The sequence below is a fragment of the Papaver somniferum genome, chromosome 2, assembly GCF_003573695.1.
Source record: "Papaver somniferum cultivar HN1 chromosome 2, ASM357369v1, whole genome shotgun sequence".
NCBI classification, from domain to species: domain Eukaryota; kingdom Viridiplantae; phylum Streptophyta; class Magnoliopsida; order Ranunculales; family Papaveraceae; genus Papaver; species Papaver somniferum.
The window spans coordinates 146397359-146469447 of record NC_039359.1 but is presented as its reverse complement, the minus strand read 5'-3'; the positions used below and the strand labels follow the sequence as shown (position 1 = coordinate 146469447).

The following is a 72089-nucleotide window of genomic DNA, read 5'->3' as shown; positions in this document are numbered from 1 at the left end:
GCTTTCCAAAATTCGGTTGACTAGGTACTAGGATCGGTTTCCCACATATATATGGTATCTAACTTATATGTGTTGCACATGTCCATAAGATCGGTTCCCCTTTGCCTAAAATTGTGTTGCACATGTTCATAGGATCGGTTCCCTTTTCTGCTATAAACCTTGCTGCACCTCATACAAGGATCGGTTCCCCTTTGTGATGTACTGCACCTCTTCCTAGGATCGGTTCCCCTCTCCCATATTTGGTCAGACATAAAATCACAAACCCGATCATACCATCTCAGGTGATTACTTAAGGTCGGTTTCACTAACAAAAGTCATACCAATACATAAGTAAGGCCTTTGTGAATAGTTCTACCAAGAACACAACAAGTCGTGAACAGTTATACTCAATCACACATATTGGTTGTTCATAAGATATGCAATGAATAACAAAACCAATAACGCCTGGTGATTTCCTTTTCGATTCACAAACAAGTTTATGAACTTACGTCCTTAGAAAGCATGTAAAACATTGTTCCTAGGATGAAATCCTCACCTCATACCCATACATAATCACAATATCATTCAAATGATTATGTCGATGTCTTATCTACAAAGTTTAACGGTTAAGAAATAATCCTCGCATTGTATTCCTTAATACTATATTTATCTAGAGTTCAAATATGCTTCGCAGTTTTGTTTTCAATATGTACGACTTGAAAGATACGTTATGGAATGAAACAGTTCAAGTCAAATATCACTAACCTCAAGTGGAAGGATGATTGTTGTCGTTGTAGCTCCTTGGTTCTTCACATCTTCAAGACTTCACAATACTTGTAATGTCTCACTATCCTAATACTTTCCAGCTAACCTATACGAAGTTGACTCTAGTACATAATCAAGCGACTCTTAACATAAGTTTTTATTCATTAAAATATGACAACCAAACTTGACATACCAACGCTTGGTGGGTTCAACCAAGCTATACTCTAACAATCTCCCACTATGTCAATTTTAGTGACAAAACTCTTACATCATATGGATAAACAAATTACAATAATTCATTACACATACACTTGATTCCCGAATTCAACAGCACATTAAACTGCTTACATTCAATCCTTGAAAATGTCGTTGTTGACATTATAATAACAAAGCAAATACTCCCCCTAAGGAAGATTGATAGATATCCAATCCGCACATCTTTGTTATACCACTTCATATGACATGTTACTCCCCCTTAGTTTGTGCTTTCACTCTTTCGTTTAGATAAAACTTTTAAGCACCAATGTTCTTTTCCTTAGCGATACCAATCAATATAAAATCAATGCCAGTATCACTTTTTTACTCCATATATTTCTCCCCCTTTTTGTCACAAAATTACAAAGAAATGAAAAAATAAAGGACAACACGAAAAGAATCTTACAAATCTCAAAATAGACTTGCAACCTGTAGAATTAGACACGAGGGTTCCACACATCATGTTCTGATAACCAATATCAAAACCGAAACTACAAGTAGTTTTATTTTTATATGTTACCAAAGAAACAATTGTCCAAAACAATTTTTCCAATTTAGTTTAGAAAACAAAAAACAACTAAGCACCTAGTCCCTTTGCTAAACCGATTGTACAAAAACAATCGCTTAATTCGATATAACCAAAATAAAGATAACTCTATTTTTATCATCAGGTCCTAATTATCCATAAAGTTAGACCTTTCAATTTTAAACAAGACAAGTATTAGGTTAGTTAACTAGCATTTCTTGTTAAGGCATTCAATTAGACTTGAATAACCGAAACCTCACTTCGATAAGTCTAACTAAGATCAGAATTAACTTAGTTTCTCTTATCCGGAATCGAACTGGACTAAACAACTCATCCCGTAATCTTTTTATTTCGTTAAGCCATATATAATTCATACAAACCAACATAAATCAACTTTCATAATTATTCACCTCAACCGGAAGCAATTGAAATAACATACGCATTAAAACATCGCAATTGCACCAAAATTTTTTAAGCCTAAACAATTGATACCACACAACAAAGCAAGATAACAATAATTTTTCTTAACCGGAACCAATTGAATCATACACATTCACACACACATCATGGAATAAACATCAAGTGAACCGAAATTTTGTTAAGCAAAAGAAATAAATATATATGAAATAAACTCAGGCTTCTCTTAAACAGGAAAACAATTAACTAATTAACAAGATTGTTACCTAAAATTTCTCATCCACTTCTCCAATATGATTGCATCTTATTCCAGGGAGAATTAATATCGAAATATCATCATGTTGTCATACTTATGCAAAAACAAAAGAATAACAACAACCAACCTTTACCAGAGAAAGGTTGAAAATCGGTTTTAACAATTGCAAGCAAGAGTTGAAAACCGTCGAAACACATATTCTTTTATGCTAAACCAACCGATTCAACATATTGTGACTTTTCACATATTGTTTCTACCAGAACCTCTCATGATTCTTTGATAAATCCTACCAACATGGGATAGAACTTAATCCTGCTAAATCAAAAAGTCATCCAAACCACAAGGGTTCACAATATATGAGATCGAATATTAAGGTTGTAAAACCGAAATTAAACATCCCATAAACATACATAGAAATAATATAAAAGAATTCAAGTACAGGCTATGTAAACCGAAAACAATCACAAGAAAAATTATAAATCAAATAATTTTATTCATAATAGTTTTATTTGTAATAGACTTTATTGAAATAAATCAAAAACTATTGTCTATTTTTCTTTTCTTTTTCTTGAAGACTAATTAGGATTCATTTGTTTGTACCTCTGAATCCTCAGAGTCTTCTTCTTGTTCTCCTTTAAGAAACTCATTATTAATTGATATGATTCCTTCAAGAGTTTCCTGATCATGTCTGTAAGCAAACATCAACTATCTCTGAATACAATCCAATTGTCTTCCAAGACGTAAAATGTGAAACATGAGATATCCATTACTATAGGTTTGATCATATGAGATACTTGATCCCTTTTGAGTTCCACTCATACGGTTAATAATTCCTTGAGAGACAGTTTTGGTATCTTTCTTATCTCCAGGGTAGTTCCCTATTGCTTTTTCACACAACTTGGTGATGACACAGGGATATCCAAGGTTTCTAATGAAACCTGTAATATTTAGAGATTCAATGATTTTAATCATTTGATTGATAATTATTCCACAAATACCAATCCATTTCTTGCCTTCAGGAAGGTAATAAACCACTTCAGCAAATTCTCTATTCCATAGAGAGGAATCACTTGAACAAGCAAAGAGTGTTGGTACGACAAGTTTACCGAAAATCCTCAAATGTAAGGGTACTTCTCTGGTTATCATTCTTCCCTTTTTTCATTCAAAGGTTTTCCCAATGATGAGTTTCGAAATGTTATCGTGCTCAATTTCAAAACTAGTAATCATATGGCCCTTCTCATTGAAGTTGATGATTTCTGATATCATCTTTCTGTTGACATGAAGAAAAGTACTTCCAACCAAGGTGCTAAACGTAAGTTTTTCATGAATATTACCATAAAAAATTCTTACTATGTCAGGTGAATAGTTTTCAAATACGAACCACCGTTAGTCAATCAAATCAATGAAAACAAAAGATAAACCGCAATTATCTAGTTTCCCACCAACAGTAAACGCTAGAGCTTCTCAATCCCAAAGAAGACTTTAAACTGAGCGGTCATAAGAGATTTCACCTAATTAGGTTACTCTCCTCTCCGAATAGGCGGCTGCACCAGTAACAACACAACAAAGAGGAAACTTGTTATTACGAAGGATTGGTTTGCTAGAAAGGCAAACTTCAAGTATTTATAGACAAGGAAGTTTGGACACCAAGGAATTTCCAAAACCTAAAATATTCTCAAGATATTCATTAAAGCACAAATTCGGTTTTCATAATTCCTGGAAATGCTCTGTCCAAAAATAATGATCGAAATCTCTCGGAAAATTTCTAATTAGTAAATACACATTCCTAATTCTTATTTCCCTACAAAATGAAGTTAAATACCTTAATTAAAAGATTCTTAACTTATTTAAGTTTCGATCCTGGGATTCTCTTCCCTTAGCTATTAAGGAATAACTTTGAACAATTAAATAATAAACATTCATAGCACGTGTTCAAAGTATGTCGACATCCTTACTTTGTAAGTTCTCTTTCACACTTAAAACCTTGAAACCGATTTTCCACACTTCCAAGCAAGTTTAGAATTGGTTTATCTGACTTTCAAGAACTATGTGATTGATCAAATAACATTCAATCACGATCATGAGTTTATCGGTTCTACCAAAACAAGTTTCGGTTCTACCTTCCATGCGAGTACTGTGCACAGTCACACTAGCTTTCCAAAATTCGGCTGATTAGGTACTAGGATCGGTTCCCCACATATATATTTGGTATCTAACTTATATGTGTTGCACATGTCCATAGGATCGGTTCTCCTTTGCTTAAAAACATGTTGCACATGTTCATAGGATCGGTTCCCGTTTCTGCTATAAACCTTGTTGCACCTCATACAAGGATCGGTTCCCCTTTGTGATGTACTGAACCTCTTACTAGGATCGGTTCCCCTCTCCCATATTTGGTTAGACATAAAATCCCAAACCCGATCATACCATCTCAGGTGATTACTTAAGATCGGTTTCACTAATAAAAATCATACCAATACATAAGTCAGGCCTTTGTGAATAGTTCTACCAAGAACACAAAAAGTCATGGACGGTTATACTCAATCACACATATTGGTTGTTCATAAGATATGCAATGAATAACAAAACCAATAACCCCTGGAGATTTCCTTTTCGATTCACAAACAAGTTTTTGAACTTACTTCCTTAGAACACATGTAAAACATTGTTCCCTAGGATGAAATCCTCTCCACCTACCCAAACATAATCACAATAGCATTCAAATGATTATGACGATGTTTTATCTACAAAGTTTAATTGTTAAGCAATAAACCTCGTATTGTATTCCTTAATACTATGTCTATCTAGAGTTCAAATATGCTTCACAGTTTTGTTTTCAATATGCACGACTTGCAAGATACGTTAGAGAATGAAACAGTTCAAGTCAAATATCACTAACCTCAAGTGGAAGGATGATTGTTGTCATTGTAGCTCCTTGTTTCTTCACATTTCAAGACTTCGCAATACTTGTAATGTCTCATATCCTAATACTTTCAAGCTAACCTATACGAAGTTGACTCTAGTACATAATCAAGCGACTCTTAACATGAGTTTTGATTCATTAAAGTATGACAACCAAACTTGACATACCAACGCTTGGTGGGTTCAACCGATCTATGCTCTAACATCCCTATCGGAGATTGAATCTCGAGAAAATCTATCGTATTGAGTACTATCTTCTCTAAGATTTTCTCGAGATTTAATCTCTGATAGGTAAGATATAGAAAGTAATCACAAAGCTCTTCGTCTCATTCTTTGTGATTCCATAATATCTTGTTCCGCTACCATACGGTTAAGTTATATATTGTTAGGTGATTAATATTAATAGGTTGTTCTTCGGGAATATAAGTCCGGTGTATCAATTGGTTTTTGTTCACCTTGATTTATCAAAAGACAGAAAAAAAAACTCGTAGGTATTTATATGGGAGACACATTTGTATATTCAATAGACTTTTCTGTGTGAGACAGACTTGTTTATCAAGTCTTCGACTTTGGATCGTAGCAACTCTTAGTTATGGGTGAAATCATCTAAGGGAATCAAGTGCGTAGATTCATGCTGGGATTTATAGGCGTAAGGAACGCAACTGTACCTTAATTAGTGTGAGATTAGTTAGGGCTCAACTACATTCCAGTCCGAAGTTAACTTTGACGAGGCCACCCAAATATACCACAATCTTAAGATTTTCCACTTATAAGTCCTCTTACCGAAAGTGATTGTCTATGGACTGAGTCGAGACAATACGATGAATCAGTATTCACAGTTTCTGTGATCGTCTATGGATACGAGATCGAGACACTCAACAATCAAAGTGTGATTACTTGATAATAAGTTCAGACTTAACCAAACTCTATAGGATCTCTATCAAGTAATACGGAGTTAACGTTTGTGTAATTTACTTTAAATTATAATAACAACAATTATAATTGTGTAAAACAAAAGTAAATGACACAATAATATTTTGTTAACGAGGAAACCGCAAGCAGCAAAAACCACGGGACTTAGTCCAGAATTGAATACTCTCAGAATTAAGACGTTATACAAAATCACACCAACTTCGTATAGCTGAGACCAAGCAACTAAACCTATAGTTCACGTAGTTTCTTCAGTATCCCTGCGCTTCCGACATTCAATAAGTCCACGCACTGGAACAAATCCTTTGGTTCGTATTCCAAACAGTAAAGGAACAACAAATCTGTTCTGTAACAACTCTATTCAATCTTAGTGATATGAGTTAGACAAAATCTATTCTGTTTAATCCAATAAACTCCTTTGTGGGGTTTAGATCTATCTTGAAAATGCGGGGGTCTAACAACCACACCCAAAAATTCGTTCGCCAATCTGAGAGGACTTACTCCAATACCCTTTCTAGAGAATCAACTAGACAGTCAGACTCAATCTAGAAAAAAGTATATCAAAGAGTTTAATATCTCTAACTCTTAATTCTATCCGCAATCAGCAAATAGAAATCTTCCAGCCCGATTGAATAAGAGGAGTAACATGAACGGTACCAAAGATCAATTTTCAAGTGTAAACCAATGTAAATCAACAACCCAAGGTTGGATATTTTAATTGATTGATCTTAACGCACAACCTGTGACATTTCAATTATATAACAAAATATAATGTGGAAAAGAAATAACACAAACACCAGAAGTTTTGTTAACGAGGAAACCGCAAATGCAGAAAAACCCCGGGACCTAGTCCATATTGACCACACATTGTATTAAGCCGCTACAGACACTAGCCTACTACAAACTAACTTCGGTCTAGACTGTAGTTGAACCCCAATCAATCTGACACTGATCCAAGGTACAGCTGCGCTCCTTACGTCTCTGATCCCAGCATGATACTACGCACTTGATTCCCTTAGCTGATCTCACCCACAACCAAGAGTTGCTACGACCCAAAGTCGAAGACTTGATAGACAAATCTGTCTCACACATAAAAGTCTATAGGATTGAATAAATCTGTCTCCCACAGAAATACCCAAGATTTTTTGTTCCTTCTTTTGATAAATCAAGGTGAACAGGAACTAATTGATAACCCGGACTTATATTCCCGAAGAACAGCCTAGAATTATCAATCACCTCAAAATAAACTTAATCGACTAGCGAAACAAGTTATTGTGGAATCACTAAAGATGAGACTAAGTGTTTGTGATTACTTTTCTATCTTGCCTATCGGAGATATAAAATCTCGAGCCAATTATTTCAATTGCACTCAACACGATAGAAACAACAAGATCAGATAACGCAACTACAAAGATAATAGTTGGGTCTGGCTTCACAATCCCAATGAAGTCTCCAAGCCTTTAACCTACAGGGTCTCGAGAAGAAACCTAAGGTTAAAGGAGAACCGACTCTAGTTATGCAACTAATAACACACATGAGGTGTGGGGATTAGTTTTCCCAGTTGCTAGAGTTCTCCTTTATATAGTTTTCAAATTAGGGTTTGCAATCCAAGTTACCTTGGTAACAAAGCATCCAATATTCACCGTTAGATGAAAAATCTGATTCAACCAAGCTAATATCTTCCAACCATTAGATCGAACTTAGCTTGAAATGTACCATCATTTAGGTTTATGTAACCGTACTTAAAAGTGTACACCATTTTGGTTCACTAATAGTTAACCGAGGTTAGCCATATCATTACTCTCATATCAATCTTATTTATCTTAACCATAACTAGTTCAAATGACTCAAATGAAACTAGTTAAAGGGTTGTTCAATTGTATAGAAAACACAATCGAAACCAAATCGGTTTGGTTACTTGAATCAATCATGAACATTATATCCACGGTTGGCAAAGTAATCATCTTAAGTATGCGTACTTAAGCAACCGGATTTTTGAGTTTGTTAAGTTTCCAAACTCAGCAGAAATTTTCGGTTCGAAAACTTCTGCCAGTATGCGTGCGGGTACGATACTTAAGGTGACTAGTTTAGGAGTTTGTAATTCCCAAACTTCGCAGATATTTTCGGTTCGAAAACTTCCGCCAGTATGCGTACTGGTACGCATACTTATCTTGTCTCCTTCACCAATTTCGTATACACACATATGCATATTCTTGGTTCCCGGTTTATGATTTATACACTAATGTGCGAACACACTATATTTGCTTATATCTAAAGATGGTTATATCATCAACTCTTTATTTCAATCAATGAAACATTCTTCTATATTGACAATAGCCGTTTTCACACACAATTAGCATCAAATCCATTTTAAAGATATTGAAATAATCATTATCGAAACATTCCAACCCTACATCAAATGATTGTATCACACAAACCATATAAGATGTTACTCAGAAATTTTCTCATGATATAAGATGAATTTGGTCGAATCGAAAGCTTACCAACACATATTTCCAGAAATATGTAAGCGAGAAATACTCAGCTCGAAATCTCAAATGTGTATAGAGAAAACTATATCATAACACGACTTATGGCTCAATATAGGAGATAGTAGAAATAGACTTTCCAATTGATAGATGAGTTTAAGTCTCCACATACCTTTTGTCGAAGAAATTTCACAATCTCCCCTTAGTAGTTCTTCGTCTTCAAGAGACGAATGACGAGAGATCTAAGATCAACTATATTATCTATATCCTAGTCCGAGACATCAATAAATAGGCTAGAAATCAAGACTTATAGTTTTGATCACTAACATTGAAAAATATGCTTGAGATAGCAACGCATGCGAGTTCGACTGAGCAATGCTCTAAAAATCTCCCCCTTTGTCAATTTTAGAGACGAAACTATCAATACATATGGATTACAAAATAGATAAAAATTGCAACTTCCCATCCACATGCTTGATCTCCTTGGCATCTTCAACGCGACTCGAAATCTTCGTTACTTCCAAGTCTCCATGATCCTAAAGGTTGTATGTTCAGCATCATAGTTTTTGAAGATCCGTAGCTATAACAATGAGAAAACAAAATTCTCTCAATCATTGTTATACAGTGTCATAGTATTATTACACAGCATCAAAGTCCAACTGTATCACAACTTTGACAACAATACTATGGTGATATTCATCACTCCCCCTTAGTCAAACTTTATCTCAACATGAAAACCACCCCCCCCTTACATAGTGATCCGTAAACCATATGTATTTGTAGTATCACACTATACATTAATTCTCCCCCTTTTTATCAATATAAATTGGCAAAGGTACGAAAACTAGTGGGATCCTCATGAAATTTCCACGGAGATATTTCATTACTAAAAGAGATTACCATACCAACTTATTTAGATGCAATCATAAAGTCGACGCTACATGCATTCATCAAGGACTTAATAAAGATACAAGATAACCCCTAAAATTCCACAGCCGCACTCCCCACAAAGATTTGGCAATTAAGCACAAGTTCAATATGAACTCTCCCCCCATAAAATGTCATCGCCGAAGGAACAACAAAGGCGACCTTACTTTCATAAAAAAAGAAGGATTTCTTACAAACACTAGGATACTTGACAAAAACAAATCTACTAGAAACAAATGCACACAAGACTTAACACTATTCTGGAGTTCTAAACTCAATTGCCCAAAAGATCGAGATAAAAGCAGGGGCAAGAGTTATGAGGATCTAATGAACTAGAACAACACCAATAGACTTCAGCAAGTTCTGAAACGTGGAAGTGTCTAATGTTTTGGTGAGAATATCAGCCAATTGTTGTTCGGAAGGCACAAATTCCATAGTGATAATAACATATTCATAAAGATCTCGAATAAAATGGTACCTTATGTCTATGTGCTTAGTTCTTGAATGTTCAACAGGATTCTCAGTGATGCGAATCGCACTTGAGTTATCACAAAAGATCTTCATTATTCCAGAATCAATTCCATAATCGGCAAACATTTTTTTCATCCATAGAAGTTGAGTACAACATGAACCAGCAGCAATGTGTTCTGCTTCACATGTTGAAAAGGATTGTGAATTTTGTTTATTGCTATTGCAAGCTACAAGATTCATCCCTACATAGTAGAATCCCCCTGATGTACTCTTTTTGTCTTCCACACATCCTGCCCAATCGGCATCTGAATAGGCAGTAAGATCAGTGTTAGTTTCAAAAGTGTAAAAAAGACCATACCCGACAGTGTGACTGATGTAACGTATGATCCTCTTTGTGGCGGTAAGATGAGATTCCTTTGGATTTGCTTGAAACCTAGCACAACAACCAACACTAAAAGCAATATCAGGTCTCTTAGCAGTGACATACAAAAGGCTTCCAATAATAGATCGATAAAGTTTTTGATCCACAATTACACCTTTCTCATCTCTATGCAGTTTACCTGTGGTAGGCATAGGAGTGAGTTTTGGAGTTGACTTATCTAGACCAAATCTTGCAACAAGATTTTTTGCATATTTTTCTTGAGATAAGTAAATTCCATCCTTGTGTTGTTGAATTTGTAAATCCAAAAAGAATTTAACATTGCTCATCTCAAACTCCTTACCAAGAGAAACTTTAAAATCTTTTGCAAGTTTCTCCGATGTTCATCCATAGATAATATCATCTACATATACTTGAGCAATAACAACATCTTTTCCACTCCATTTGGTAAACAAAGTTTTATCAGCTCCACCTCTTGAAAAACATTTCCTCAGAAGAGAAGTAGTTAGTTTTTCAAACCAGGCACGAGGTGCTTGTTTTAACCCGTATAATGCCTTATTGAGTTTAAGAACATGATCACGGAAATCAGGGTTTTCAAAACCTTTAGGTTGAGCGACATAGACTTCTTACTTTAAGTTTCCATTTAGGAAAGCGGATTTAATATCCATCTGAAACAGCTTAACCTTAAGGAAACAAGCATGAGCTAATAACAAACGAATGAACTCAAGGCGTGCCACAAGAGCAATGGTTTCGTCAAAGTCGATTCCTTCAATCTTTGAATAACCCTGAGCGATAAGTCTAGCTTTGTTTATGACAATAGTGCCAAATTCATCATACTTGTTCTTAAATATCCATTTGGTACCAACAATATTTATATTGGGGGGACAAGGTACGAGTTTCCATACGTCTTGTCTTTGAAATTGATTTAACTCTTCATGCATTGAGTTTACCAAAAAGGGATCACTAAGAGCTTCATCAATGTTCCTAGGTTCCACTAGCGATATATAACAACCAAAATTGGAAGTATTTTGAAGTTGACCTCTCGTCTTAGCAGTAGAGTCCTTACCACCAATAATATTGTTAGAATCATGATTCCTTTGAACCCAAAGGTGTCATGTAGAGACACGCTCTTGTTCAAGAGGAACTTCCTGACTAGATCTTTTCTCCTCATAACTAGAGACATCAGGATCAGTAACCGTTGGAATAACTTCTTCTGATTCTGATGTTTCTTTGACATTCCCAATTGTCTCGGTTGGAGGCAATTCAGTAGGAGAGTCATCATGATGAAAGTTACTTAAATCATCAGTGATAACATTATATGATTCTATCATGACTTGGGTTCTGAGATTAAAGACTTGGAAACCACGACTGTCAGATGCATAGCCAAGAAAAATACCCTCATTGCTTTTTTAATCGAACTTCCCTTTCTGTTCTCGATCCTTTAGAATGTAGCACTTACTGCCGAACACTCTGAGATAGTGTAAGTTGGGTTTCCTACCGTATCACAACTCATAGGGAGCGTTTAATGTCTTTGACTGCAAGTAAACACGATTGCTCAAATAGCAAACCGTAAAAACAGCTTCACCCCAAAACCTAAATGGTAGATTTTTTGTTATGGAGCATTACCCTGTCCATTTCCTGAATATTTCTATTCTTCCTTTCTGCAACTCCGTTTGCTTATGGAGTGATAGGTGGTGAGTATTGTTGAATAATTCCCAGAGAGTCACAATATTAAAATATCTTGGTGTCTTTGAATTCTGTGCCACGATCGCTTCTAATTTTCTTTAGTTTGCGACCTTTCTCATTCTGGATTGTATTAACAATAATCTTGAACTCACTGAGACCAGGTGAATCTTGTATAATCATCTACCATAACCAAAGCATACTTCTTCCCAGCCACTGTAGATTGTTTAATTGAGCCAAACAAATCCATATGAATTAAATCAAGTAGAGTTTTCGTAAGAATATTTCGGGATGATTTGTGTGGAACTTTCGTTAGTTTACCATTTTGACAGGCACCACATATACCTTCAACCTTAGCATTGATTTTGGGAACGCCTCTAACAAGTTCTTTGTTAATGACCTTAGTTAGAAGATGATAATTGATGTCACAAAAACGTTCATGCCAAAGGTGTGTAGATTAAACCTTAGTCAAATTGCAACAGTTACTGAACTGAGTATCTAGAAGATAACAATTATTTTTGCCACGTGATCCTTGAAAAATCACTTCTCCGGATTTGTCGACAATGTCACGTCCTTTATCATTGAAGACAACCTTACGGCCCTTGTCACAGATTTGACTTATAAAAAGAAGATTAGCAGTCATACCTTTAACGTATACGACCTCATGAGTTTCAGGAACGCCAGATAATTTGATCGTCCCTTTCTTTCTTATGTAACAGCAGTGTAGCGCCCCTAAAGCTAGCAGCTGACTAATCCAAGAGATTAACTAAATAAAGAGGCACTAAGAATCTAAATCATTTACTTAAACGTTCGACTAAGAAATCTGCTATAAAACTTAACCCAAAACTAGCCCCGCTCAGAAATATATATATATACAAGAACTTCTTTCAAATGATACATATACAATAGTAATTTTGTTTGCAAATAGAATATACAACATAATAAACATAGCAAAGTAATCTAACAACGGACTCAACTCCTCGAAGCTTTCGCTGCGCAACTCTGATCTGTCTCTGAAACTGAAAGTGGGAATGGGTGAGCACATTATCCCTAAAAGGGGTGCCCAGTAGGAATATAACATTTAACTTTCAAGAAATCATGGCAAGACATGGAAAACAGTACATGTTTTCCCAAACATTAAAAAGTCACCAAGTCACTGTAGTAAACAAACATGTATATGGACCAACTTATTCTTCAAACAATGTACAATATGGTTGTGCAATTCTGAACTCGCAAATCCACACATAATCGTATATATGGATGTCAACAATTCCGAACTCGCAAACTTCCGACCAACATATCTTAAAAGCTCTAGGTATAAATATGAAGGAGCTTATCATATGTACCACAGGTGGAAATTCTTATTTCGCATAAAAATTCATATTGACATTCAAACATTACAGGTCCTTTCCAAACCATGGAAATATTACAAAGAATCAACAGAATAATCATCATACAAATAACCAACGCGTGGAAAGCACAAACTGACAATGCATGAGTTCATTAAACATAAATTTTTGTAAAAGAAACAATGGTTTCGAAAGAGTTAAATGTATTCCCACCTCTTTTGATGACAAGCCACGCCTACCTCGAGATCCACGATCCACTGGTTCATCCTTTGAATCGATCGTTATTAAATAGACTAATTGTTAATCACACAAGCACTCTAAGAATTTATCCAAAGGGATCTACAAGGCCCATACAAGTCTATGTAATGGTTATAAGCCCATTTATGACTTTACACCTTTTCATTCTCTATCTTTAGCATAGCTAAGGTTTACTATTGAATTGGGTTGTTTCTATAGTCCATTAGCTAAGTATAATGAGTATCTACAACTTTGTAGAAGAATCCAAAGGCAAATTCGGACCATAAAGGTCCACTACATGTTCATTAGGAAAACTGGCTATAAGCCAGTTCACTAAACAGGCCCATTAAGCTAAGGCCCAGTCCAATTGGATCAACTAACGGTCACTAACTGTCGATCTAACAGTCAACGGGTCTCTAACAGTCAACGTCTAAGGTCAGGTCAACAGTCAAGGTCAAAATCAACGGGTTAACTCGGTCATTGAGTCAAACTGGAATCGGTCTGGTCAACTTAGCCAATAAGACTGATTCAGGTAAGTCAGCTAAACTGACTGGGATGATTAACAACCTAATTCTATTACAGCTACAAGAACACAACTAGTACGATTCTATTCATTTGATCATTATACAAAGAATTCATTCTAACAGTATTCTACAATTCAATACAACTGAAATATAAGCTTACCTGCAAAAGAAGTAACAAGCTTTCCCTTAAAGATTCACTCAACACCTTCATCGAACCCTCATTCCAAACTTCAAATCATTCTCAAAACATACAACTCAATTCAGCCTATACAAACACAAACTCCGAGAGTTCCACACAATTCACAAACCACTTCACTGATTTCAGATCAACGCAATCACCACTATGGCCTCTTCCTTATTCTCAATTGCACTCTCACCTGCAATTACCCTTTCAGTTCACACCACTAACTTCAGTATCCCAACTCCATTTTCCTTTCACTAACATAACTAGACTCCAACAATTGCAACTCCAGCAGTCCCTGCAGCTATGAATACAAACACCAACAGTTCCATTTATGTGAAATTGCACTAGAACCACCAATCAACAAGCACACACACCTCAACTCAGTAACTTAGCAATATTTCTACTAATCCAACATAAGACGATTATGTGTAAATCAAATCCACCAACACCAAGTTTATTCCATCTACAACCAACCTAACATTCCTCTACACTGCCATCTCAATCAAATCTCAGAAACAAATAACAACCATTATTAATATAACCCAGCCACCTTGTTTATCACAGCAACATCCAACAAATCATTTCACTAACACCTGCACCCAAGACAATTTAATCTTCACCTATAACAATTACAACAAGAACAGACCCAGTCATTCTCAGCATACACCAATTTCAACTATTCTTCAAATTTAACAGTAACTTGCTATCAACACCACTTCTATTAATAGTTACAGTTCCACTATCTAATCATCTCAACCTCAGCTTCAAACAAAAACATGTAAACTCAAATAATCTCAGCAATTCAACTCAAAATACCAAAGTTTAACAATTAAAGGCTTACCCAAACATTAATATCTTCTGAATCACTGGTTCACCAAGACAATTCCACCGAAACCCTAATTGATCAAACATCATCATCAAATCCATCCTCTGAGAGTTAACTTCATCTATAACTCCACTCTAATTCACTGAATCATTCAATACCCATCTCGAATCATTCTTCTAGAACATCAATTCCATCTTCTACAGCTTCTCTAAGTTATTTCTATGAAACCCTAATTCGCCTGATTTGTGATTCTTCATAAGAACAGCTTCACATCGACAAATTAATACCAACCCTTCTTCTTCATCATCACCAATCACTCAAATCTATCTTTAATTACTCAACTCTTCTATGACTGGAACCCGAAACTCAAACCCAAACTTCCTGATTCTCTCTAGATACCATTCTCATCTTCTTCTCATAACAAATCGACAACAACGCCACCACCATCACCTGATTCTTGGTTAATTTCTTCTTATCTCGATCCCAAAATCACTAATTTGATTACTCAACCATCTCATGACCGAAGAAGAGAAGAAAACAGAGAAGAGGAGAAGAAAGAAGAAGAAAGAGAAAGAAAGATAATGAATGAGCATATCTGCTTGATTTAGATGGTGATAAAGGCACCCACTTAATTGATACGGGCAGCCAGGTCGGCATTCAAACTACTTCGATGATAACTTCTTCTTCCGGTATCTGATTGACACGTTCGAGTAGTCCATTGAGCATAACTTTTCGAGATCTATCTAATGATACTAATTTCATATCTAGATCGTTGTTAGATTAATTCATATTAATTAACGTTCGTATTAAACTACTCAATTTATTAGCGGCTAAATCGTCTCTTGATTATCGCTAAACCAGTCAAATAGCGTTGACGAGCTTGAGGGTCTTTACAAGCATGTTTCATCTCCAAATTTACGGGTTCACCATCAAAATCGCTTGAGTTGGTGAACCATGAGAGGTCTCCAGTCATGTGCCTTGTACATCCACTATCAAGCAACCATTGAAAGGGTGATGTTGACTTTAGAGCAAATCTCCCATACTAGCACTACTAACCATCTTAGGATTTCTTATTAGTATTGAATGTCTTTTAAGAGATGACACAATTTGAATTGCCTTTTTATGAAAACTACTAGACACTTTTAGTCTTCTCTTGAAGGACAAGCACACATGTTGAAAGTGATTGTGAAATCCACAATACAAACATGTACCAACATCATCAACCTTGTTCAAGTAAGAATTAGAGTTGTTATTTAAAACCTTTGAAAAATACTTTACGGACTTCAAATCCTTAAGCTTTGCAATTTCTGCAGCAAGATCAGAATTGATCTGGTTTGTTTATCTAACTTTTTCTGGAGCTTAACAACGTCTTCAGAGCAATCTTGAGAATTCGGTTTTTTGATATAACCTTCTCAATGAGATTCATCAATTTCCTTTATCCATCGAAATTTTTCGAGACACGGGAACTTGATGAGTTTTTTTAAATCAGGATTATCAACCTTTTCGATGGTTTATAGAACACACTCGATGTTGAGTTTATCCATTTCTAGTGACGCGTTTTCAGAGACAATATCATCCATATCAGATCGCTACAAACACAGACTTATGAGGTCTTTAGTGTGTTTAACTGCTCTGGTACCAATTGAAAATGCTGGGGTCTAACAACCACACCCAACAATTCGTTTGGCAATCTGAGAGGACTTATTCCAATACACTTTCTAGAGAATCAACTAGACAGTCAGACTCAATCTAGAAAAAAGTATATTAAAGAGTTTAATATCTCTAACACTTTCTAAAGAGTTTGAAAGGAAAGTATATCTAAGAAGATATGTGGAATTGAAGACAAACGGGGAAGTAACTATTCTCGGCGATTCGATTTGGTTTGAAAAACGAAAGATTTTGTGCGAGTTCTACGGGTTTGGATCGGCATGGAGTTGTTGCGACAAGACAGGGGAAATACATCTTCTAGAATCGTGAAAAAAAGGGAAGATTGTGTTGATTTTCAAAAACAGGGAAAAATATTATCTCGGGTTCTTGATTGGTTTCTGGTGTTATATATGGAACGTACGTAGATATTTTAAGAATCTAGGATTCTCTAGGATTAGTATGGAGAGTTTGAAGCAGAAGAAAATCCCATAGAAGAAGAAAAGAGGGAAAGAAAATCCGAAACTTGGGTCGAAAGGCAGAGAAAGATATTCCCGGGATTTGTTCGGCTGTGGTGTATAAAAAGAAGTTGTGTGAGTCTGAAAAGGGGTTTGTACACTTTGGGAGTCTTTGGGGGTCTAACAGAAGCACCGTAGGGGAGTTTCGTTAAGTTGCAGAGTCGCAGCAGAGAAGGAAGAAGAAGAACACCAGAACCGCCACCATTTCTTTCATATTTGTAACAGTTCTGCAACAATTATTCCTATTATCCTTTTCTCTGTAACATTTGGCTCTGTAACAATTATATCTGTTACAAACTCGATGCTTCATTAGTTTTCTCTTGTTTTTCACACTTTTGAGATATGAACACCTATTTTGAACGCATGAATAATATGAGGAGCTAAACCCCATTGCTGAGGCGAAAGAGGAAGCCATTTTTCCAATTACTATGTGGTAATTTTTATTTAATTAATTTTTGCAATCTCTTTTATGATTATTTGTTCTGAAGTGAAATTGCATTTATGATTCTGATTAAGTGGTTGTGTTCTCAATTGATGGGTCATGCTTAGGTTAAATATTTTGATGGTCCATGTTTTCGATTTACAACTATTGTTTTGAGAATCTACTTGTCTAGGAGAAAATATTAGAATCACTTTAAACGTAAAGAGTTGCATGAATATTGATTAGATTAAATCACATAAAAATTGGAGATTAGTGGAATCCTTTGTCTCAGTGTTTTTATAATCTTGATAACAATGTTTTCTATTTTATTTCAAATCTAAAAATCATCTTTTACAAGTCTGAGTGAACGACATCTTTCTTTCCACTTTACAACAACTTAAAAAAACTACATCACTCAGCGCCTTCTCCAAAGCCCTTTTCAACAGCTGCCTCAGCGTCCTCTCCAACGATAGTTTAGGAATCCCCTCTAGAAGCCATTTTAGTCTCTTTCTTGTGGGCCGCACCGACATCCTTCTCAGAAACTGCTCCAACAGTCTCTTGAGGATACTCTGGTTCATCAACATCAGATTCGAGGATTGCGATACTGTCATGAAAAGTGTAATTGAACTTGCTCTCGCCCGGAGGTTTCTTAGGCTCCATCCTTCGCCGCTTCAGTCGAGCAGCGAATCTTTCATCCCTGGCACTGGGTTGCTGTGATGCTTCACCACACTGAGACTTGACGTGATGGAATGTTTCATCATGTCTCCACTTCTCCTCCTTATCAACCGAAGCCATGAAAGCTTGAAAACGCGTCCGAACAAGGCGTAGATGAGTGAGAGGCATACCTTGTATAAGCCGACCAGCCTCACGGAACAAAGGATCGATTTTGTCTAATACCTCCTCAGATGCAGAAACCCTGGGTTTGACAACTTCAAAACTTTTCTCCAAAGAATTGGAAGAATAACCATTAGGAGTTCACATCATATGCTACAGGAAAGTATTATGTCAACATCAATAACCTACGTAATGAAAGGAGACAAAAGGAAAACTGCGAGAAGATATGGAGCAATACCTAAAAGAGGTGAACACAATCCTGTGGTGATCGAAATGAAAAGAAAATCTCGAGGTACTCTTTTATATGACACAAACTGATCAAACTTGAAAAAGAAAACTCTCTACCTGTCGTATATGAAGGCTCTAGATACGGGATATCAACTGATTAGATACTTATCTATCTTGGATGATCGACTCACCTGGGCTGCTGAAAAAAAAAATCTTGCCACCACAAAAGCAAAGCCAACGAAGCAAGGATAAAGGATGTGCGACGCCCTTTATGTATGCACGGCGCCTTGGGAGTCTCGGTGGGAAAAGGAATCCGCTTTGGATTCAGTAATGTCCAAATCAGCGCCAATGCTCCAGGACGCAAAGCTCTACGGCCGAGCCAACACTAATACTCAGTAATGCAGAGTTTTGTGGCCAAACCAGCATCATGCTCCATGTTATCAGCACCGTAGGCGAGACGGGAGTACGTCAGCATTCCAAGCCTCCAGTGAAAGGACCATAGACCACACGTGTCTCTTTCCAAGGTCAGTCAAATTTTCCCTGGCAATCTTCGCATGTTTTTCCTTTTGGTTTCATCCTTGTCTGTCACCATCTCATGCTTACCCTGCAACAATGCCACTGTTACGAGCTAAGCAGAGGACTTAATGTTGATGGTGGTTTTTAGTTCAGGGTTAAGATTGTAAAACCTCGCACATTTAATAGGCCGTCACTCTGCAAAAAGACAGAGCCATGTAAAAGTGATGAGTATTCAACCTCTTCCCTGGCAATCTCCGCATGTTTTGCCTTTTGGTTTCATCCTTGTCTGTCACTATCTCATGCTTACCCCGCAACAATGCCACTGTTACGAGCTAAGCAGGGGACTTAATGTTGATGGTGGTTTTTAGTTCAGGGTTAATGTTGTCAAACCTCGCACATTTAATAGGCCGTCACTCTGCAAAAAGACAGAGCCATGTAAAACAGATGAATATTCAACCTCTTCACTGGCGCATTTATTGAGAAACTCAATATTTTCTCATGAAATTTATCCAGAATGGTGCATGTGGGAACAATCCCAGATATTATGTAAATTTTGGCTCCTTACCTGTATTACTCAGTTAATATAAGTCTCTTTGAATGATTTTTGTGCTATGTTCCCCGGCTGGACCCTTAATGTTTATATGGTATGACAATTTGTGTTCACTCGCAACAGAGTAACAAGAATTTCCAAGTACCAAGGTTAAGGTCCTCGCATAAAGTATTTAATTGGAAAGCATACTGCTCTCTGGCAATGAACTTAAAGAACTCTGTGTCAACACATAAAATTCAATCAATTTTGTGATAATTCACAAGATTCAGATATTACCATGACTAATTTGCAAAAATTAGGGTTTTGCGCCCTGCGCATTATATTAGACCTTGCCTGTCAAAATTAAGCATAAGCGAACTAGGTAATTAGTCCACCATGGATTAGTAGGTGCAAAATCCTACCTAAAATCAGAAAACAAGGATTAAAAGGATCCGCGGAATAGGAGCAGCAACAAAGGAAGGTGTGGCCATGCCATAGGCCAGCCGGTGCCACTTGCAAGTGGCCACACCCCATGTTGCTCAATCGGCCCCTATTTCCTGTCGACCAATCAGGTTTCCTTAAACCCGCCACACGCACTTGAGTTGTGGCTAGGCCCATACTTGTTAGCCCTATTTCCTATCGACCAATCAAATCGCTTTAAACCCGCCACACGCACACCAGAAGTGTGGCCACGCCCATGCTTGGCAGGCGCCCTCTTTTCCGACCAATCAGGTCGCTTTAAACCTTCCACGGTATTAAAAGAGCCAAAGTTGCGCCAGATGGTCACGATGCCAAATTGGCTTCCCAAAAGCCACGCCAACATGGCAAACATGCCATTCTTCTCCGGCGTGCTAGTGGCATGCCAAACATGTCATGACGCGCCAATACACTAATTGGAATGCCAAACGTTCCACTTTGCCGCAGTAGAATGCCGAACATGCCAAACATGCCAAACGTGTCACTTTGCCGCAGTAGCATGCCAATCGTGTCAACATGCCATAAATAGCGCGCCAACGTGTTAATCCACTCGTTGTTCATGGCCAAACGCCATAACATATTCCAATTAGGGTATTCTAAATGGCTCTTCCTTAGTTGCATTAGTCGAAACCCTAATTTCCAGTCGTGGCCCAATTACGCTACTTTGGCCCTACAACATGCCACGAGCCATGTGGGACCCGCCAAACCTTAAAAACGATGCCATTCTATAATCACCCGCGGCCATCCTTGCGCCTTGTGGTTATTCCCATATTATGGCCTGACATAGTTCCTTTGATGTGGCCATGGCACCGATTTCCTAAAGCGTCACCGTGCCACTGCCATGTCGTACGCTAATTAGGGTTTCGATATGCCAAACCTTAATTTAGCTAAAGTTGCCACACCAACTAAGTCAAGTAATTATCCTAATGCCTTAAGTTTGATATAGCAACATGGCCGATGTTTGCAGAGCCATATTTGGGTCTGACACCAATATGCCAAAATAGTTGTCATGGCTACTCCGGACGCCACTATGCCACGGCTACGCCAGGCGCCACTATGCCACTGGTATGTCGTTATATGCCACTGGCGTGTGCCAATGACGCCATTGTGTTGTCGTAAGGCGCCAACAAAATGTGGCCATAATCAATGGCCATCCTTTCTCATGGGTTACAATCTCAGCCGTCCGAATTTTCCACAGAATTGACAGGCCTGTAGCAAGTTTTGGGCGACCAACTAAGATAAGCCAAATAGCATCACGTGCTATTTTCCTGTGGCAAGTCTCTACTTTGACTTGACACACATAACAACCTGGTACATGTTTTCCATAAAACACGCGAGACATCAAACATGTCACAAACTGGGGGATGCTCATCAGGGTATTGGTCTGGCGATTTACAGCGTGCGGCGTGCAACACGCCCATTACAAGAAAGTGTCATAAAGCAGGGCAGTTAGTGGCGGAAAGAAGTAGTGGGTTTAAATTAACCCGTCTCCTTCATAGTGGGAACGTAGTCTCTGGCACTTACGCATTACCCCACTTCTCTATCACTCAATCATTCCCACTTTCTACAAGATCAGGGTGCGTTCAATATGACTTGTATAAATAGGTTCTACCTATTTCAACCAAAAAACAAGTTTTGGTTAGAACAATACAGTATCTAGAAAAACACCAAAGAACTGATAGCTTTCATTCCACAAGCCAGTTCCAAATTCTGATACAAGTCATAAAATAGCCACAACTTCAGAATTAACCATTTTGGTCTCAACATCTTCTTCGTTTCCCTCCCTAAGACCAACCCTTCTCCTTCACTTTGTGACCGAAGAAAGATTGGAACGACCATTTTTTGGTTTAGGCCAGGATTGTGCAGATTGATCTGTCGAATTTAAAGTACTCCCGTGCAGTGTATTTGTTTTCGATTTAGATTTGTTTCTCAATCACACACCCAAATTTACCAAAACCAGCAGAAACAGTTTTTACCCATAAACAACATCACCAGAGGTAAAAGTTATGTTTCTTTATAATCTATGAAAGAGAAAGACTTGTCGATCTCGCATATAGATGAACATGTTGTTCACACGAAACATACAAGTATTGATATGTGTTATCCTAATTATCTTACTGAAGAGTCTGACTCTGAAGTAGAAAGGGAAGCATCCCAAGAAAGTGCAGCGATTCTAAAACTTGTTAGAATATAGGCAGTTGAAATCAATAGACTGAAACACAAGGTCAATACAATGGTTGGTATGGTAAAAGATCGTGATTCCAAATTAAGTTTTTTTTGTGAGGAAAATGCTATAGTTTGTTCTTCACGAACCTTACTCGAGGCTAAACTCAAAGAAATTGCCCGTGAGATAGATCGACTATTGAGTAATCTCTCTATTCAAGATAAAGGTTGTTCAGAGGAATCTGTCATACCAACTAGTTCTGACTCTGTTGTGATATCAGAAAACGTGACTAGTTCTAATCATGTTTCTCTAATGTAAACAAACTACAAACCCTTCCTTTCGCTAAATAGGTGCTTGGTTCTCCCACTGATCAAGGAATTACCACATCTCATGGAAGGAAGAAATCTTCTAACCATGTTACTAATGCTACACACTCTAATCACTCCGGTAATCAGAAACTATGTATTTTTTGTGATTCAAAAGGACATGTTCAACGGAAGAGCAAACTGAAGCTGAATGACAATTACTTTGGTCGACTTCAACACACCTTAGATTTAATTCTGAAAGGTGTAACTGACATTCGGATGTCTAAACCTATTGGTTTTAGTACTCACCCTATGAATTCTTCCAGGAAAGTCAGTTCAATATACTCGCATCGAATGTTCGAACTAATTAAATACAAATCGGTCAAGGAGATTTCAGAAAGGTCCTTCTCAACCTAAAGTGAATGATGATGGTCAAGATGTGAGAATGGTGCCATTAGACGGAAACAAAAATGGAGATATGAAGGACAAACTTAATCCGGTAATTGAATGATGCAAGGATCTTATCAACGGGATGTCAAAATCCTCCATACATACTTCCTCTGGTAAGGATTCAAACTTAGTCTCTTATTTTGATGACAATAAGCTTTATGATACTTTTTCACATCAAAAAGGGTTTCCTCCAAAAATTAGAAGGAAAAAGAGGATTAACCATAAAGAATATTCATTTGGTGAGCATAAAGCTCATACTTGTGCTAACTAATCACAAGGTTTTAATTCTTACTCATAAAAATCCTGTTGAGTAAGATTTGCTTATAATCAGGTATACTTATTGGTATATGATTTCTGGTTAGTGGAGTTGTTTTCTTATCGTCCATATCTAAACTATTGTCTACAAATAAGCTTTTCCTAAGTATTGTTTTGAGTGTTTTCTTTTTAATCTTGGAATAGTTTTTTTTTTCACTTTTTGAACTACGTTTGTGCTCTAAGTTTTTCTTCCTGTGAGAACATGAAATTTATTGAGCCAAAAAGGAAAAATTTCATGTAGCAAAATTTTGGTTGTATTATTTTCATCATGTAAAGAGGTACTTTACAATTTTTTAAGTTTTTGTTTTTGGGACCATATTGGTTTTCGTACGGGTATCCATATTGACTTGTCAGGAACGAATTTTTAGAAACCCTAAAATCCTTCCATAAGAAACCATTCAATTACCAATCCTATTGAGTCACGTATGCATATTCTAGGTTATTTTCTTCTTGTCAATAATGTCTTCACCTTATCGCACTTGTGATTTTGAAAAGGTTTTCTTTATAATGGTATTGGTTTCGAGTCCAAAGGGAATAAGAAAAGAACCCTAGTAGATGTTGATGATATCAAATATCAAAATCCTAAGGATTATTCTGATGTCTCATACCACTATGCTTATACTCATCAAGATGTTGAGAATGATGAGATGGTTTCGACCCAAGTGGTTCATGATTTTCTTAAATACTTTGAGGAAGCAAAACTGCAGCTCGTTGATACTATGAAAGGTCTCGATGTGTTAAGCACTGAGTTGAAAAGTCTAACTCTGAACTTGTTCTCATGAAGACACGTGTTAAAGATCTTCTCAATGAGGATATCTTCTTTGAAGAAGCAGTGGATGCTGTCAATCACAAGCTCAACGGACTCAAGACTCGTTAAGGATCCGAAAGTGCTCTTTGATTTCAGTTCATGATCGGTTTTGTTGATTTAGGAGTCTTTTTGTTTTTAGCTTGTTGGTTTTTATTATGTCTAGGAAACTTCTTATAAGAATTTATTCTTGTGTTTTAAGAAGGATAACTAGGGTTTGGAATAACATATATTGTGATTACACATAGCTATTTCCAACGAATTTCATCTTGCAATATTTTCAGATTTATTTGTTTAAAATCTAATTATTTGGAAGATGATTTTGTAGTATTAATCATTATTTGTTTCATATATTGCAAATAATGTTGGATATGTGTGTCCGTGAACTATGATTGTCCCATATATGTTAAAAGTTAAGTCCATTGTGTCATTATGCAAATATTCATGGAAAATAGAATGAACTTTTGAATTATATGTCAAAGATTAAGTCTATGGTATCATTGTGCAAATATTGATGAAAAATAGAATGCGTCTTTGAATACTCCGCAGTATTGATCTTTCCCTGATCCACTTCTATGTGAAAGTACTTTGTGGCTCCGTAGGTTTTATTATGTTGAGCATTTCCGATTAAATTAATCATCAAGGTTCCTTTGTGGTTAATTTAATTGAGTTTACTGGATACAAATTCATGTTTCATATGATTTGTTAATGTCCAAAGAAATTCTTTTTTTCTTATAAAAGTAGGTTCGCTCTTGTTGTTCTTTCGGGAATGACATTTTATGGGGGAGAGTTCTTAATTGACAAATGCGGAACAAAAAGACGGAACAAAAAATGAAACAAAAACTTCATAGGTATTTCTGTGGGAAACAGATTTATCTATTCTAATAGACTTTTCTGTGTGAGACAGATTTGTTTATCAAGTCTTCGACTTTGGGTCGTAGCTAACTTGGTTAGGGCTCAAGTACATTCCAGTCCGAAGTTAACTTTTAGTAGGCTAGAGTTTGTAGCGGATTAATATAGTGTGGTGTTCAAATTTGGACTGGGTCCTGGGGTTTTTCTTCATTTGCGATTTCCTCATTAACAAAACTTCTGGTGTATGTGTTATTTCTTTTTCGCATTATATTTTCTATATAATTGAAATATCACAGGTTGTGCATAGTTCAATCAATTGGTAAATCCAACCTTTGGTTGTTGACTGAAATTGATTGACGCTTGAATATTGGTATTTTGTACCATTCAAGTTATTTCTCATATTGATCTGGCTCATAGATTTCTATCTGTCTGATTGCAAATTGATCTGAGAAATTGAGATATAACTCTTGGATTATTTTCGTTGATTGAGTCTGACTGTCTAGTTGATTCTCTTGGAATTATATTGGAGTTAGTCCATACAGATTGCCTAAACGAAATATTGGGTGTGGCTTTTAAACCCCCGCCTTTTCAAATATACTGGTCTAAAGAAAGCATGTTTGAGTGATCCGTACCCGCTTCCGCGAATAAGTGATTTGGTGGATGCAACTTCCGGATACGGGAGATCGTCATTCATGGATGGTTATTCAGCGCATAATCAAATACCTATGCTCGAATTGGATTAGGAGCATACTTCCTTTGTGACTGGCAAAATAGTTTATTGTTATATTCTGATACCGTTTGAAGGCTACAGAAGACAACAGCAACCTACCCATATTTGGTAGACGATATTTTCAAACACTTGATTGGCAAGATGATGGAGGTGTATATCGTCGATATGGTAATAAAATGTGGTTAAAAAAAGAATCTCACTTGAACGATTTACATAATACATATATTCGACATTTTGAGGCGATATCATATGAAGCTCAATCCAACCAAACGTTTGTTCGGACTATCTTCTGACAAGTTTCTATATACTTGATGAACCATAGAGGAATCAAGGTGAATCCATAATATATTAGAGCCATCAGAGACATGCCATCCCCGAGGATGAATAAGGAGTCCTAGAAGCAGGCAGAACAAATAGCAGTTTTACATTGATTCATCTCACGCTCCTCGGATCTATGCAAACGTTTTCTTGAGATCCTGACGGGGGAAGAGTGTGAAGAGGCGTTCGACAAATTAAATCAAGAAATATTTTTCTACTCCCCCAATACTGGTGAGTCCAAAAACTGGATAGTCAGTCGGATTTTCTAGTTGCGACATTAAATCTCTGAGGGTGGAAACACGGTACGCCGAAATTGAAAAGATGGCACTTTCTCTACTTCACTCATCTCGTTGCCTAAAACCTTACTTTCAAGTAAGACAAATCATAGTCTATTCTAAATAACCATTGAAGGGAACCCTGGAAAGAGCTAATGATTCAATTTGTTTGGCAATATAGTCAAATTTTCTAGGGGCTTATGAAATGGCGTACGAGATCAAAACCACTGAGCAAGGACATTCCTTGGCTGCACTATTAACATATTACCTTGTGGACGATATAGATATAGTTATTAAAGAAGATGAGATACTGAACATGCCTACAAATTCAGCCGTTAATCATATTTTGGAAGAATCCGTGATGGAGGTCGACGCGTCTAAGCCACAGTGGACTGTCTTCACTAATGGGTCCTCAAATCTTGGTGGGGATGTTGTTGGATGTATCATCCTAACTCCGGGCAGCTCGATAATCGAGAAGCCAACCACATTACGCTTTCGCACGTCGAATGATGAAGATGAATATCAAGCACCAATTGTTGGATTGATAGCTTTCAAGAAATTAGAGGAAAAGAACGTGAATCTGATAACTAACTTCATGTTTGTACGTAGTTAATTTGATTTTTGGTTCCTATAGAGCTAAAGATGAGATAAAAATCTCTTCTTTGAACTGCTTGAGAAATCTGGTAAACGATGCCCTGGTGTATCTATCTTTATATTTGAACAAAACTGGCATGCTTCGTCGTAGTATATATTTCCAGAAGTTTCCTAGCATCTCCAGAAGCCACTCCATTCTAATTTTGGAACAAGCTATTGATGGCGAGAAGGTATACACTAGCACGAGAAGACACTAACAACATCGAAAACAACATGGATGTTGAAAGTCAAGCGATAAACGAATCAGACAGTCCATATGATAACAATCCAGACTGACCTTACCTTATGTGATGTATTTAATAACCACTGAACTCCCAAATGATGAGCATCTCACTTCAAAAGTTATTAATAATGCATGGAGATATTCAGTGATCGGGGGAGAATTGTACCGTAAACCTATGGCTTTGGATCCATTTTTACAATATATATATATATATATATATATGTCAAGGAATAACAGACGATATTGACATAGGCTCATGAAACCACGCTGGGGGCAAAGTCTCGCGCACAAGGTATTTATCCAAGGATACTTCTTGTCGTACATACAGAAGGACGCTAAAGAATACACAAAGAAGTGCGTGGGTTTCCAAAAGCATGCTCAAATTCCAAAGACACTCACCAACGAGTTCATCCAGTTTTAAGTCCCTAACCATTCACTTAGTGGGGATTAGATGTCTTCGTACTACTCCCCCGAGCTCCAGGATGTAAGGTATGTTCTGGCTTCCACCGGTTACTTTATCAAATGGGTTGAAGCAGTAGCATCAGTTCACCTTGATAGACACGGGAACGAAGAATCTTATGGGAAAATATTATCTGCAGATTTGGTATTCTGCATGTGTCAGACAACAGGAAGCAATTCGATTATGGAGTAATCAAAGATTTCTTCCAAAATATGAGTATTTGCTACAACTTTTCAGCTCCTTATTAAGTTCAAAGAAATAGGCAAGCAGAAGCAACAAATTCTTTTATTATATACAACCTCAAGAAAAGGTTAGAGAAGGTGAAGGGAAAATAGAAATAGAAGTTCCCAAGAGTCTTATGATCTTACTAAACGACACTGAAAATATCAATCGGATTTTTCCCATTTGCACATGCATATGGAACACATGCAGTGATACCCACCCTAAGTACACTTAAACACTGCCAAAACTCATGTTGTTGGATCTAGAAACAATAAAAGCGTACTGACTGTAGATAAGAAGTTACTAGAATAATGGAAAAAAGAAGCCTTGGAGCAGTTGGTTCGACATTGGCATGCAATCAAGCTGGGTTACAGCCGAAAGTTCAAGGAATAAATATTTATACTAGGGGAGTATGTGACAAAGAAGACTCGACCAGCAATAATGAAACCCAATCGCGGAAGCTTAGAGAAAACTGGGAGGGTACATAAATAGCATACAAATCCGTATCCGGTGGTTCTAAGAAACCTCAATAATTCTAAAGACTCCAATCCGCGGAAACCTTGGAACTCATTCCATCTGAACAAGTTTTTCCATTAGCTACGTTTTTACAGAAATAGCTTCATTCAAATCCCAATGTGATGCACTCCTTTTCCTTTGTATTAGTTTTATCCCAATGGACTTTCCATACAAAGGTTTTCAGGAGAAAATATTTGTCGGGCAATGGATACTTATCTTGTTATAGTTGTTCATATTTAATTCAATAGTATTTTTATAATAAGTATTTTGTCGAGATGGTTCACGTTTAATTTTAAATTATTGCGGTGTGTTCGAATACGCATACAGTTTACGATAGTAAAGTTGCAAAGTTCGAGTCTACTGTCATCAAAATCTCTAATTCTTGGCAGATAAGGTATATGCACATTTCGAGCATTTTACCCTATACCGAGCATGCTCCCTTCGTATGAGACGTCAAAAAATATGGAGAGCATTGTCACATGCCAACACATGGAAAAATGCAAACATCTCAAATCTACGCATCTTGAATAGTAGGAAATGCCATTTATGTGAATTCATAGTAACAGAATAACTCTAATACTCATTTCATATGCGAGCGTGATGCAGTAAGGAAGTGCATTCTTGCGCGAGCATTGAGCAGCATGATACGCACTACTTGCTGTGGGCGAGATACGCATCACTTCAACTATGACAACAGTCACTTGAAGGAGAGATGTGTAACACCTTGAGGCAAATAAATAATATTTTAGTAGAGCTGCATAACACTCCAAACAATGTTGGAATATTTTCAACGCCGCTAACCAAAGGGGGGTCCTGGGGGGCATCGCCCCCGGAAGAATTTTTTGAACTGACGGTTTTATTTGGCCGATAAAAGCCTGTTCGAAAATTTCGAATCCAAAAGACACCATTGATGTCTGTTGATGAAGGAACCTGACGTTTCGTGAATAGAAACCTGTTGGCGAATAAAAACCTATTCCCAACAGGTGCAAAACCCTTTATAAATAGCTTTTCCCAGTTTCGTTTAACATATAAGAAAAATCAATCTGTTTTCTCTGTTTCAAAAAGCATCATCAGAAATCAGAAATCTCTTTGTGTGTTCTTGATTGAATCAAGGGGTACAAACCTTGAATTCAGTTTTCGTTGCAGGGCTTTCATTGTATCCTGAAGGCAATATTTCGCATACCTGTTGTAATCGCCAATTGTTATTGGGAGGGTAGAAATATTTGTCTAAAAGAAATTTATACAAGCCTTGAAAGTTTTGGAGTGCAACACTTTCTTCTCTGATTCATTCATCCTTTGTGAAACCCAATTTTTTTCCAACAAACAATACGTTTTGGGACTAGTTGCGTAACATCTCGCAGAAAAAATTCAGGGGAACCCGAACTTCTTAGGCACTATCTATGTTGTCCCAGGTACAGAAACCCATACATGACCGCAAAACGCAATGGGATCCGGAACTAGTCATTCGAAAGTGCCACGTCACCATTCTACGCCAGAATTGCCAGCTAACACTAATAAAGAGTCGGTAATCGAAATTTTGCGTTGGGATAGGGATGGGGCAGGAATGGGCCACATTAGAACTTTGTAACATGTCAGGTTGCACGTTAATGCTCATCATCGACCCATCAACAAAGTATACCACGTTAATGCTCATCATCGACCCATCAACAAAGTATACCATTAACTATATGTTCAACTACTGACATCGGCAACACTTTATCCAACTGACATCAGCATGCCGTCAATATATTCGCGCCGCATCATAATTCGGCGTATTAATACACCTTACTTTAAGAGAAGCCCAATCAGCAAAATCTCAAGCCCAACTCCCATTCCCGGCTCAACTGCCCATATTTCAGTATTCCAGTTTTTGTTGTTAGTGTGGTTTTCCACAAAATCACTTGACGAGGGTCGAACACATGACGTAGAGCTCCTTGCAACTACCTCTAAACCACTAAGCCAACCATTGGTTAATGAAATAAATGGATGGTATTTGCTATATATTAATTTCTAACCCAAACTATATCACCCCACCCAAAAACTCTAAAATTTTATTATTTAATTATGCCGAGTGTTGGATACCAAACTCAAATTCATAAAACGAATTATACACGTACGTATCGGATCCGAACTACTCCCCGAACAACGAATCGTTGACCGATTTTTTGACCGAATCCGACCTATATGAATCCGAATAATTCTCGTACGGATGCCGTCCGAAACTACTCCCCGTATTCCGAATTGCTAACTGGGGTTGCTGCTTGAAGAACAACGACAGACCACAATGTATATGTATATTTCCGCCCCCTTTTTCTTCAACGATGGATATTTCCACCCTGAGGCCGAGCCAACCAAGCTGAGCCGCCAAGCATAGCCGCAAGTTAGATGCCTATAGAAGTTTCCGCTTCGGTTGTTTCCGCTCCAATACTTGGGTTAGGGCATGGGAACTTAGGCGCAGGCCCAAAAAAAAAATTCTTACCGCCAGGACCACAATTAATTTCTGATACACTCGCACACATAATTATTTAAAAATATTTAAAACATACTGAAAGACTCTATTACCCTTCATCGTTTTTGGGCATAATTTTTTTCTTTTCCGCCGGTTTCTTTCCCTATTCCTCCATTAATCTCTGTAACGGATCTGCAAAGATTTTTTCTCCATCTTTTAAAGAAATAAATCATTTAAAATCGATGATTCAAAGAAGTAAATCATTTTTGACTAAACCCTAGAATACATTTCAACAAAAATGGATGAAACAGACGAAGAAGAAAAAATCAAGTAGAAGAAACAGAAAAAAAGTTATGCTGCTAAATTTTAACTGCAGAACAAGTTATGCAGAAGTAATAATATGTTGCATAACTTGTTATACAGTTAAAAACTAATTTATAACATGTTATGCAGAAATAATAATATGCATAATGTCTTATGCATCTAAACAAAAATGATTCATAACCAGAAAAGTGAAAACACCTATGCAGTAAAATCAACTATGCATAACTGCATAGCTTATTATGCATAACTCGTTATGCAGTAAAATCAACTATGCAGAACCGCATAACTTATTATGCATAATTGCTTATGCAGTAAAAACAACTATGCATAACTGCGTAACTTATCATGCATAACTTGTTATGCAATAAAAGCAAACATGCTGAACTGTGTAGCTTACTATGCATAACTGGTTATGCAGTAAAATCAACTATGCAGAACTGTATAACTTGTTATGCAGTAAAAACAACTATGCATAACTGCGTAACTTATCATGCATAACTTGTTATGCAGTAAAATCAACTATGCATAACTGTGTAGCTTATTATGCATAACTGCTTATGCAGTAAAATCAACTATGCATAAATGCGTAGCTTATTTTGCATAACTAGTTATGTAGTAAAAACAACTATGCATAACTGCGTAACTTATCATGCATAACTTGTTATGCTGTAAAAGAAAACATGCTGAACTCCGTAATTTATCATGCATAACTGGTTATGCAGTAAAAGCAAACATGCTGAACTACATAACTTATCATGCATAACTGGTTATGCAGTAAAAGCAAACATGGTGAACTGCATAACTTATCATGCATAACTTGTTATGCAGTAAAAGCAAACATGCTGAACTGCATAACTTATTATGCATAACTGCTTATGCAGTAAAATCAATTATGCATAACTGCGTAGCTTATTATGCATAACTGGTTATGCAGTAAAATCAACTATGCAGAACTGCATAACTTATTATGCATAACTACTTATGCAGTAAAAACAACTATGCATAACTGCGTAACTTTGACTGCATGACTTGTTATGCAGTAAAATCAACTATGCATAACTGCGTAGCTTATTATGCATAACTGCTTATGAAGTAAAATCAACTATGCATAACTGCGTAGCTTATTATGCATAACTGGTTATGCAGTAAAAACAACTATGCATAACTGCGTAACTTATCATGCATAACTTGTTATGCAGTAAAAACAAACATGTTGAACTCCGTAATTTATCATGCATAACTGGTTATGCAGTAAAAGCAAACATGCTGAACTGCATAACTTATTATGCATAACTGCTTATGCAGTAAAATCAACTATGCATAACTGCGTAGCTTATTATGCATAACTGGTTATGCAGTAAAATCAACTATGCAGAACTGCATAACTTATTATGCATAACTGCTTATGCAGTAAAAACAACTATGCATAACTGCGTAACTTTGACTACATGACAAGTTATGCATTGTTTAGAGTATCTGCATAACATGTTATGCATATAAAGTTATGCCTTCCCTGATGAGTGTTATTAAATCATGTTGCAGTTTCAGGAGAAGTTTAGAGATGAGTACAATGCAATGGAGTTGGAACTCTGTGAAATCGAAACTAAAAGATTGAATCGAAAAGATCTACATTGATAGTAAATTCAAAAACAAGCTTAAAATATATAAAAATCGATTTGAAAACCTAAATTAAACTCTGTAACTTAGAATAATATATCATAATCTTAAAGAAACTAAAACCTAGAATCGAATCAAGATTAAACAAGATCAGAATCAAAGTTAAACAAGATCAGAATCAAAGATAAAACGAACAAACCTGAGCTTGAATTTCAGATTATCTTTTCTGAGTAAATTGAATCTCTCAATCAGCTCCTTCGCAACCCTCGATAATTCAATACTTCAGCTCTCGCTCCGGCTCTATCTCAATCTCTCAGAACAAAATCTCAATACAAAATCTCAAAACATAAAGTGAGGTTAAACTTGGAAATAAAATAAAAAGAAAACTGAATTTTGAAAATTTTGGGTCTGCTACGAATTTTTGACGGGAAAATGGGTGCGCGCCTGAACTTTTCTGTCCGTGGGTTTGACAGTGGTGGAAGTTGAGAAAATGGGTTTGTCTGTAGTTTTCACTTAGGGCATTTGTACTTTTCTTCTTAGGCTTACACTTTCCACCTTTCTCCTTGGGCTTGACCATTTGCACCCTATTCCACCGCCCTGATTTAACCACCCAGAAAAAGGTTTCGTCACTTTCTAAAACACTTGCTCCCCAAGTCACCTAGTGAAAGATTTTGGGACATTCTGAAGTATTTTCTATAAAATCACAAAAGGAAAGACTTATCTCGAAATTAGGGTTTATCAAAAACTAAGTTAGATGTCACTATGGTAAAGTTGTTGGGTGATGATACCAACGAACTGAGTTCGAAACTCGTCAGCATCGGGTTGCGGGATCTTTTTCGTCTTTTTCTTTTTCTATGGACCGGGCACGAGTGAGATTCTCAAATACGCATTTCTAGCAGTTTGGTTGCGGTTGGAATTTGGAATCTGTGAATTCACTTGCACCTTTGTAATCAATCTTAATTTTCCCATGTCTCCATTTTCAGACTGATGATAGCGTTCCAAATACTCTATTTATAGCTAATTGTGAAGTGGTTAAACCAAGAGTTGCAGCAGTGGACACATATCGCATGTAACACCTATACCATTTACTTATGTTATGGATTTGCTGACATTTCAGTTTGCGTAATTATTCTCATGCTCCGCGTAATGCCTTACTTTCTTGTGCTATCAGTTCAATAAGGAAACACGTTCCTTCTTTTTCTATAAGTACAAAATAAAATTGAAGATGCGATGTTGGAGTATATGTTGCTTCTGCTGAAAGTTGATTGGATTTCTTTTCCTTTTGTTTAGTTCCTTTTCTTTGTTTCAAGTGGTTTCATTTTGATGATTTTGGTAGGGTTTTGGAGTTTATTGAATGGGTTTTACAGTAATCCCTATGTATGAAGCTATAATACTAGTTTATTAGACTTGAAATAGTCTTGAATTTGGTTTATTAGACTCCAGCAACATATTAATTTTAAAGGATTTCTTTGTTTTTATGGAGGAACAGTAAACCAGCTGGAGGATGGTGAAGAAAGGAAGAGAAAAGCCCTTATTTTGACATCTACAACTAGTAGAGCTGACACGATTGTTGATTATTTGATTAAATTAGGGTATTATGTAGAATTAGGTGTTTGTTTGTTGTTTTTTTTTTTGACTAAATCCGCGGTTAATCCACATCCGGTCCATATCACCCACTGATCCACCATGTAAAATTTATGGGTGATTGGGCCGGACACGGTTGGATTTTCTAAATCCGCAACTTTGACGGATTGGATTAGTATCACGCAATCTGAATTTTCGAACATTAATACTGGCCAACCATCCTTGATGCACAATGTCGTGCGCCGTTCGTCAGTTATCAAATTTTACAAACATGTGTCCAATCTCATGTTAAGAATCCAATACAAAGCTGATATGATTGGACAAAGTTATAATCCATGGCTTGCAAATTACAAAAAGAAATTCTCAATAAAATACTTCTGGAAGTGTAACTTCGAAATCAAGAGGTATTACATCAATATTGTATCCATTTCCATCCCATCCGAATCAGTTCCTATCAAGTGGAAGAGATCTGCAACTGCAAGTTTCCTTGATATTATAAGTTCGCGTTGCACATAATGTCAAAATGAACATTGTTATCAATGATCTTTGATTCAAATTGCAATATCTTAACCTGATTCTCTTGATTACATGAACCTATAAGAAGTTTCTGGAGACGCGTAATGCATTGCATAAGTTGTTCAGAACTATTAATGGAATAAGAAACCTTATTATTGACATTAGCAAATCTATTCATGTAACTCATCGTGCGGGTCCGCAAAAAACATAATCCCTTTAATGAAAGAATGATGGGAGTCATTTTACTTTGTAGGTACGGCGGGTGAATGTTTTGCAAAGAAGTTAAACGCTTTAAAGGAGAAGTTGAAGGTATGGAACAAAGATGTCTTACGTAGCATTTATAGGGCTTTAGACCCGGTTCTTGCCAAGTTTAAATAATTGGATGATCTAGTTGATGATATAGGTCTTACCGAAATTGAAGAAGGCATGCTAGTGACGGCTAAAGTGGATTTTGAGGTGTCTCATCGCCGTCAAAGCATAATGTTGAGACAAAAGTCAATAATTAGATATTTTAGAGATGGCGATCATTACACCAAACATTTTCATCGAATGGTGAAAGGTCATAGAGCTTTTAACAACATCAATAACCTTCATATCAGTGGACGTTGGACCGGAAACAAGGAAGAAATCAAGATGTGTATTGCAAATCATTTTGAGCTAGCGTTTAAAGAAATTTCAAACAATCGTCCAAGAATCAAAAATATGTGTCTAAAACGTATTGATGAGAATGCAAGTATTTGGTTGGAGAGACCTTTTAGTGAAGACTAAGTCAAGAATGCAATTAAATACTTGGGAATTGATCGTTCTCCCGGTCCGGATGGATTTCCTATGAAGTTCTTTATTGTTTGTTGGGATTTCCTAATATAATATTTGACGAGGGTTTTCGAAGAATTTCATGACCACAATGTTCTTCATTCGTCATTGAAAAACAATTTTATTGCGCTATCCCTAAGAAGGCGGGTGGAGTGGAAGTAAAAGATTTTCGACCAATTAGCCTTATTGGGAGTGTGTAAAAAATCATTTAAAAGATTTTGGCGGAGCGTTTAAAGGTATACCTTCCTACTCTAATCTCAACAACTCAATCTAGTTTTATTAAGGCGTTGGATTGATGGGGTATTGGTAGCAAACGAATGTGTGGATTCTAAACTTCGTCAAAATTACCGGGGTTGGTTTGCAAGCTTGATTTTGAAAAGGCGTTTGATAATGTGAATATATTGGAACTTTTTAAATGAAGTGTTATTCAAAATGGGTTTGGTGGGGTTTGGAGGGCTTTGATAAGAAATTACTTAACATTCTCAAAATTCTCAGTTCTTGTTAACGGATCGTCTTTCGGTTACTTTGGTAGTGAAAAGGGACTTCGTCAAGGAGACCCTCTTTCTCCTTTTGTTTTTACTATTGTTGGTGAAGTCTTAAGTTGTATGTTGAACAAAGCTCAAGAACATGATCAAATCTCGGGTTTTTCGGTCAAGGAGGGGGGAACAAAAATAAATCACTTGCAATTTGCCGATGATACTATCATTTTTCTTGATGCTAAGAGAGAACAATTTGATGCCCTTCCTTACCTTCTTCTTTGTTTCGAGTTAACTTCGGGTTTGAAGATAAATTTCTCTATAAGTAGCTTATTTGGGGTCGCGGTCGAGGATGAGGTTAAAAATTATGCTAACATATTAGGATGCAAGTATGCAAGTTTTCCTAGCATATATCTTGGCCTCCCTTTGGGAGACAAGGTAGGAGGCACTCAAAAATGGGAAAAAAAACACTTGAAATTTGTGGGAAAAGAGTTACTACATGGAATGGAAAAACAACAAGAGGAGGTAAGTTAACTCTCATCAAAAGCGTTTTAGCTAGTCTTCCCATTTATTATCTCTCTATTTTTCTTGCTCATTGCTCCATAACTAAGAAAATTGATAGAGTTGTGGGAAATTTCTTATAGGATGACCAAAATAAGAAAAGAATTCACAATATTGGTTGGAAATTGTCTTCAAAACCAAAAGAAAAAGGTGGTCTTGGTATAAGAAGAACTAAGCAAGTGAATTCGGCTTTGCTAAAAAATGGTGGTGGCGCTTTGGCATAGAGAAAGATGCGTTGTGGAGGAAGACCATGGTTGAAAATTTTGGTGAAACATTTACCGGTTGGGAAACTCTCCGACCCAAAGGATCGGAAGGTGGTAGCTTGTGGTTTAATATCTATAAAGAGCTTGAAGATTTTAATAAAAATATGAGATTCAAAATTGGAGCGGGTAAGGAAACTAGATTTTGGGAAGATTCTTGGCCTGGTGAAGGAAGGTTATGTGATATGTTTCCTTTGGCGTATGAAGCTTCAAGAACCAAGGAGTTTATGGTGGCTAGTATGTATGACGTTAGGGAAGGTGGTGTAATGTGGACGTTTATGTCTAGGAAAAGATACTCTCAAACCATTTCAAGTGAAGTGTTATCTATATCAAATCTTCTTTCTTCCATCTCTATTGAAGAATGGGCTATGGATACCCGAATTTGGGTTGGTAGTGATCATGGTCAATATACGGTTAAGGATGGAATTTAAGTCAACGACGATCAAGGTGAGCCGGATTATCCAACCAATGTTGTTTGGAGAAATGCGTATCCTCACAAAATCAATTTCTTTAATTGGATTCTTTCTCATGATCGAGTAATGACGGCGAATAAACTTTTAAGAAGAGGTATGAATGCCTCTAGTGTATGTCGTTTTTGTGAGGAAGACGATGAATCAAGTATGCATTTGTTTTATAGTTGTTGGAGAATTCGGAAAATATGGGACTATTTTGTTGAAGGATGCCAATTTGGATGGTTATATGACCCTAATGTCATTATATCTAGGAAGACTTGGAAGTTTCACTGGGGAGACGAAAGACTTAGTCGAATATGGAATAACATCCTGATTGCTATATGGTGGTGTATATGAAAACAACGAAAATGCAAGAACCAACAAAAAGAAAACTTTGTCAAGCCTCATTAGAGATATCAAATTATAAGTGTTTTTTTGGGTCGAATCAAATACAAAAATGTTGGAGTTTACGGCAAATATGGTGATCTCTATGGGATTCATTATACCGACCTCCGTCATAAATTATTTTTTTGTGTTTTTTATTTGGATAGCCAAATCCCCTTCGATTTCCCTTTTTTTGGTTCGGTCGTAATCAGGATTAAGATACCCCGCCTTCAATGAAATTTCTATTTGTCCGATCAAAAAAAAGAAAAAAAGACTGGAGAATTTCAGTTGACGCATATAGCCAGCGACACATTAATCACAATTTAGACTAATGGAGATAAGTGACTAACAATGCATTAGAACTGAAGTATATACAGTCCCAATTGTTTACAAGATCAGAACAACGTACCGAAATTTGAAATGGGTAGATGAAAATTCAATAAGGTTACATGTGAGACATAAAACATCAAGTTATCTGCTTTTTTTTTGCCAAAGCTAAAATATAAACCAGTAAAGGATAAAAAACATTATTGAAACCTGTATAGGTGTTAGAATGCAGATAAAGAAGAGAAATGGTTGTAAATAAAGAAATATTGCCATGGTATGATCAAACAACATGAACATTATAAGTTACAAGAATTGGTAAGAAACAATTTGAGAAGTACTTATAGTGACCTTGGTGGTTTCTCCAACAATGCAGATAGATAAACCTCGTCATTCGATTTAGGATAAATAACCCATTTATGTTTCTTGTACCTAAACTGCAGAAACATATACATGAAGTCATCCAACTCAGTTTTCTTGCAGAAGAAACGGTCTACCCAGAGCAATCCACCAGGTCTCAGAATTCTATCCCAATCGAACAAGATAAAATCCATTAGTTGCAAATCAATCCAACCATCTAAGAACCCTATTGTATGAATCAAATCCATAGTATTATCAAAAAATGGCAGTCTTTGATTTAATGTTACATACAAAGGAAGCAAACCTCTTAACGCAATCATCTCGTTGAAAGGCGCCCCGAGGTTAAGAGCAGTCGAGATAATTGTCACATTTTGTTCCCTCATTCTTGCAGCAAAAGTTCCAGTACCTATACCAAAATCAAGGCCTATTCTTATCTCCCCAGGCTTAACTTCAAGAACATCACTAATACGAAAAGTTGGCGCATTTGGTGTACTACTATTACCCATCCATTTAACTTTCTCCTTTTCCATCTCAAAACATCCACTGCATTTGGTATAACCTCGTTTCGGATTCTTGGCAGCTAAACACTCAAAGTTCCTGCACTGATAATTAGCCCACCGGACATTTCTTCCATCAGGCAATTTCCATGACGACTCGTTAATTGCGTACGGCTTCAGATATAGCTTCGATGCTCTAGTCAAACAACGCCTCCTAGGCAACGGATCGCATCCATTAATCATAAGCTTCTGAGCTAAAGGCCAATCATCTTTACAGTAAGAACCAATGTCGTAATTCATGTACTCTTCCAATTCCTCCTTCATTAAAACACAAGCATGCCCTATTGTGTTGTAAATCTTTTCTGTTCCATATATATTCACCTTTCCGACTCTATTCGTTTTCGCGGTTATGTACTTGCGAATCTCTTCCACTACAAACGAGTTGATTAATGGGTCTTCAACTGAGGGAGTACTCGCATTTCTAGTTTCTTGAACTTTCGGTAGTCGAATCTGTCGAAGAGAAATATGAGCACTATAAAGAGGTTGAATCACTTGTTCCTCTAAAAACTTCTTGTACTCGGATTTATCAATACTACCTCCTCTATCTTTGTCCATCTTTTGTACAGTGAATTCAAGCTGATCTTGCAATGTTGCCAGTTTCATTAACACTTCTTCAACCCGATCTGATAAAGCTTTCGTATCGAAACCACTGTACGAATCTCTAACACCATAAAAATGTTTGCAGATGTCCTCATCGTGCATAAAAAAACCGGCAGAGTAAAATCGAAACAAACTCGTTATACTTACTAGGATTACAAGTCCTCCTAATAGAATCTGAATTGAACCCATCACTCTTGCAAGTTTGCAGCATCTTGGTGAGCAAACTTTCCTCATCTTCCTTCTCTCCGAAATCGATCTGGGTTGTCAAAATTTCATCATATCTTCAACTTCAACCTTTTGCTACTCAATGTAGCTCAGGAGTTACTAAAAGTGAGATCCGGAGAAACACTAAAAAACACGCATTTTTTTTGCTATGTTTGCGTGATGCAACCGTTGTTGAAGGGTGATAAACCATGTGTTTGTCACCCAACTTGACAAAATTTTGTCACCTACTAGTAATGGCTCCAACTTCGTAAGTTGAAATATGTATTTAAATATAATTAAACTTCGAAATCTGGATTCCGGATGAGGAAATTAAGGAAATTTTGGTGTTAGATTGGAAGGGTTGACTCAAGAACTAGTAGGATTAATTTATGTAGCGGTTTCTGGGTTGTATTATTAATTACAGCATCAGCTTGAATTGTGGAGTCCTTAACATGTAGTGTTTCATAATTCTTCATTAATTCAGGTAATGCAGTTGCAGTTTCTTATATTCACTTGCAAGATTTTTCCAGAACACTGCATTCTGTAACTTGTTGCTATACAATAATTATGAACCGTTTTTTTTCGGGCACTACACCATTTTGGAGGACTACTAGTTGATAAGAATATCGTCCTATAATTATATATAAGGAGTGTCCTAAAGTGTGGAAATAACTAACCTACCACTAATCTAATTTAATTTAAAACCAACCTATAACCACCTATATATATAACCACCACCACTTCCACCACCGTCGCCCACCATCACCGACCATCACCTATCAGCTCTGACTACCACCACCACCACCTCTATATATAGCTTAATTTAAATCATTAACAAAGATATTCTCACAAACTCATTACTTGTCATTCGTTTTTGGTTGAAAAAATGAGAAGTAATAATCAAAATGAGTTGAAAATGAAAGTTGCAGAGAGAAGTTCGGCTAGAAATTATGTGAAAAACTTTGTTGAACTAACCGAACTTAACTTTAATAGAGGTTTTTCTTTTTTTTTCAGAGAAAAGTTCGGTTACGTTACAAAAAAAAAAGTCTCAGCCGAACTTTTAGTTCGGTTACGTCGCAAAAGGTTCGATTACGTCACAAAAAAGTCCGGTTACGTCACAAAAAAGTCCGGTTACGTCGCAAAAAGTTCGGTTAGGTCGCAATTTTTTTCTCCTAACCGAACTTTTCTCTGAAAGACCTATATATTGACTTCGGTTACGTCGCAACTTTTTATCCTAGCCGAACTCCTAGTTCGGTTACGTCGCAATGTCGCAATTTTCTTCTCCTAACCAAACTTTTCTCTAAAAGAAAAAACTCCATGAAAGCTGAGTTCGGCTACCTATGTTTTCAGAAACATTAGCCGAACTACACTTGCAGATGAGTTCGGCTACCTGTTCTTCAGATGTCGTAGCTGAACTTTTTTAACCAAACCGAAATCAATTTCTAAATTGTTCATTTTTAGGAATGTTTTGACCAATTCAAGCACCATTAACTAAATTTGAAGTATTCGTGAGTACCCAAAACATCATACTCTTATTGTGGCTCTTAAAGAAAAAGATCCCACTTTTTTTTCTTCCAAAACCCTCATCTTCATCTTCTTCTTCTCCCTCTCAATAATTCTTCTTTTGGAAAAAAATCAATTTATTAATTTAATCTCACTGATCATTCCAATAATTTAATTAGAAAGGATAATTTTGATACTAAAATAAATATATGGCTAAGGGGTGACTCAAATTTACGTTAAATATATATCCGCCCAAAAAAAAATAGTAGTTCCCCTCCAAAACGGAGTAGTGCCCAAAAAAACTGTTCATAATTATGATGCACGCAAGTTTTTCACAAACTTGAAGCAAGTTCCCCGGCCCAGCCCAGTATGCACATTCATTTTCTCTCTCTCAGCTATTAAAATGCAAATGAACAGCTTGTGTAGTGTCATTTTCTCTCTCTCTCGGCTTGTGTAACGTCTTCAAGTTCTGTCTCAGTTCCTTTTTTTAAACTTGTTGCTTTCCTTTTTCTCCACCATTGTTGTATTTTATTTGTTGCCTTATTGGCGCGGATCTTTAATTGATGCGCCAATGTTTGAAATTTTCTTAGTAATCTTCTTCATCCAATCTTCTTTCACACTTTTTTTTCTCTCAACACTTTACCCTGCAAATATTAGAAAAGGTCCATGTTAATTTCCTGAACATAGTTTAGGAGACGAGCATGGAATGTGTCAGATAATTTAATGAAATTAAATTTTAATACCAAATTGGAAGGGAAATCTTGTTGATCTTCATCATCATCGTCGTCATCATCTTCATCACCTTCTTCGGCCCCGAAGTTCTTCTTTAACAGGTCATCCTTCAAGTACATCTTCATTCCTGGTGCTCCGTGCATACCCTGAAATCATAAGAGCAGAACTAATCACCAGAAGTTGAGAAAAGTGTTTGCATTGCAACAGGATTATATTGAAACAGTGAAGGATTGTAGACCAATTAGTGTTCTTACCAGCATGTACATATTTGCCTCTAGAATGAAACTAGTTATGCCAAAGCTCATCTCTCCTGTTCAATGTGCCTACATTGAAGGTATACAGATAATAGATGGCACTCTCATTGCTAATGAGTTGGTCGATTCAAGATTTAAATCTGGGCTTGCTGGTGTGATTTACAAAATTGACCTAGAGAAGGCCTTTGACAGAGTAAATTGGAAGTATTTGGAGGATATCTTACAGCAGATGGGGTTTACTAGGAAATGGCGTAGTTGGTTGAAATTTTGTTATTCAACTGCATCCTTCTCGGTGTTAATAAATGGGTCCTCCTTTGGCTATTTTGGCAGTACTAGAGGTGTTAGGCAAGGCTGTCCACTTTCACCTTTGCTTTTTAATATTGCAATGGAAGGCTTCTCAAGGTATTTGGACAGAGCAGCAGGTTTGAATCTCTTTAGTGGCTTCAATGTAACTCAAAATGGCTTAGTGGTGAGCCATTTACATTATGCTGACGATACTATCTTCTTTGTAGATGACAAGAAAGAAGAGTTGGTCAATCTCTTCTCCCTTCTTCATTGTTTTGAATATATTGCAGGCGTAAAGGTCAACACTTCAAAAACAAGACTTATTGCAGTAGGAGATGTACCTCTTATTGAGGAATGGGCAATTGAATTGGGTTGTGCAACTGATTCAATTTCTTTCATGTACTTAGGCATGCCTTTGGGAGCAAAAGCTAACTCAAAAACTATTTGGGTTCCCATTATTGAAAAATTTGAGGCCAAACTCTCAATGTGGATACAAGGTAATTTATCTAAAGGTGGTATGCTGGCTCTACTCAAGTGTATTTTAAGCTCCCTTCCCATGTATTATTTCTCTCTTTTCAAGGCCCCGATTTCTGTTATCAAAATTTTAGAAAGGAAGACGAGGAATTTTTTGTGGGAGCATAAGTCGGGTTCAACAACTTCTCACCTTATAAACTGGAATTTAGTTTGCTCTTCTAAAGAGAAAGGTGGTTTGGGTGTCTTAAATCTAAAACTGATGAATCAGGCTCTTCTTGTAAAATGGGGTTGGAGATTTGGTGTAGAAAAAAACCATTTGTGGTATAAAATCATTATTGAAAAGGATGGTGTTTCATTCTCTATTTGGGTCCCTGGTAAGGTAATTTCAGCTCATGGCGTTTCTTGTTGGAGGACAATTGCTGAAATGAATAATTGGATCACTTCTAACTGCAATTTCTGTGTTCACTCTGGATTACAAATTTCTTTTTGGCATGACAAGTGGGTTAGTCGCTCTAGTTTGGATGTGCAGTTTCCCTTACTGTACAAACTTGATTTTTTGAAAAATGACAGTATTGCTGCACATATTTCAGAAGATAGAGCATGGAAGTTTGATTACAAAAGAGTTCTGCTGAATGATGAAGTTAATCAACTTGCTGCAATGTTTCTTGTTATCGGTTCTGCACCACCAATATTAGACAACTTGCCAGATACAATAAGATGGGCTATTGAACCCTCTGGTGTGTACACTGTGAAATCTCTCTATGGAAACCTAGTGGCTGATGCTGGAGTGACTAATTTTCCATGGAAGTTTATATGGCAAGCTTGCATTCCTCCAAAAATCTGTTTTCTCACGTGGTGCGCAGTTCATGGAAGACTTAACTCTCTAGATATGTTGAACCATAAAGGTATGGACGTGTATAACTCTTGCATTCTTTGTGGTGATAGTACTGAGACACAAGATCACATCTTTATGCACTGTAAAGTCGCACATTGTGTATGGACTTCTCTAACTCCGAACACAGACTGGTCCTGGGTCTTTCCTGCAACTATGTATGCGCTTTCCGTCTCTTGGTCAACCAATCACATCTCCAGTAACGCAGGAAAAGATATTTGGAACCTAATCCCTGCTGCCATCATTTGGACTCTCTGGAATGAGAGAAATAGTCGCACTTTTGTTGAAGACTATGCATTCAAAACAGACACAGAGTTGTGCGATATTGCAAAAGTCTTAGTTCTTTCTTGGGCAGCTGCTGCTGGGAAGAGAATTCACTCCAATTTCTCTTATACAGTGCTTAATTGGGATATAATTTTCCATTGATTATATTCTTGTTCTCTGTCACTGCTACAGCTTGTAGCTTTTCTGTACATTCTTTTTAATCTAATAAAATTTCTCTTTTCCAATCAAAAAATATACACCAATATATTAGGCAGCCGTAGCTTCAAATTTTGGAAATTTCATCTATTTTTTTAGAGCTAAATGAAATTATCACACTTGAAAATAAACTTGACTAATATATCCAGCACTATGCTTATACTGTAGTTAAACCGACTAACATGTCAAAATTATTTCCATAATCATCAAAATAATGTGGGGAATTCAAAAAAGTCCAAAACTAAATTTGTTGTTTCGAAAAAGTAAGTGTCCTCTCAAAATCAATGGGGACTGGCTTTCGCACTTAAAATAAGTAAGTAAACAAACATAAAATAAGTAAGTAACACTACAAAACAGAAGGCATTTTGGGACGGCCAAAAAACGTTCCAAGAGGACAAAAAACCGTCCCAAGAGGTATTTGGACGGTTTATGTACCGTCCCCTGTTCCACCGTCACTATTACTATTTGGTCATGTTTTCTTTTTAGGACGGACATATTTTAGCTTTAATTTAAATATTTTATGACTATTAGGGACGGTCAGGCCATCACCGTCCCAAATATCCTTCTTTAGGGACGGTTTTTTCAAAACAGCCGTCCCTAGAAGCTACTTGGTTTGTAGTGTAAACAAAACTATATCGTGCACAATCAGTGATGGAGAGTAGCGACAACTTGCTAGAACTAGTAAATCCTTGATATTTATTTTTGTTTTAGAAATGTACCTTCATATCGAACATTTCTAGCTATTAAAAAAAGGAACATAAAAAAAAGGTGAAGACTGTGTACTATCCATGTAAGTTGATTGAAAGAGATTTTTCTTAAATATAATTTAAATTCATAACTAAATGTAATTATAAATATAAGAGGTAATCTAAATTTATAGATCGGCTAAGTATAAATTTTATGGTAATTATAAGGTCCAAAAACGTTTTTCTGGAGTTTTGGGGTGGGCTAAAGCCCACCTTAGCCTCCCCCGTCTCCCTCGCTAAATTTGAGGCTTATGGTCGCATATAAATTCATATATGCGCATTAACTAATCAGTTATTAGTCCTTAGTTGGTTCATTTTGTTCTCATGTTATGACTACATGCGTGTTTTATGCTCATCTCATGGTTACAGGATACTAGTTGCAAGTCCAATACAAACAATGGCACTACTACCTTTCAAATTTGAGAGGTTCCCAAGAGCCATGATTCACATACTGCTACGATATGTCAAATGTTTACCCATTTGAGAATAAAGATCTAGCTCGATGACCCATACTGTTGAAATATGGTAACATCTTGCTTCATTTTTGTTTCATTTTTGTAAATTATGTCGATGTCTATAAATTTCCTATCTTAGCAAACCCTAATTCCCACACAAACTCTAAAGTAAACTTTGGAAATCGGTTTTCCTCTTGGGACCGCTTCTACCATGAACAATAACATAGGATAGGTTCGTAACTACCAAGTCACCAAACACATGTAGGGATCAGTTCTACCAAGGCTCCCAAAAAAAGCTAGGATCGGTTCTACCAAGATTCCCAATATAGGTTAGGTATCGGTTATATCAAGACTCCCAAAAAAAACTAGGATAGGTTCTACCAAGATTCCCAATATTGGTTAGGGATCGATTCTACCTTAATTTCCAACAAAAGCTAGAATCGGATCCACCACATATCCCAAGCTAGGTGAGGATCGGTTCTACCTTGACTCTCAATATAAATTAAGATCGGTTCTACCTTAAATCCAACCTTAGGTATGAATCGGTCATTTAAAAGATCTTTATGAAAAACCGGACCAACATATCTATTAATTTCTTTTTTATTACGAAACAAGTTTGTATATCTACTTCCTTATACCAATGTAATAAAACATAGTTTCCTAGGATGAAATCACACAGATATCCCATGCACAATTGATCAAGTAACAAGTTACATATATATATGATGTTGCTATCGCATTTACAAAGTTCAAAAGATGAACGTTATACTTCGTAATTCAATATACTTCCTTGACACTTTGATCATAATAATATGACCAAGTCTAATACTAGAGTTTCATATATATAACTTCGCATATTATGTTTTCAATCTTAAACGACTTGAAAGACACGATAAGAATGGTAACAAGTCAAGTCAACATTACTAACCTCAAGTGGAAGAATGATTTCTTCATTGTAGCCGATACTTATTCGCATTCTTCAGGTCCTCAGAGTAATACTTGTAAGTCTTAACATTCCTAGACTTTTTAGTCTAAACTAAACTAAGTTGACTCTAGTAATTAATCAAGCGACTCTAGATGAGTTTTGATACTAAAATATGACAACCAACCTTGACATACCAACGCTTGGTGGGTTCAACCGGGCAATGCTCTAACACAGTGTTGCAATGGACTATTTCAAGAAAACTTCTTATAGAATTGTGGGTCACTTGTGCTTAGTTCTTGCTACCCTGCACCTACTGACATCCCTGAGGTTATTTCTGTCCTTCTTCATTATTATTCTGATGTGTTTAAATACACCATCCACTTTTCCACCTCACAGATCATTGGATCATACAATCCCTCTTAAACCTCATTCTTCACCATCCAACATGAGACCCTATAAGTGTCCCTATATCCAGAATATGTCGTCGATAACTTAATGCAAGAAATATTGTCTTCCGGTATCATCCAACCAAGCCATAATCCCTTTGCTTCTCTCATCCTATTGGTCAAGAAGAAAGATAACACTTGGAGATTCTGTGTTGATTACAGGAAACTCGATAACATAACTATCAAAGATAAGTTTCATATCCCTATGATAGATGAATTAAACAACGTCATCATTTTTACTAAGATTGATCTTAATTCTGGATATCATCCGATCAGAGTGCATCTCTCTAACATTTACAAAACTGCCTTCAGAACTGATCATGGCCATTATGAGTTCAAAGTAATGCCATTTGGCCTCAATAATGCTCCATCTACATTCCAGGCACCGATGAATGACATCTAGCCTTATAGCTAAGAAAATTCATCCTGGTATTTTTTGAAGATATTTTGGTGTATAGCCCCATCTTAGAGGAACATGTGCACCATTTGGAACTTACTCTGCAGCTTCTTCGACAACATCATCTTTATGCAAATCTTTCTGAGTGCAGTTTTGCTCAACCAGAATTGGAGTACCATGGACATATTATAACAGCTAAGGGAGTGGTAGCTGATCCTTCTAAGATCTATAGCATGGTACAATAGCCAATTCCTAAAACCAGTAAAGAGCTTAGAAGATTTCTAGGCCTTACAGGCTATTACAGGAAGTTTATGAAAGGACATGGTTCTATCTGTAAACCACATTTTGGATATAGATGCATAGCGCATTTTTAAGGTAAAAAAATATGGGATATTTTTCTAACTACGCACATTGAGTTATTATATTAGCTACACTACAAAATAGAAGGCCTCTTGGGACGGCCAAAAAACGTCCCAAGAGGACAAAAAACCGTCCCAAGAGGTATTAGGGACGGTTTATGTACCGTCCCCTGTTCCACCGTCACTAATACTATTTGGCCATGTTTTCTTTTTGGGACGGACATATTTTATCCTTGATTTAAATATTTTATGATTATTAGGGACGGTCAGGCCATCACCGTCCCAAATATCCTTCTTCAGGGACGGTTTTTTCAAAACAGCCGTCCCTAGAAGCTACTTGTTTTGTAGTGCTACCATTTTTTTTTCTATCTATCATCCATGTTTTAAAGTTTCAGTTATGCTTGTATGTTTACACATGGATACAAAAGCAACTTGCAGTTTTATTCATTTTTGTTGTTTCAAACCTATTTTTTTCATTAATTTATTAAACCTTGATGATGTTGGCACCGAAACCAACCAAAAAATGGTTGCATAACTTATTTGCATCTGAGAATATTAATGCATAACACATTATGCAACTGTAGAAATAGTCGCACAACATGTTATGCAACTATAAAATAGTTGCATAACTTGTTATGTAGTCGAGAAAATGGTTGCATAATGGATTATGTAACTATAAAAATGATTACATTTTTATCTTAGCACTGAAATCAATCAAAAAATGATTGTATAACTTGTTATACACCTACAAAAATGATATCTGCAGGACTTGTTATGCAGTCGAGCAAATGACTGAATAACTATTATGCAACCATTTTGTTATTGACATTAAAATAAAATAAAAAAGTCTTTTATGCATCCGATAAAATGGATGCATAGCCTGCCATGCATCCGGAAAAAATGGTTGCATAACGCATTATGCATGAACTTTTTTGTAAGGACATAAATCAATTAGAAAATGGCTAGTTGAGAAAATGACCACATAATTCCTTATGCATCTATTTTTTTTGTTGGAATGTTATTTTTCATACATATACATCGTTTTAGTAGTTGCATAACCAAATTCGTGGGTGCATGAACTAAAATATGGTTAAATAAGGAGTTATGCATCCTTTGTGGTGGCTTCATAATTCGTTATACATTCTTCTTCTTTTTTGTTTGAATGTTACTTTTTAAGTGTATACATCCCTTTGGTGGTTGCATAACCAAATTAATGGATGATAAACCAAAATATGGTTGCATACTGTGTTATGCATCCATTGTAATATCTGCCTAATATGTTATGCATCCTTTGTGGTGGCTACAGGATGGTTATGTATCATGTCTAAAGAATAATTACCTCTGGTTTTTGGTAAATTTGGTATTGTTGTTTATACTCGTTGTGTAGATCTCTTTAAAAGCTTTCAAACGAGATAAAATTTGTAAAATTCCAAGGAAGTCACTACACCAAATTGAGTAATTTGTAAGACTGAATTATCACACAAATTAGTGTGATAATAGTTGTTACATATATAGGTGTCACACCTCTGATAAGTGTAACAATAAATCGTAATTGTAGTTAATTTATGTATTTTTTTTAATTTATCTCATCAAAAAGTGTAACAAATAATCCTCTCATATATTAAATATTAAAATTATGAAGTAAATAAAATTTACAAAACATTATATCTTCGATTCTCGTTTTTGAAATCAGCTTTCATTTCCGCCTCTACTTGCCCCCAAAATTTTCAGTTCCCGCTCCTCTGCCTATTTTTTTTCAATTCCCTTTAATATCTTACCAAAATTCAGAATGAATTGAAACAAAATCTCTTTATCCCCCCATAAATCTACTCGATCTATATTCTCGAAGAAATCAATTTTTCTTTTCAGGTCTCTCTATCTTAACGATGGAAACCAAATTTCTTTCGTTTAATCGTTTTAATAGGTTATTTTTCTTTTTCTTAATCTTTCGTGGTTCGGAGAAATAGTTGATGGTTCTTTCTTGTTTGATTTCGGTATCTGATTTCGCATTAGGGATTGTTTTTGTTTGATTTCGAGATTTGATTTGGTATTAGGGTTTTTTATTGTCGAAGATCCTGAATCTTTTCCTTATTAATCCTAATCCGAAGTATAAAACACAAGTATGGAAGAAGGGAACACCGTTGACATAATCAACAAAAGTATAAACAAAAGGTTTGTCTTTTTGGTTAAGTTCTTTTCTTCTTGTGAATGTTTGGATAAGTGAAAGATTAAATTTGAGTATTATATATTTAAGGGTCTATTTTTTCTGATGAAACACCACAGGTCTATTCTATTGAGCTTGAAGGTAATTTGTCCGTCACAAAATTTGTCCCAGAAATTTTTCTGAATTCTCAATTTCACAAAATTAAGAATAATTTTGAATTAATCAAACGAATTGTTCACCAATCCAATTGAATACACTCAAACGAATAAATTGGTAGTTCAGAGTTCTTCAAAATTTCCATTACATCGATCAGAATCCATTGATTTCTTCATCATATCTATAGAAAAAAGCAGAGAAATTTCATAAGGTAATGTTCTTCACATCTCTATACTTCCATCTTTCTCCACTTACATCAAATTTCGAATATCAGGCTAACCCAAAAAGCACAGCTCTTGCTTTGATCTCCCTCTACTCATTCTTCGTAATATCAGGATTATCCTTTTTCAGATTTTCTCCATTATTACTTTGATCGTCACTGCCAAAGGATAAGTAAACAGTATTTCTCTATTCTTGTTTGATAAAATGTCTCAATGAACTAATTGTCATGTGCCTTAAATTTGATTTTTGTTTTTCGTTTTAAAGAGGTTTTGATCAATTAGTTACGTTTATTTAAGGTTGATAAATCTCCTCTAGTCATTTTTTTTCTCATGCTCACTGATTCACTGCTATGGATCAGATACTTTTAAGGAGATTATTACAATTCTTATACCCATTGCATTGATGCTGATGCTTGATGGTAATGGTGAAGATACATTATTGGCCGATTGTGAAGTTAATCTGAAGAACCTCAATTTGCTGGGAATGGAGTTGATGTTTTAGTTCACGACTCTACTACTGCTAAACAACTTCTGGTATTCGTATTAATCTTTAAATTTGTTATTTCATTTATAGAGTTACAAGGAACCATCATATGTCTTTTGCATCAGGTAATGTATTTTGACTTTACAGTTGATACAGTTGAATAAAAAAGTGGTATTTTCTGTTATGTACTACTAAACTATGCATCATATTAAACTTCGTTTTAGTTACCCAATCTGGAAGTAACTTTTGTTGTTTTCAATTGTCGATGGGCGATTCATTGGCCTTGTAGTTTACTAACTATTTTCTTGTGATGAAAACTGAAGGGGTAAATTTACATTCTGTTTGCAGTCTGAAGTCACTGCTCTAAAGATCTACACACACGGCAGGAGAAAATGGTTGTTCAGTCCCTGAAGCTGCTGCTTCAAGGGTGGAAGCTTTTTCAAGACTCTTAACTTCTTCCAATTTTTATTAGACTACAAAGGTTCCCTCCGATTACAACCAATTTTGTTTCTATTCTTGTTTGTTTCTGCTTACAAATTAGATTCATAACATTACATTCACAGATTCAAGACAGTTCAGGGTCTTTCCGTTGGGATCCTTTTTTTGCGCTGCAGAAATCTGACACCTTCTTAACCATGCTTTTGCTGCTGTCATGTCGTTGGTTGATCTAGCGGAAGGAAATCTTGATAACATTATCGCACATCTTCTGTGGTTCATATGCTAGCGGAATGTGTTGGACTTCTTTGGTTTGAGACCTGGGGAACATGAGCATTGTTGGGAATGAGGCTTGACATGATTTATCAGGAGGTATTATATACCCGTAAAACCTTACATGTATAAACAGTGGTATGATAAATGTGCAAGAAATTTATAGGTGACTTGGGTTTCGCACAATTTTATGAGCAGTGTCAAGCAGAAAATGGAGTGCATGCCATGTAAGAGTTTGATGGAATTGTCTAGCATGTGTTTCTTCGTCGGCCTCCCACTGCTGCAGCAGTCATCTAGTTATGTTTACTTGTGAATTTCTGATTTTTCTTTTGTTTGTTTCCCTTTTTGATAAGGGGATGGGACAGAGATAACAATCGTTGTTGTGCAACATCATTTCCTTCAATTGGCTTGAGCTGCGAATGTTTTCAAGGTTTAACAAAACTGAACTTTTGTGTTTCTGTTGTTGGTTCCTTTTCACTTTGTGGTTCACTTTTGATAAATTAGTTCATCACTCTAACAATGCTTACTGAGGATAATGTTCCATGAAAATATTTTGAATTCTAACTAAGTTCAATTCAAACTGTTGTGAGAAGTTGGGAACAGGGCTGAGCATATCTTATTAAAAATTAATCCATTCTTGATGGCTACATTTCCCCTTCTGTCATGTGGATATTTTTGTAGTTCATATCAAGAGGTATGTCTAATTACATTCCTCATATCTTCTCCATTCCTCACAAAAGTATACCTATTGCTAGACAAGATTTTATGTGGTTCTGTACAAGTCCTAATAAAAGAAGTTGCATGTACAATCCCTTGTTGATTTTATATGGTTGTGTACAAGTCCTCAGATAAAAAAGTTAGCTGTACAAGTTAGCAGCAGCAAAGGCGTTGTAACAAATCCATTTGTGCGTTTATATTTTCCTTCTTTTCAAATTTGCAGTTTTGAGTTGTTGCTTTGCTTTATCTTTTACTATGATCTCACAAGTCTTATATTAATACTAAATTAATTGAGGACATTATGAAAATCATAAAGAGGACACACTCGTTGAGGAAAGCTGGATAAAATTCTTGTAAAAATGGGTATATACATATTCACCGGCTAGTCTTTTGTTTTTCACTCATAATCAGTTTACTCGTACTATGTTAATGATCCCTATATGTTTAAATGGTACAAATTTTTTTTTAAAAGAATCTAGTTCCTAGGACTCTTGCAGTTAGCGCTGATTGGTGGTGCTGCTAGTTGTTAGAATTTTTATTAGGAATGAAAAACAAGATCCAGCAAAGAACTGAATATTTGTTTGAATGAAGTGATATTGTAGAAGCGAAGTTCCTAACTATTTAAACAGACTAAACCACCCTTGGAACAATTTCTAGATCTAAATCACTTTCTAAATGCTGTCTCAGGTAATGGAACATGTTGCTGGAGTTCTTGCAGGCTTGTTAAAAGGTGGGGATGAGTGACTGGTCAGTGAATTCTGTAGTAAAGCATTTTTGGAAGCCTTCACTATTTCAAAAGAAGGAAAGGAAGAGGTTTGGTTTCCTATCACCATCCATAATCCACATCTTCTCTTTGTTTCCGTACACTCACACTAAAAATAATAACACGTGATTGCAGTTTATATTGCATTTCTAGTTATATATCATAGTTGCATTCAAAACCTTATGCATTAACCACTTAGATATATTAATGATTTTATCAATGCAGTAGATTGTTTACATATTGATGCTAAGGTTGAACTTTGAATTTTCAGAGTCTCAAGTTCAAAACAGTGACATGAAAAATCCCCCTTTACCAGCGTTAAGCGGTGTTAACTACCATGTTAACCAGTGTCTCCATTATCATTCCCATTTTCATTTTTATTTTGAATTATAGTATCGATCAATTTCTGAGCTTTACCTATGTCTAGATTTTTTATGTCCTTTTACTTTGTATGCTCTGTGCAGGAAGACCTTCGTTAGCATCTGCAGATGTAGACCCCTCTGCTGCACCACATCCTAAATAGTATATGGAGCCGTTAGTGATTCGCATTGCTGGCTGTAAAAGAATGCAAGGAAAGGATATAGTCGTGTGGTTAGGTATATGTACCGATGGACCAGTTCACTATTAAGACAATTGTAATTAAGTTAATTGTCATGGAGTGATGGTCTAAACCGCGTTGTGATGGTATGATATTGTAAATTATAGTGCAAATGCAATCTTCGTTTCCGTTGGTTTTCAGCAACTCGTATACTTGTAGCTTATACATTTTTTTGACTTGTACCCACTTTCAATGAATACAATGGTTTTTGTGATACTTTCATGTGATTGTTTGAGTGAGGCAGCGCAGGCACCTCGAATTAGGGGGGGGGGGGGGGGGGGGGGGGGGGGGGGGGGGGGGGGGAGGGGGGGAGAGAATTCCAGATTTTTTTTCTTCTAATTTTATCCTAAATTTGTTACACTACTATGTGTCAAACCTTGGTAACACAATTTAGTGTGACTTTAATTAATTGATGTCACACTTATAAGTGTGACCACTAATGAGTGACAAAAGAAAAACACCATATTTATTACACTTATATGTGTGATAATAAATAAGAAGTCACACCTATTTGTGTAACAAAATGTCTGTTTTGGTGTAGTGAGTGTTTTTTAGATATGTTATATTCAAGTTTCATTTCCAATTATACCCCTGAAAAAATAGGATGCATAAAACAATTTAATTAGAAGATAGAAAATTTGAAATTCTTTTTTTATACATGTAGAAATATTAAGGGTAATTATGTTTTACTTTACTCACTTTATATAATTTCAAATAATAACGACTGTTACAAAATCTGAAAAATATTTTGGGTCTGACAACAAAAAAAATAGTTTCGGGTGTCACATAACATTTAAGGCTGCACATGAGCCGGTACTACCCAGTTTTCTGTTGGAACCAGTCCCTGTACCTAGTGTTGACCGGTACCTCATTTTGAGGATCGATACCTGTACTTGTAAGACCGGTCCGGTTCCACTCCGATACCGGGTTTTTACCTGTAAAACAAAGTATGCAACATAATATTTTCTTTATGTAATTGTTCTCAACACATTAAATACATCATATGTTCTTAAGATGAACAAAGGTTTAATACAAGTTACAGGTTACTTAAACTCCTGTAACAAGCAGTTCAAAGTTCTGTATTTAACATTAAAACAAAGTTAAACCAACAGTTCCACACCACTTTCACTTCCATTCCATAAATATGCAAGAAAGAGACAATGAATATCAAGCTCCCTTTAAGTCCTATTTTCCTTTTTGGTTGAATTTATGTTTCATTAATCGAAGGATTGGGCATTGTTGTATATGAAATCTCATATCAGTTGTCTCATTTCGCTTGGCATCGGCAGCATATACCTTTGAGCAGTGCCTACACTTTTCTCTTGTAGAATTAAGTTTCTCAAAATGTTCCCATACTGCAGATCTTTCCTTGAGTTGAATTACGTGTATCCATCTAACAAAATCAACAGAATTGAACATCTTAATATACACAAAACTCTCATCAATCATCATCTAACTAAAAAAAATTGAACATCTCATGAGCAGAACAATAGAAATTGAAAGTTATATACATACATTCATTTATTACTCATTGACACAGATACAGTTGTACAGGTTAACCAAAGATGCAATGCAAGTTAAGTAAACAGAACTAACAAAAGTAACCACAAATTCAGTTGAATCCATTCATGAGCAGAAAAATAGAAATTGATAAAGTTATATCAATAACTGATTGAAAAAATTCAAAAGGAAGAATAAGAATTAAACAGAACACGTCAGCTTTCCATTCTTTAACTACCCAACTATCCCTTTTTGTCATTTCACCTAATTTCTTTATAATTAAGAAAAAGGGTTTTTTCTTAATCCATTAAAGACTAAGGAAAAAAAGTACAAGCATTCATATTTATCAAACAGTACATAAAGAAAATCTATGTCTTCAAATCATCAAATCTATCATGACCATTCACAACAACAAGGTTAATTTCATCGATCTGATACTCTAATCAAAGAAAAAAAATTCTTAAACAACATTCTCCAACAACCAAAAAATAAGAACCAAACCCCAAATAAATAAGTCTATAGATATGTGCATGCAAATTCAAAGACCAAATCAATCTCAAATCAAATGATTCAAACCCTAAATCAATCATAAGAGTTATAAAGATTTAAACAGATCGAACAAGAAGAAGTACCTGACTCAGTCAGGGATGGTAAAAAAGAATAAATCGATGATGGAGATGGTGATAGTACGATAGAGAGACTTAGAGATGGTGGTAGTAGGCTGCTCTTCAGAGTTCAGACGAGAGAGGACTTTTCAGAGAAAAAGAAGAAGAAGAAAGATGATACGTGAAACTCTCGATAGATAACTCTATACCTAGGATGGACGGATAGGATTAAAATAACCAAGATCTCAACGGTTGATATTAACCGGTTCTTTTGGTCCGGTTCCTGCCGGTACTAACCCCAGAACCAGTGTCTGTACCGGTCTATTCCGGTTCTTGAGTTTCAGTCCCGGTCCCTTACCGTTTACTCCGGTTGCGGTCCGTTACCGGTCTGGTGCTTTCGGTTCCAGTCCAGTCCAGTGAATACTGATCGGTTCTTGTGCATCCTTAATAACATTGTACAAGGAATGGAACTAGTGGGCTCACTGAAAAACATTGTACAAAGAAAGGATTGGAACTAGTAGGCTCAATGACGTTTCCGAAGAACGATTTTTTGGGGACCATGGTTTTTTTTGAGGGACCATGGTTTTATTTTGGGTAAAGACATTAGAAGTAAATCTAGGTCACGCCTTATCTAGATATTTATATTAATACCTAAATTACCCTCCTGATTAATTTTGGGTGATGATTAGTTAGTGTTAATAATAGTTAGTGTAATGATTAGTGAGATGATTAAATTAAAGATAATTAGCGAGATTAAAAAATCAGATGATTTTTTTTAAAGAAGTAGAATTATTGAGAGAGTAAAGTTAGAAAACATGAAGAAGGAAAACATGAAAAACGATGGATTTTACCAACCACAACCGGAGGAAGGGTATTTGGGTACCCAGGTATGCTTTAAACTTAGATAATGTTGGTTGAATTACTCCAAACTTTCAAAAAAAATGAAATTTTTTATGTAGATTTGGGACAGTTCGGTTACCATATGTCAAGAACATGTAACCGAACACACCTGAAAGTGTAGTTCGGTTACGTTTTCCAAACACGCAGGTTACCGAACTCGCTCATTAACGGAGGTTTTGGTCGTACAGTGTAATGTTCGGTTACCTAGGAATAAATGGTAGGTAACCGAACTTTGAACTTAACAATTTATTTGGGTACATCTTGTGTGTTCGGTTAGTTCACAAACTTCAATGTAACCAAGTTTCCAACCGAACCGCAGGTTAAAAGTAACCTAGTGTTAGAAGTTAGGTTGGTTCGCAAACTTCAACATATTTTGCGAATCAACCGAACTGGGATTATATATGCATATATGCAATTAGGCAAACGTTCGGTTACTACGAAATTTATTTTTTGGAGAATTAGGTAGAGTTCGGTTACGAAGTTTCAAAGGTAGAATTCGGTTACAAAGAAAACTTAATATTTTTGCGAACAAACCGAACTTGTGGACTTCTCATTATTTTAGTAAACTAAAGTTCGGTGATATCCTTATTTTGCGAAGGAACCGAACTTATGGACTTGTCTTGTTCTAATACAAGGAGTTCGGTTAAACGTATTTTTTGGCGAATCAACCGAACTCTTAGTTCGGTTAAGAAAAAATTAATTCGTGATAACCGAAATTTTCTCTGAAAAAAAATCCTCCATTAAACTTTTCTGCAACTTCCATTTTCAACTCATTTTAATGATTACTTCTCATTTATTCAACCAAAAACGAATGACAAATAATGGGTTTGTGAGAATATCTTTGTGAATGATTTAAATTAAGCTATATATATAGTGGTGGTGGTGGTTGGTGGTGGTGGTAATCGGAGGTGGTGGTGGTAATCGGTGGTTTGTGGTGGTGATAATCGGAGGTGGTGGTGGTGGTAATCGGCGGTGGTGGGCGGTGGCGGTGGTGGTAATCGGTGGTTGGTGGTGGTGATAATCGGAGGTGGTGGTAGTGGTAATCGGCAATGGTGGGAGGTGGTGGTGGGAGGAGGTGGTGGTTATATATATAGGTGGTTATTGAGTTGGTTTTAAATTAATTAGGTTAAGGGTAGGTTAGTCATTTCAATGTTTTAGGACACCCCTTTAACTATAGGGAAGATGGCCTAATAAAACCATGGTCCCTAAAAAATCGTTCTTTCATAATGTTTATCCAATAACTAATTTCTACCAACTGAGCCCAGTAGCACTATTATGCAGACGAATTGATTGAATTACCAAAGACAATAAAAGTCACGTTTTTGGGTTCCAATTGACCCTAAAAATTCGCCAAATTGCTAACCTGGAATAAAAGCTCATTTACAAATGAGGGAATGTTGTGATATATATGGACAGCATGGGCTAATTTTCAACTGAACCTCAATTTATCATGAGAAATCCTGGATCTCATGACTGTAAATTTGGTTATTGGCTGTAAAAGCAGGTTTCATTGGCCCATGACTTTTACAGCTAACATGAAGTCACAAGTTGGGGATTTATCTGGTTCATACAAAATTATTCCATATCTGATACAATATCAAGATAATAAGACAAGAAAATAAGATCAAAACAATTAATTTTTTCAAATAATAATAATATTTAATAGTAATTTTGTAGCATTTGTCTTGAGTCCAAATTTGTACCCTCTAAATCCGGGGTGCACATTCCGGACGTCATTATTGGGCTTCGGTCATAAAACCAGTGTCTCGTATTTTTATTTTCCAGTTTCAATATTATAGAAATTATAGAGAAGAGAACCTTCTCTCCTTTTTTTCTTCTTTATCTCCACCATCGTGTCCTTCAGTGAGTTCATTTTGTTAATGTCTAAAATGTAAGATTTCATTTTATTTTATTTTCAACTCCATTCTATCGCCTTACATAAACCCCAAGTTTTTTTTTATTTTTTTTCTTTTTGTGGGACTGGCATGGGTTCGATCCACGAGGAAAAGTACTACCTAGGTTAAATTCTGGATGAAAAGATTACTATGAGAAGAAATAGTAATACTTGTGCTGATCTATTCATGATTTGGGTTCTTGGTATTATTCGAAATTTATCTCAACAGACCTTTAGTCAATCCAACCATGTAACGTCAGTACTTCTTTATACAATTACTGGATTATTGTGAAATCAACATTGTGGAAGCAACTCTTCAAGATGCATACATACATGGCCGTGATGATTTACATGATCATATTTGGATTTAAAACAGGGAATTTACCTAGACGAGATGGTGAAGTTCTTGATCCTGTCTGTATTTACTTTAAAAAATTCATTAGAATATAATTAATAAATTCGAAATTAGCGGTTGTTTAACCTGATAATCACGCACATGATTTTAACTTCAAAGTTAAATAAGAGAATCATTTTTTAATGAAATTCTGACTTGGATTTTTCTTTATATTTTAAAATAAAATTTAAATATTTAACAAAAAAAATCAGAAACCAGTGCAAGTGATTTCAACCAATAGGGATGTTCGGAATCTGCGCCACGATTTTGGAGGAGTGCACAAATTTGGAGGAGTGCACAAATTTGGACTCATTTGTCTTTTCTTCATAAGCTTTTTCTGTTGTTCTTATTTTATTAATAATAAACCAAGAGTACACAAATACCAAATACATTAAAATCGAACAGTAAAAAGAACAACATACTTGTGGTGATACATAAACTCAAAGCATAGCGACATTCATTTCAATAAACTAGTACATAAATAAAACATCTATAAGATGCATGATTTTATTAATTATTTCCTCATCCTTTTTCAATTACTTATCACTTGTCACTTCTTTTTGCTTGGCGAGGATGTATTCGTCCATTTTGAGTATGGTCTTATAGATCATTTCCTTAATCATGTAAGGTTCGGGAACCATCTCATTTATTTTCTCATACTTCACCGACCACTTCACAGTCCCTCCTCTTTTTTCGACCTTCTCGTCTTCTTCGTCAAAAACCTTATGATCACCTGGAGTAACTTTAAGCTGAGGTTCATAACTTTTGTAAAGCTTTAATAAATCTCCACCAATAACACTGTAAATTATTGTCTTGGTTAGTTCATCCAGATTTTCTATTTTTTTGATCTCTTCCATCATAACGGGAGCCCCTTCAACCAGTGTACCTAAGAAAAAAAAAAAAAACATATTAGTGACAAAAATATGTTACACGTATATCATAATTCACCAAGGGGAGTCCCATTTGGCCTTAATCTGATTTTTAATTTCATCTTAATATAGTAGTTGCTTGTTGCCATCTTTATTGGGATATGCAATGAATTTGAACTTACTTGGATTTATTTTCCAGAGGGTAACAGATCCATTCTTTTCTCCATTCATTTCTTCAATTACTTCAATGCTCTTATAAGTGTCGGGTAAAACCTCGGGAAAAATAGCTGACCAAGTTTTAAGAGATTCCCAAAACATGTCTGCTGAGCTACGAATTTCTACTACTAACTCAAGTGTACCAGCAACACCGGAAACAACCATTGTTAGTTATCTTATCAATGATTTGCACTCAAAACACATACGCTCATACGGTACGAAACTCAAAATAGAGGACATGCAAGGGTTGTGTAAGAAAGAGGACGAAGTTTACTCTCTATATATACCAATTAGAAGATAAGTTTTGTACTATCTATCATTCAAAGCCTTTGTCGATCATAAATATACGATCCTTTTATAAATCACAAAATTGGTTAAAAAGACCAAAATCATCAATTCTTAGGTGAAATGAATAGTTAGATTTTAATACTGTTTAAATGGACAAAAATGTAAAAATAGGCCGGATGTAACCAGTTTCATCGTGCCCATTTTCAAATATTTTTCCTTATTTTTAATATACACAGGATGTATCCAATTTCATCCTTGCTATTTTTTAAATTTAAGCTAGGATGAAACCAGTTTTTACTATTTTTTCAACCTTACTATTTTTTTTGGTCATTTCACCCAAACTATTTTTTATTCGTCCATTTGAACCGTGATTTAAAGATATTTGGACAAATGACTCATTTTCCGTTTATAAATATCTTTTAATGAAATTTCCGAAAGTGGAAATTTTCGAGGAATCCATGTTTGAACCCTCTCTTCTATAATCCCATCAATAAGATGTCATATATGTCTAGCCCAATATTTTAGATGTATGATTAAGATTAATAGTTTTAGATTGAATTTGAATTTTTAAACTTTCAACATGATTAAATTAACCTTTATCCGTTACAAACTATTAACAAAAAAAAAACATTAGTTTACGGTGAAAATAATTATGGGCTTAACTGTTGGCCTTATATGCGGACCTTACTCATATTCGCATTACAGTTGCTACTCAACGATTAATTAGGCTACGATATATGAGGAGGATAATTAAGATTCGAACGTATATGCATTGACAATAAACATTAATGACATTTATCCAGTTCCAGTACGTGTCATGTGTGGCCTATTTTCAAGCCTATATGCAACACACCATGATTAATCTCCGTAACTCCTCCGACACCTCCTTCCTCGCTAAACTCGTTGATTATTGAGTATAAAGTTTTCTTATGTTTTTTCTTTTTCTATTTTTTAATCTCAAAAAATTAATAATAACTCTTTTACTTTAGTAGTTTTTTTTTTTTTAAATGAAAATGGTGATAATTGTGACTTTTCCTCAACCTGACTAGCTATTATAGATGAAAACTACCATTTTCACACCGATTGTTAAACGTGATAATTATTAAACGTGATAATTGCGATAATCAATAGGTGAATACTAGATTTTTTGTTAAAAATTGTTATTTTCACCTATTATACCTAATTAAGATTTAGAATTAAAGTTTTCACGGAAAATTAGAATTTTCACCAAATTTGTTTACATGTGAAAACAAAATGTTTCACCAAACTGTCCCTTGTGAAAACTGGAAATTTCCTAAACTTCATGGTGATAATTGGGTTTATTTGTTCGGTTGTAATAAAATTTTTGGGGAGAAACAAAAAAACGAGATAAAATTAGTTATTTTTCGGGAGAGATGCAAATTAAAATTATTTATGGAGATATATTAGGAGAGAATCAATGGATCATGTAATTAGTTATGGAGTTTTTTTTAGGAATTATAATTTGTTACAAATGTTTTTATATTAAAGATCACGTAACTAATTTACTTACTAAAAGGTCATTTGTGTAATCAATTCCTACTTATAATAAAATATAGACTTTTCATATATAGAATTTTAATGGTGGGTTTCATATATACGAAAAAAATGAAATGGGCTACAAAAAAATTATCCTTAAATGAAATGAGGAACATGTGCAGCGGGATTGACACTAACATTTTAGGGCCTGCCGAGAGAATATGCAATAAACCTGCTAGCTTGTAAAATCAAATGAGGAACATATGCAGCGGGATTGACATTAGGACCTGCGGAGAGAATAATTAAAGGCACTATAAAGTAGATTTTTATCATAAATAATCGTTGCTGGAGAGACCTACATGCACGGAGTGGTTCCGAGCATTATGTACACAATTAACTACAACAGTGTTATGTACTCTAGCTTTGGAAGATGCCATCAAACATGTTTTTCAAGTTGGTCCGCTACTAGACTACGTACACGAGGTACATACATACATCGCCATGAAAGAAACGTGGAAATTAGTAGTTAACAAATTCATCCAGAATTGATTGTCTTTGACATGTTCCAGGGGATTGTAGATATAGTAGTAATAAGTATTGCTTCACTGATGTGTTTATTATGTTCAATCGGTTTTAAAGATAATCCGATGCCATCCATGATATTGAGCCCATCACTAAGCTAGCTGCTTTCTGGAGGGATTCATTGAACTTCCGCTTGATTCAAATGTCGGGATCGTCGTGCTGATTAAACGCTTGCGCGGCCACATATTGTCTTGCATCAAATTCTTTTTTTTCTTTTTGATCGGTACATCAAATTCGTATTGGCATTCCCAAACTTCATAAGTACTGATGCTTATGATATGCAAATGGGGGTGAAGACCATGGGAAGTTATGATTTTCTAATGGAGTATGCAGAGATTGACTATATTTTCTGTACATAGAGACCTAATAGAATATATGATGAAGGATGATACAAATATGCACATGGAGTATAAGATTTTTGAAAAGGAAAAGTGTAAATACTACATATTTGCCCTTGTAAATGCACCGTGATTTCGTTAAAATGTACTATTTAAAAGGTTTTTCAAAGGGTAACACAAGGAGATTAAGATAAAGAGTAATTTTCAACGTCTGTTATTGCATTTGTAATCGGGATTTGAGCAATCTATCAATGACTCTAGCGCAAGGTTTGAAAAAGAGGTCACGGCTACTGAGCGTGACCGTTTTGACGGGTGTGAGCACGTTTCAGGCAAAAATCACGTTATTTAGAAGAAAAAAATGCGTTTTTTATACGTTATTCTAAAATAACAGGCGTTATAACGATTAAATAGTAAATGAAAAAGAATTATGGTTTGAAATTCCTATCTAACGGTTACAACGTGCATGAAAACAGTTATAACTGGTCTAATAACGTTGTTATAACGTTTTCTATATATTATTATTTTATTCCTTTATTTTTAAAATATTAGTTGTAATTTTTTAATCTTTAATTTAAAATATAAAAAATTGTAAGAAAATATTTTTATATTCTTTTTTATTTAAAAACGGTTATAACTGACGTGAAAACGGGAAAAATGGTCTAAAAAGCTTACGTTAAAATGTTATTTAGATGGAAAAAACGTAAAATTCAATTTTAGAAAAACGGTTATAACGTGTGTGAAAACGGAAAAACGGTCCTAAAAACTGCCATTATTTCCTATTTATCGGCATTATATATGCACGGGGTTCGGGGACCCTCACGGCCACGGTATATGGATGTGACCGTTTTAAAGGGTGTTTTTTTGGAAAAACGGGTGCTTTTCAAACCTTACTCTAGCGTCGGTATACTAAAAGATCCAAATGGGTTCACCATCTGTATCTGTCGGTGTGATACTCGGATTTCTCCCTCGGCAATCTTAAGAGTTGGGGATAATTAAATTCAACCGCTGAATCTTCCTTACGACATTATTTGCTCCCAAGTGGCATAGACAATGACCAATAAATTCTTCCTAAGGGCAATTTCTATGGAGCAAAAAATCATCCATATCTTTGTGATAGTCCATATCTTATGGACCAAAAAGTGCTACTATGGATGTTTTTAACATCCATATGTTTGTGAGGTCAAGAGGGTACTCCTTAAATCAGTGGAGGGTGTTGTGGAGACCTCATCCGCTCATTGGATGACCGGATATACCATCCGGACACTAAGTGTTCGGATCAATTATTATTTTATTAGCGACTGGATGAAGTTTTTTATTTTCTGACTGGAATTTATTAGTGACGGATTGCTGATTAAGTTTAGCAGTACGGAATGAAAACGTTACATATTTGCAACATTTATAACCGTTACTGATTCAATTGAGTGTTTTTCTCAAATTAGAAACACTTATATCTGTTGCAAAATGTCATATTTTTCAACCCGGCCACCTGCTGACCGGATGGATTAATCTTTTTGGTTATTCACCATGCTGGGTTTTAGCTCCACTCTTTGTTGAGGGTCCACACATATGTGGATACTCCTTAAATTATGGATGATTTTACCTCCATATCATAGGAGTTTCCCTGACCATTAAGAATATATTATTTACCTATCAAGTATTGTATCCCCCGGTCTCTTATATATAAGGGGAGTTTTGAAAAAAAATTGTCCCACTGGGTAGGTGGAAATGTGATTTTAAAATAGGTTTTTTCCGCTTATATCCTTAATTAAATAAGATGGATATCATCACAATCAAATTTACATCTCTAGCATTTGGAACATGATAAAGGTTAAAACATAAAAAACAATTTTTTGTGAAATCAAAATTATTTCTTATTCTAAGAAATTTCACATATTCCACCTATATAAAGGGGACACTAACATTTTAGGGCCTGCATGCTGAGAGAATATGCGATAAACCTGCTAGCTTGTAAAATCAAATGAGTAACATATGCAGTGGGATTGACACTATATTTTAGAGCCTGCGGAGAGAATAATCAAAGGCACTATAGAGAATAATCAACGATTTTGTTTTAGGGAAAAACATAGAGAAAACCAAGGATATGAGGAACGGCAAGAGAGATTCTATTGATGGGCAGCAACCATATTAATAGCGGAGTATGCTTTATATACAACCATGGGAAAACCCTAACTACCTAGTTGGGACGCATATCTATGGGCTATAGGCCCTACAACACTCCCCCTTATGCGGTCCAATGGAACTTCATACGCAGTGCTTCACATACAGTGCTTCGAATGTAATTCTTCAAATGTCGTCCTCTCCTTGATGACTAGTACCGAAATCAATTTCCTCATTAAAACTTTGACAAGAAAAACCCCAGTGGGATAAAAACTTGGTACAACTCTTCACATGTAGTACTTCACATGTTGTCTCTTGCTTTACATGTAGTTCATCACATGCAATACGATCTTCACTGATCGATGAATCTAAGTTAATTGCCTCATTAAAACTTCGTCAGGAAAACCCATAGGGACAAAACCTGAACTGAAGAAAAGAGTACAATATTAATCAAACTTAGAACATAGTTAGACGCATATACGTTGCCTCATTAAAACCTTGACAAGGAAACCCAGTGGGACAAAACCTTGAAAAAGGGGAAAGAGTACAACGTGACAGATGCAAGTTAAGGTGATCTGTTAAAGATGATCACTTTGCTCCGTTGAAGTTGACTAGTTTCTTCACAACTCCAAAGGCAGAAAATCCTCGTGGATATACCATCCGGACACTAAGTGTTCGGATCAATTATTATTTTATTAGCGACTGGATGAAGTTTTTTATTTTCTGACTGGAATTTATTAGTGACGGATTGCTGATTAAGTTTAGCAGTACGGAATGAAAACATTACATATTTGCAACATTTATAACCGTTACTGATTCAATTGAGTGTTTTTCTCAAATTAGAAACACTTATATCTGTTGCAAAATGTCATATTTTTCAACCCGGCCACCTGCTGACCGGATGGATTAATCTTTTTGGTTATTCACCATGCTGGGTTTTAGCTCCACTCTTTGTTGAGGGTCCACACATATGTGGATACTCCTTAAATTATGGATGATTTTACCTCCATATCATAGGAGTTTCCCTGACCATTAAGAATATATTATTTACCTATCAAGTATTGTATCCCCCGGTCTCTTATATATAAGGGGAGTTTTGAAACAAAATTGTCCCACTGGATAAGTGGAAATGTGATTTTAAAATAGGTTTTTTCCGCTTATATCCTTAATTAAATAAGATGGATATCATCACAATCAAATTTACATCTCTAGCATTTGGAACATGATAAAGGTTAAAACATAAAAAACAATTTTTTGTGAAATCAAATTATTTCTTATTCTAAGAAATTTCACATATTCCACCTATATAAAGGGGACACTAACATTTTAGGGCCTGCATGCTGAGAGAATATGCGATAAACCTGCTAGCTTGTAAAATCAAATGAGTAACATATGCAGTGGGATTGACACTATATTTTAGAGCCTGCGGAGAGAATAATCAAAGGCACTATAGAGAATAATCAACGATTTTGTTTTAGGGAAAAACATAGAGAAAACCAAGGATATGAGGAACGGCAAGAGAGATTCTATTGATGGGCAGCAACCATATTAATAGCGGAGTACGCTTTATATACAACCATGGGAAAACCCTAACTACCTAGTTGGGACGCATATCTATGGGCTATAGGCCCTACAACACTCCCCCTTATGCGGTCCAATGGAACTTCATACGCAGTGCTTCACATACAGTGCTTCGAATGTAATTCTTCAAATGTCGTCCTCTCCTTGATGACTAGTACCGAAATCAATTTCCTCATTAAAACTTTGACAAGGAAAACCCCAGTGGGATAAAACCTTGGTACAACTCTTCACATGTAGTACTTCACATGTTGTCTCTTGCTTTACATGTAGTTCATCACATGCAATACGATCTTCACTGATCGATGAATCTAAGTTAATTGCCTCATTAAAACTTCGTCAGGAAAACCCATAGGGACAAAACCTGAACTAAAGAAAAGAGTACAATATTAATCAAACTTAGAACATAGTTAGACGCATATACGTTGCCTCATTAAAACCTTGACAAGGAAACCCAGTGGGACAAAACCTTGAAAAGGGGGAAAGAGTACAACGTGACAGATGCAAGTTAAGGTGATCTGTTAAAGATGATCACTTTGCTCCGTTGAAGTTGACTAGTTTCTTCATAACTCCAAAGGCAGAAAATCCTCGTGGGAAAGACAACAGCCTTGGCTGGGAAATTACATTCCCATTATTTGTTGTTGTCTCATTAAAAACGTTTCCGAGCAACAAAACCCTGTGGGAAAAAGTAACCTCGGTGAAGGAAAAGAGTTTAACATACCATTAGATGCTCCCCCTGATGTCAGACAATTTTCATTAGTCTAATGCAGTCAAAAGGAGTTTAACACACATTAATTTGGTGACTTGAATGTTTATAAGACCTTGTTGTTGATTCTGGAAGTTACGTTGCTTAACCGACTATTGCGTTTCATTTCTTTGATTCAGATATTTTCAGTAATATCAACACGATCTTTATGTCTTCAACGTTTAACATACTTGATGTTTTTAGTGTTTTCTCGCTAAAAACCTTGTCGAGTGACAAAACCATTTTGGGAAAAACTATTCTCGATCCAAGGGAAAAAGAGTACAACACAACTTCAATTTCAAAATAAAATATGTCGACATCATATCCTTGGATCTTCCGCCTGATGTCGGCATCTCCCTCTAATTACTTTCAGAGTTGTTCCACACAGTTCCTTTAGTCATGTACTTTTCGAAACTGAATATCGGTAATAACCTATAAAATAATCTACCATATCTCCCTCTGATTACTTTCATTGGATAAGAGATTATTTTTCCTTCATAATCAACAACTTTTGGATTGCACTTTCATTAGCATTCCTTTTAATGTCTTTGTAGGGATAAAACAAATTTATGTCAATGGTTACTTTTAAGTACATGATTACATTCACAATACCATTCCAATGATGTTGCATTGGCGCGGAGCTATATCTAGCTAACAAGTTCCCTGAGGATGTAAAATTTAATCGAGTACATTATTATACTAAGTACAAAAATGCGTCTGTTGTACTTAGATATGGGAATTTCATCTCCCAATACATCTTCGTCATATTTCTTTTTTGACAAAATGGTTACTTACTTACATTTGAACCTCGACTAATCATGGGAGTGCTATCAGGATGCATGTCTTTGTTAAATTTCCTGACAACTTTAGACATATGCAAACTGGTGGAATAATATCCCACAAGCTCAGTACTCGGTCGAGCTTTCCCTAGATTTTTCATCTCAAATTCGGATTTTTAAATAGCTTTTAAGGTCTCTTATTACATTTAGAGTACCCATGGTGTCTGTACCTGTCGACATAAATAGCTACAATTCCAAATTTGGAACTTTCTAGTGAATACGCGATAAAAAATAACGTATTTGTCTATCCCCTCCAAATCAAATAGCCACTTAGACGGGTATACCACTTCCGCATGATTGCTTCAATCTATAAGTGAATGTTTTATCTAATTATAAACGCACTCTGTGGTTTAGAGTTACTTGATTTGGGCAACAAAAGTGTATCAAGTACTTTTGTAAATATCTTTTATATCTTGATTGTTTCATAGATACGTAAGAACCACATACATATGCTGCATTTCAAGTCCTTTTGAAATTACCAAGCTAACTAGGTAGTAATGCTATATAACGTTCATTACAAGAGAACAATTCCAGGGCTTTGTGAGAAACCTCGCGCCACAAGGCGAGTCTTTGTACTTTAAGACTACTTTCTTCTCATTATGCTTTATGAAAAATTAATTATATATGTCCAATAGGCTTTACACTTGGTTGGTTAGCACTACCACACCAAATACCCGTATATTTTCCAAAGAACTAAGTTCTACCTGGATTGTGTAGGACAAATATGCTATTTATTTGAAATTAATCAAAATAAAGCATGGTTCGATCTCATTGTCCTCTACTTCTAAAGCAACTATTTATGGATTATATCATCACTGTGCACACATGATCCTTCCATTAACTCATGTGTATTCTCATAATCCGTCAGGATTTCATTGTTCTCTAGAATCATTTAAAACTTCGGAGTGTCCTACAATTTGATTCATGGACATATTCAGAGACAATCTTATGAGATGATTTCTGATGATATAAATAAGTTGTGCCTTACTCACATACTTTCTTTCTAGGTGAGGATTGATCGAACCAAGTGGTCTCTCCACCTTCCTTTATGGAGCCACGGCCTCAACTACAGTTCCACCAAGTATAGTTGCAACACCTTAGTCTATGGTGTACCCCATACCGAGGATTTCTAACCTTGCAGGAATATTTCCAGCTGGTATGTGTGATCTTGTCACTTTATCGACATCAGTGTACATTCTGAAAATCGAATATTCTTTACCACTTCACATTTACATTTGTGGAGTACAAGAATCAATATGAGTGTAGATGGTGGATTTTCGACAAGGGCTAAAATCGTAAACTCATAATTATACGAAGCTCTGATCCAGCAATCAGACGTGAGTATTGAGACACGGGTCTCTCATCGAATTCTCAACGGAGACTACTTTCTTTCAGAGTACATGTACATATGTAGTCTCACGACTGGACAACGACATATCTCATGAATATTGAACACTTTCAGTGATTATTTCTATATAGTATCACGAGATGGACAGCTCCTAGACAGCTTGCTCTGCTAGTATAGAGCGATAACGTCTTCAGGAACAAACAACGAGTTTACCCTGACTATATAAAGGATATGACTTACCGACAAGATCATATCGGGATAATTAATGCTCCTAGACAACTTCTCTGCTAGTATAAAGCCACAAAGTTAATTATTTCTAATTAAGATTAATTCTGCCGTGACACTCACTACTGAATTCCCAGAATAATCTATTATTGCTCCTATTCCATGGTCGATTCCACGACTGGTCCCATGGAATGGCAATAAAAATTGCTCCTATTCCATGGTCGGATCCACGACTGGTCCCATGGAATGGAAATAAACAATTGTTATGATTCTATGATTGAATCCACGGCTTGATCTCATAGAAAAGCAATAACTATATTATCTCATTACTATGATTTCATGATCGAATCTACGATCCCATGGAATGATTATGCTCACTTTATTATTCTGAATTCGTAGTCGAATCCTCGGCTGATCTTATGAATTAATAATAAACATCTTATTGATCAGTTCTGTGAATTATTCTCCACCGAATTCCAAAATTAGTAATAAATAATCAACAACCGGGCGTCTGAGCTATCTCTAAGTAAGCCCCGATTCAAATGGTGAAGGTGTATTCAACGACGATACACTAACAGTCACCGCACAGACGAGTATTTCAAAAATACAACGAAACGATGAACCTATGCAAAATAGAGAAGAAAATAATAAATAATTAAAAATATTGACCAGGGTGCTGGGCGCACGGACACATGACCGACCGACCGTGTCGTGGTCAATCCCACGCTTGTTATATATTTTTAATGCATTTTTATTATTTTCCATGATTTGACCGGTCCATAGCCGGCCGGCCATGCCTCCATGGTCCTACACGCCCTTGTTTTATTATTTTAATATTTTTTTCTTCCATGAACTCATGAAAACTCCTTCAATTCATGGAAACTCCCTAAATTCATCAAATTTCTAAAAATTCATGAATTTTTCATAAAATCATCAAAATATTATAAAATTAAGGAAAAGGCACCACGGGACCCTGGTCACGACCGTCCGACCATGCCTTGACCACGGCGGTCCCACGGCTCCTCATTCCTTATTTTATAATTATTTTTCATCATCTCAAGGTGTTTTCCTCAGTTTCGTTGAAACCCTAATTTTGGCATATTTTCTCGAATGGATGCTCAATTGCACGCAAGAAAATATCAAAATTCTCAGGACTGAGACGCGGACGCCTTGGGGACACGAGCACGCTATCTTGAACTACCAAGATTGGCTCTTTGGCCCACGGGAGCCGGTCCCATCAATTTTCACAGTTTGACTTAATTTGCACAATTGCTCGTATTAGGTCTAAAACTCTTCCAAACACTTTGGATTTTCATGAAGTGATCGTCAGGCGGTCACGTGACAACCCATGGCCGGTTTAATGACTCCATGGTCGGTCCCTTGACTCATCATAATTAATTAGGTTTTTTCACCTAAGGCTCAGACGAGCATTTTTGAATAAATGATTAAGCCATCATTTAATCATTCTTCCACAACAAATCGTCAACTCTTCAGGAGTTCTTCGTATTTTCTCACGTGAGCATATGGACACCACATGGTTGATCCACGGTCCCATGTAGTCGCTCCCTCCTTCGTCCCATGGTTGAAATTCTGACGAACCATGAATTGATCATCAATTGATCAAATTAGGGTTTCTGAATCTAAGGATCATCATTCCAGATTCGAACCTTGATAATTTTACGACGACCTCATGGTCATTAATTTTATTAATTATGCTTGGTTCAACGACCAGTATTCTAATTAATATTTTTGGTACGCTGCCAATAATACATCAGATGAGCAACACATGCTCAGACGATCAAATATTCAACAATTCATCACATGAGGAGCACTTGCTCAGATGAGGAATATTTTCTCAATATTGGTTCAACAATCAATATTCAACGATCCATCGAATGAGCAATACTTGCTCACTTCATCGTAAGAACTATACCTCTGTCTCATGACATGTTTAATTCATGAGTTTCAGAACATCATGTTCAACTCAACGACTACATGGACTCATCGTCACATCAAACCACGAGACGTCAATCGTGTCACTTGGGGGGATTTCACATAGGCTTTTGGTTTGGCGGTCTACGGCACGTGTGTTCGAACACACGATGGAATGTGAGCTAGTCGTGCAATCAGTTGAAGGAATTCACGAGGTAGTGGGTGGAAAATCGACCAAGTCTCCACACGTTGAGCATCTGGTTTCAAACACGATCTCCACTTCCCCACTCCTTGATTCCATGAAGTGTGACAGTTGATGGAATCATGGTGTCTACAATTCCATCAATATAAATAAGTCTATGAATCATGATTGAATCATCGACATCAACAGTATCATCAATCTCAC

At 36.0% G+C, this 72089-nt stretch overlaps 2 protein-coding genes and 1 long non-coding RNA gene across 17 annotated transcripts; 1 reads left to right on the top strand and 2 right to left on the bottom strand.

Moving 5' to 3' along the window:
* Nucleotides 1-38564: 38564 nt before the first annotated feature.
* On the bottom strand, nt 38565-40239 carry LOC113354082. Its single transcript, XM_026597525.1, has one exon. It carries the CDS (start codon nt 40084-40086, stop codon nt 38677-38679), a length of 1410 nt encoding a protein of 469 aa, XP_026453310.1. The 5' UTR covers nt 40087-40239; the 3' UTR covers nt 38565-38676.
* A 9463-nt stretch (nt 40240-49702) lies between these two features.
* On the top strand, nt 49703-53959 carry LOC113349376. Of its 15 annotated transcripts, none has more exons than XR_003360123.1 (7): nt 49704-50535; nt 50905-51079; nt 51378-51510; nt 51593-51836; nt 51936-51964; nt 52103-53267; nt 53682-53943. It is a non-coding gene; the product is annotated as an uncharacterized LOC113349376 (long non-coding RNA). The 15 variants fall into 15 exon arrangements; XR_003360121.1 differs by having other exon boundaries at nt 52091-53267; XR_003360122.1 differs by having other exon boundaries at nt 51593-51964; nt 52091-52167; nt 52331-53267.
* Nucleotides 53960-59467: 5508 nt separating this feature from the next.
* Nucleotides 59468-60426, bottom strand: LOC113354081 (MLP-like protein 423). Its single transcript, XM_026597524.1, has 2 exons — nt 60160-60426; nt 59468-59994 (listed from the first exon to the last, which is right to left on the bottom strand). Exons 1-2 carry the CDS (start codon nt 60356-60358, stop codon nt 59645-59647), a joined length of 549 nt encoding a protein of 182 aa, XP_026453309.1. The 5' UTR covers nt 60359-60426; the 3' UTR covers nt 59468-59644.
* Between the last annotated feature and the right edge of the window lie 11663 nt (nt 60427-72089).

Coding starts and splice junctions, on each gene's coding strand:
- LOC113354082 (XM_026597525.1), bottom strand. CDS start 40,086: ATGAGGAAAGTTTGCTCACCAAGATGCTGCAAACTTGCAAGAGTGATG.
- LOC113354081 (XM_026597524.1), bottom strand. CDS start 60,358: ATGGTTGTTTCCGGTGTTGCTGGTACACTTGAGTTAGTAGTAGAAATT. Junction 59,995..60,159: donor CCTCTGGAAAATAAATCCAA/GTAAGTTCAAAT, acceptor TTTTTTTCTTAG/GTACACTGGTTGAAGGGGCT.